General features: G+C 31.3%; 4 protein-coding genes and 1 long non-coding RNA gene across 7 annotated transcripts; 2 read left to right on the forward strand and 3 right to left on the reverse strand.

Annotated features, from left to right (window-relative positions):
• Positions 1-5,838: 5,838 nt before the first annotated feature.
• LOC109805222 (1-aminocyclopropane-1-carboxylate oxidase homolog 1) lies at positions 5,839-8,970 on the reverse strand. Of its 3 annotated transcripts, none has more exons than XM_083059513.1 (4): positions 8,814-8,970; positions 7,886-8,457; positions 6,823-7,009; positions 5,839-6,237 (listed from the first exon to the last, which is right to left on the reverse strand). In XM_083059513.1, exons 2-4 carry the CDS (start codon positions 8,422-8,424, stop codon positions 5,989-5,991), a joined length of 975 nt encoding a protein of 324 aa, XP_082915639.1. In that variant the 5' UTR covers positions 8,425-8,457; positions 8,814-8,970; the 3' UTR covers positions 5,839-5,988. The 3 variants fall into 3 exon arrangements, with proteins under 3 accessions (XP_082915639.1, XP_082915637.1, XP_082915638.1); XM_083059511.1 differs by having other exon boundaries at positions 6,823-7,144; XM_083059512.1 differs by lacking the exon at positions 8,814-8,970 and adding an exon at positions 8,599-8,793 and having other exon boundaries at positions 6,823-7,144.
• A 7,835-nt stretch (positions 8,971-16,805) lies between these two features.
• Positions 16,806-19,101, forward strand: LOC109805009 (uncharacterized). The gene is made up of 5 exons (XM_020366936.3): positions 16,806-16,991; positions 18,164-18,278; positions 18,361-18,450; positions 18,632-18,730; positions 18,830-19,101. The coding sequence occupies exons 1-5, from the start codon at positions 16,924-16,926 to the stop codon at positions 18,929-18,931; spliced, it is 474 nt and encodes a 157-aa protein (XP_020222525.1). The 5' UTR covers positions 16,806-16,923; the 3' UTR covers positions 18,932-19,101.
• A 15,179-nt stretch (positions 19,102-34,280) lies between these two features.
• Positions 34,281-35,164, reverse strand: LOC109805217 (enoyl-CoA delta isomerase 2, peroxisomal). The gene has a single exon (XM_020367233.3). The coding sequence runs from the start codon at positions 35,110-35,112 to the stop codon at positions 34,396-34,398; it is 717 nt and encodes a 238-aa protein (XP_020222822.1). The 5' UTR covers positions 35,113-35,164; the 3' UTR covers positions 34,281-34,395.
• Positions 35,165-46,231: 11,067 nt separating this feature from the next.
• On the forward strand, positions 46,232-53,012 carry LOC109804750 (DNA repair protein RAD5B). The gene is made up of 18 exons (XM_083060443.1): positions 46,232-46,930; positions 47,978-48,111; positions 48,249-48,384; positions 48,470-48,523; positions 48,686-48,832; positions 48,911-49,062; positions 49,153-49,231; positions 49,327-49,536; positions 49,723-49,866; positions 49,952-50,104; positions 50,326-50,393; positions 50,497-50,619; positions 50,714-50,813; positions 51,015-51,127; positions 51,215-51,866; positions 51,949-52,020; positions 52,097-52,195; positions 52,701-53,012. Exons 1-18 carry the CDS (start codon positions 46,232-46,234, stop codon positions 52,821-52,823), a joined length of 3,258 nt encoding a protein of 1,085 aa, XP_082916569.1. The 3' UTR covers positions 52,824-53,012.
• On the reverse strand, positions 49,562-52,058 carry LOC145949683 (uncharacterized). Its single transcript, XR_014428076.1, has 2 exons — positions 51,917-52,058; positions 49,562-51,833 (listed from the first exon to the last, which is right to left on the reverse strand). It is a non-coding gene; the product is annotated as an uncharacterized LOC145949683 (long non-coding RNA).
• Positions 53,013-57,040: the final 4,028 nt, after the last annotated feature.

The following is a 57,040-nucleotide window of genomic DNA, read 5'->3' on the forward strand; positions in this document are numbered from 1 at the left end:
ATTAACTCTTTTTAAAATAATTACTCTAGATTCTAAAAATTTTAAACTCGATCGTGGGTATGTTATTCTTGTGGATTATTATGGTTATCACACTATTAACACATTGGGTATTCTAGGCCACTTAAGCATCAAGCGTTTCACGTTTGCAACCGGTTGTATAACTGTGTTTCACGGTACACCAATATCAATATATAATTTGATAAAGTAAGCGTTTTATTTAATTTTTTTATTTGCAATAATTCTTTTTAATCAAGTGAGTTAGACCCCTTCACAAAGTAAGTGTAACTACTTAAAATCATGCTAATAATAATTTTTAATTAATTGAATTATTTTACACATGTATAACCATAAATCCTAAAATAATTGAGAGAATTTATTTTTTTTAAAAAAATTATCATATCATAGAAAAGTTAAGGGTGATGGGTTGTATTTTACTAATTATATAAATACTAAAATATGTTTTTGGTCTTTTATCTTGTTATGAAAGTTTATTTTAGTACTTTTAAATTTGAGTTAATACTACAATAATATATTTTTATTAACATTAGAAAAATGATACTAAATTATAAGTAAATATTGACTAATCTTCGTCGAGGATTATGAGTGCATACAAGATAAATATTTTTTTTTTCTAACATAGTTTATTTCATACACAAGGTTATTAGGATTTGAATCCTAAACATCTTGATTAAGGAACATAAGCTACTACCATACTTGTATACTAAATGTTGGTATTATGATTAAATGTTATTAATATAACTTTTGCGACATTTTGCCAAATGTTAGATAAAACTTATATTACTAAAGACGTTTAGTAACATTTTACATATTAATGTCTATATTTTCAAAAAAGTTAAGTGGTAGTTTGAAACATTTTAATAATGTTGCTAAGTTTTTTTTTTTTTTTTTGTAAACTTTATAAAATGATAACTAATATTAATTAATATAGATTGTACTACCACTTATATTTTATAATTTTTGTTTACAAGTCCTTTAAGGTTGAATATCTCTTAAGTTTTTATTTATTTATTTTTTATAAAAGAAGATATCATAGGTTAATCATTACTAAATCTATAACAAATATCAAAATTCATTTAACTTTAAGTTTCAACCTATTATTATGTATACGCTTGATGTATTATTATTTTACTCAATATGAGACTTTAATTTTAAAAAACACCTACAAATTGAACAAATATATTCTTTATATGTTAGACTTAATTTTAAGAAATAATTAGCTAGAAATAACAATATTAAGATGAAAAATATTACTTTATCTATAATAACATTTTCTGAAGAAAAAATGTCATAATAACTTATTAACTTAATTTTTAATAACATTTTAATAATATAAGTAAACAAATGTTTTAAAATGTTGAATGCAGTAGTGCAGTAGTGTAATATTGTTCTGAAATCGTGTCATTTTTTTTAAAATTTATTTTGGAGAGCATTTGAACTTTTTTAACTAATTCAATATATAAATTTTGTCCCATTAGATTTGCAACATGAAAACTATATAACTCATCTGATATCCATACAAAAACACGATGAATCTTGTTTGAAAAGTGTCTAAAACACAACTCAAAACCCAAAATCAAAAAATCCAATAACTTTTTTTTTTTCCTGTTATTTGTAGGACTCATTTTTTACTCAATTTTTAATATGTTTATGGTCTTTTTTAGTTCAGACTTTAATTACATTTCATAATTTTTTAGTATTTAAATCTAATAAAACAAATTTTACATCAATAAAAAAGAATCATATCTTAAAACTAAAAATGATAACTATTTTGAATAGATAAGTATCAAATCCAATTTTAAAGTTACACGAGAAAAATATATATTTTAAAAAATAAAGAATCAAAATAATCTTTTACAATAATATAAAAGTATATTATACTCTATTTTATAAATGAAATGAATAAGAATAAAAATTGGAAGACTTTATCACACCAATGCATGATAACAAATCTACACTTGTAAAATTCTGCAAACAGCAAACACAGGACTGTTAACTAGAGGGTTGAACATTTCAGTAGATCACTAGGTTCAACTTTGGTTGCTTATTGGTGGTCTCAATCTTCTTCAATTATACATATATAGCCATGGCGGAGATTGCAAGGTCATTAAGATAGTTTTTTTTTTTAAGAGGGGTCATTAAGATAATTATTGTAGTGGATCCATATTTCATTTTCATTAACTATCATTGCCGGTATCACAATTACTAAATTATCCCTAATATTTATAGACATGACCTTAATGATATATAATTTAATAAGGTAAGCATGCTTCTAGTGGATACTGACGATTACACAATATTGATATTAATATTTAGATAATAAAACCAATTCGAACCAAGCTTGATGATAAACACGATATATAATGTTAAAAATAGGGTCTTGCTATGGTCAATGAATTAATATAAAAAGTATTTTATTGAAAATTACATTAAAATTATACAGAAAGTCACGCTATTATACTTTTCAATCAATTTTTTTTAATTTAAATAATTTTTAACCATGTTATTTGAAAAAAAAAAAAAACTAATCTCTTAAATATTATTAATAAATCGGTTATATAAAACTTACTGTTATTGAATCTCCCATACAAAATTCTTATCTTTATTAGTGAAAATGAATAACTTTGTTCTCGATATATATATATATATATATATATATATATATATATATATATATATATATATATATATATATATACATATATATATATATATATATAAAAGAATAATTCTGTTTTTTATAATTATTTATAATTAATGATTTTAAATAAATAATTAAATATTTTTTTCAAAAATAAATAAATAAATAAATATTTTGAGACTTATTGAACTTTGAAGATAAATGAGTTTTATAATTACATATTTTGCAAATAGGAGTGTTATTAACCCAATCAATTTTAAGAAGCTTTATAATAAGGTTTTGTTATCATGAGTCTAAAACAAATTTTTTTAAGCTTTTAAATCTAGACTTAAATATGTTTTTAGTTCCTTAAATTTAAAGTGAATTTATTTTTAGTTAATAAATTTACAACTGTTATTTTTAGTTCTATAATTTTAAAGAATTTTATTTTTATACTTAAATTTTGTTAAAAAATTTGTCAAGCACTATCCCATAAAATCTGCATACTGGTATTCCAGTTGGTGAAAATATTACATTAAATTTAATTAATATAGTATAATTGTCTTAATTTATTATTATTAGATATGTTATTGATGATTTAAGAGATTAAAACAAAAAATTTTAAGATTATAAGGATTAAAAATAATAATTTTAAATTTAAAAAAATAAAAATAAATTTATCTTAAATTTAAATTATTAGAAACATAATTTTTTTTTCATTGTCGTGATTAGAAGTGAAGAAAAAAGGAGGATATTAATTGTTGTAATTTTGCTCTTACCCGTGTTGTGGAATCATTTCTTTTGAAATAAGAAGAAAGTGGATTGTCTGCCATATGCATATAGATTGACAGACATAGAAATAAATGGTGTTGCAACCAACATTTTGTATTTGGCTTACCAACTATTCTAAACGCCTTTTGTTGAATTGTACTGTATCACTCTTTACCAATCAAGAGAGAGAGAGAACAAAATGAACAATTCTTTACTTCTTGCTTAAATCTAAACATGAACCGAAATGATTTCTATATATACTTTATTAAAATATTTTAACGAATATAATATAAATTTTTCTTTACAAAACTAAATTAGTTTTTTAAAATTAAAATTTTATAACTTGAAAAAACATTATAAACAAAATATAATTCAAAAGTGAAAACTCAAAAAAATTGAATTTTGGCTTTGAAAGCTCAATGGGGAACACCTCACTAAGTGAGAATGTCACGCATCTCTAACATGCAGGCACTCTCAAATAACATCCAACCTCAAAACCTACGTGTAAATCACTATATCAACTCGAAACAACACCAAGAATACAAATTTGCTAACAGACCAAAGATGCAACAACTCAAAAACAAGAATCCATCAATATCATGTTTTGGGTCAAAACTTCAACATCATTCAAAATTCTTAAATTTCAACATACTAGTCTCCAATGGACAAATTAACAACATAAACAACATCTATCAATATCAAAGAATTAAATATATGTATTGTCGTGTATTACAACATACTTGTGTAACTGGTATGCTTGCCAAATCGCCTAACAATAGATTGTCAAAATGTGCTCATTTTCTTCCTATCAACATTAAGTGATCCTTGGAGAAGATGATTTTCAGTCGTATATCAAGGGCATGGTACGATTGCATGGAATGTTTTCTAGTATTATCTCCAATAGAGATCTAAGGTTCACTTCCATGCTTAGGTAGAGTTTATACCAAGTCTTAGAAACAAGATTGAGGTTGAGTTTTGGTTATTACCCACAAATGGATGGACAGATTGAGAGGATTATCAAATCCTTGGAGGACTTGTTAAGAGCCTGTGTGTTTGATCATCTTAGCAATTTTGAGGATGTGTTGTCTTTGTGGAGTTTATTTATAACAATAGTTTTCATGTCAGTATTGATATGACACCTTTTGAAGCTTTATATGAGAGATGTAAAATGTCTCTATATCGTATAAGGAGGGTGAATCATTTGTAGTGAAACTATAGTTAATTCTAAAAAATAAAGAAAAAGTGAAGATGATTAAGGAGAAAACAAAGCCTAGAGTAGGCAGAAGTCTTATGCAGATAAGAGAAGGAAGGGGAACATATGTTTGTCAAGGTGACACCCACTATAAGAATGGGAAGGGCGATAAAGTCCAAGAAGCTAACACCAAAGTTTATTGAGTCTTATCATATCCTTTGTCATTTAGGTATGGTAGTATATCAGTTGGCTTTGCCGCTATCCTTGTTTAACCTGCATGATGTGTTTCATGTATTCCAGTTAAGGAAGTATGTTCATGGATCAAGTCATGCGATTGAATCTGATGAGGTGTAAGTTAAGGAGAATGTGACCTATGAGAAGTGACCAAATGTAGTTGTGGATCATAAGGTGTAGGAGTTGAGGGGCAAGTCCATCAATCTTGTCAAGATTGTTTGGGATGCAGTCACTCGTGAGGCTACATGAGAGTTGGAAGATAGGATCAAAAATCAATATCTATTTCTCTTCCCAAGTATAAGTCAATTTAGAGACACAAATTTTTGTTGTTAATGAGAATTGTAACACTATATGATTTATATCCTTTAATTAATTATTTATGATATTTGTTGTTTAATTATTGATATGTTGTGCTTTTAGTTATTTTAGAACTCTAAGGGTCAAAGGATCCTTAAGAGTTAAGTTATTATGATATTGTTTTCAATTAGGATCAAATTGACCAAATTTAAGAAAAGATATTTAAGATTTTTCTTAAGATATGAATTTCATAAATTTACATCTTAAACAAAATTAGAGAGAAGCTAGAGTGTCAAGTTCTAGAGTCATAGACATCCATTGCTTCTTTTGATTATGCAAGAATCTTCTAGCTAGGATAGTATTAAATTTGAATAACATTATATTAAGTCTATTGAGAAATTAAACCATATTTGATCTAACCTCAAGCGTGTGGTTCAGCGGTAGGGGTTGATCCACGCTTAAGTAAGGTCAGGGGTTCGAATCCTGCCTTGTGTATGCAGCCGCGTTAAATCTTGGGGCCAGCTATCCCACCCTTTGAGGTGCCTCTAACGTAGCGAGGAGATTAGTCACTGCTACCGGCGGTGGATACTCCAGGAACGAACAAAAAATAAAACCATATTTGATCTACTATTTATTCAATTTGGTACGTTTGTCAAAATTTAACGCATTTAAGCAACTCACTTAAAGATTGACAAAGACGGCAAACTATCTCTTCAATATCAATTTTTCATTGAACAATTCTCAAGATATTTATGTAGAGAACGTTCTAGAATTTGAGGAATTCAATACCATAAGTACTCTCTGAATCCAAGGTAGTGATTTATGGTTGTGGTCACTTTTGACAACATTTTTCTAGTCAAATCTTGAAATGCAGTAGTGGAGAAGTACCACCCAAACATTTTCTGTAGTGAGCTAAAAAATCTGGAATGGAAAATTCTCTGTATTTTGCAGGATTGTCTTCAGATAATAGTTCCTTGATGGGACCATAAATCCTTGAAGTTGGATGACGACCAGTGCTGAAAAAGCATGCAATAGAGACTCTTGGACCTATAGAATTGGCCAGTACTCTGTGTTGAGCACTCTTAAATTTGTCATTTGAGATAATCTGGTAATCAAGAATGTTATGAGTTAGTCATGCTGATGAGAGATTACTAAAACAAAACTTTTTGGCAATGTTAAAGGCTTAGCATCATTATTGCATGCTAGTATACATGGTGCTTGTTCATTTGCTTTTCTTCAACTCCCATGCGGCAAAATGGATAAATCTTATAGACTTCTACCCTAGTCATTTCAGAATAAGCCCAAATGTCAAGGACTTTGATGATACAATTACTCATTACTTAATAAGAAATGATCGATTTTCCAAGAGTATGTAGGCAAATATATCTTCTGAATAAGATGAATAAATTATATTTATGGTTTAATTACACTCTATTTTATTTTAAAAATTACAACTCTAATTCTCACAAAAGATGCTATATATTTCATTTTTATCTAAATTAATATAAAGTCTATTTGAATACAAACTTATAAACATTTTTTTAGGACTTTTAAACTAAAAAATACTCATTATTTTCAGTAGAGAAATGTTCAAAAGTGTTTCTAACTTAATTTCAAAAATACTCATAATCAACTTCTTAGCTATAATAAGCCACACTAAATGATCCTTGATCTTAAAATAAAAGCATACCTGCAAAAAATCACCAATGTTAACAACCAGAGCCCCAGGTAGAGGAGGTAAATCAATCCACATGTCCTGATGAAGAACTTGGAGGCCACCAATACGGTCTTGTAGAAGCACTGTGATGAAATCAACATCAGCATGCTTTCTAGTTCCCATTGTTAATTCTGGCTCAGGACATGCAGGATAGTAATGGCTAAAAGAAAAAAGGCCCTCAGTGCAACCAATGTCAGTTAAATAAGTTGGATGAAGGCCAAGAGCTTCTGATAATAACTCAAATAATAAAGTCCCCAATTTCAATACTTGATTTAAGTATTCCAGCAAAATGTATCTACAAACAAATGAAGTAGCAAGCATTGTGAAAGCTGAACCATGACAACCGTAAAGAGGTAGGATAACAAGTAAAACACTGTACATTTTTGCGTCGCCGTATTTACCTTGATTGACTTGAGTCCTTTAGCATATAGCAACATACTCTCTTGATATTCTTTATAAAACATTTTTTATCGTCGGTTAAAGTTTACTAGAAACTAAACTATAAAATCAAGAGTAGGTTCATTAAATCAGTAATTGAACCAGCAAAAAATTTGTGATATCTAATAAATGTTGGTCAATGATGAAAAGTGTGTTTAAAAAACTATGTTAATAGCCTTTCTTCATCTCATTAAATCACCTTCGAGTGTAATGCTATTTTGAATTTCATGCAACTGATATGAGATTTTGCATGCTAAGTTGTTTACTAGAAAAAGGTGGAGAAATGAAGACACAATTCACAATTAACTGTATGGATAAAAAAAATAATAATAATTCACAATTAACTGCATTTTTGTTCTACTGGGAATTACCACATATAGTTATTTTGCATGAATATTTGAAATCAAGGAAAAAGAACAATACAAACAATAGTTACATTCAATTTAATTTTGTCTAGTCAAACAGGGCTACATCATATACTCGATTATATTAAAAATCTGGATCTGTCAACAAAATAGAAAACTAAATAATTATCAAATTAGGAATGAGCCAGAAACCCAACATGTTACTTCTATAAACACAAACAAATAACACGCACCTGCATACAGGTGGCAAGTCTTCTGGTGTAGGGGCCTTAGGAGCCAAGTTGCAGAAGAAAGAATCTTTCCAAGTAATTGCATATGTGGTATATAAATTATAATTGCTATTGTAAATAAAGGGTCTTAGATCACGAGTGTAAAATTCCTTCTTCACCTCACTATCTTGATCATGAAACCTTAGTATCCCATCTATCATCTCCTCTAGAGTACTCACAGGAATGCCATGATTCACAATCTGAAAGAAACCCCATGTCTCTGATGCTTCTTTCACTCTCTCAACAACCCTTCTGCGTTCACTATGATCTTCATGAATCCTTGCAAGATCTACAATAGGAATAGCATAATCTTTATGGCCTAAATCAGAGGCCCTGTTGAAGGTATCGGGTGGATGATAGAATATGCGAGGGATCTTGGTAATCCCTGCATCAACAAGTCCTTTCACCCCAAGTTTTGTCTCATCAAATGCTTTCAGCTCCTTTTCTCTTTCTGATTCAACCATGAAATTCTCTTCCTTCTTACTTACACTATTGACCTCCATTAATGGTCTTAAACTTCTATACAAAATATTGTACTGAAACCACACAAAAATACAAAATCAGTGAGTGAAAGATCTAAAGAAGCGTTGACTTCTTAAGAAAGTGGACTGAAGATAACGTCCAGTTTGAAAGAATTAATCGATATTTAGGGTAGTATAATAACATGTGTAAATAACCTGATAAGTCTAACAATGTTGTTAGAATAGAGTATAATATCATCTTCAATAATGAATTGGGCTTAACTCAACTCAACAAAACCTATGAAAATAAGAATTGTTCTCACTTATATTCCCTAATTTAATCATACTACTACTCTATCTTGATTCCCAACATGTCTTAAACAGAAGGTGAAGTTATACAAGAAACTATAAGAATGGAAGTGTTGACTTACCGATGCAGAACAAAGGTTAAGCTTAAAGTCTTAAACAAATGCATGCTTGTACGAGAAGAGAATTAAATACTGTCAGAGACACACATAAAGAAACAAAGACAGAACCATCAACCAATGACCATGTTGATCACTAGCGGATTCTACGATGCATATGCTTTCTGGACTATATGAAATTGATTATTATTTTTCAATTGAGGACCACTTGCATGTACTATTATTAATTTTTATAGAGACTTTTTATTTTTTTATTACAAAAAATAAATATGTACAATAATATCACAAGTTGTATAATATTTACCAAATTAGTACATTTTACTATGCTTTTAAGAACTCCCTTCTCCCCAATCCCGATTTTCCAAAGGAAACTTTTTTTATAATATGTGCCGATCAAAAAATAGGGTTGATCACCCGAATTTCTTAGAGCAATTTTTTTATTTATTTCAGTTTTAAATTTAAATTTTTAAAGATTAATTTAATTTGTAAAAATAATTAAATAATTAATGAATAAGAAAATAATTTATAATTAAATTTTTTATTTTTTAGAATTGAAGGATTATATTTTGAAAAAATAATCTGATTAATAAATTTAAAAATAATTTTTTGTCAAAATTAATTTAATTTAGCTTATGGTGATAATCAGTAATTAAAAATTAATATGATTTATCTAGTTAAAAATAGTTTTTTAAAATTAATTTAATTACTTTAATAAAGATTGTGATAATAATTAAGTAAATGATAATTAATTGATAAGCTTTTAATAATTATCTCCATAATTAACTTAATTATTTATGATCTAATAATGTTAATTAAATTGAAAAATGATGACAAATCTTATTCGATTAAAATTATATGAAAAAATAAGTCATCAATATGGGTTAGTACATTAATATTGTAACGTAGTAAGTTGTTTCAGAAGGCCCAAAAGTCCAATATGAATGATTTAGTAGCCAGAACGGGCCGTTCCCAATCTAGAACGGGCCGTTCCGAACTACTAAATTGACCTGTAAATCGTAGTTGAGAACGGGATGTTCTGGAGGGAGTACGGGCCGTTCTGGATGGAGAACGGGCCATTCTGGATGAATCCCAGAACGAGCCGTTCTGGTTTCAGAACGAGTCGTTCTGCATGTGATTTTTGTACGTGATGAAGGGGTGCAGAACGGGTCATTTCGGATTCGGAATAGGCCGTTCTGGCCACTCCAGAACTTCTATAATAGGGGTTGTGTGGTTGAGGAGAAAGTGAAGTTTTTAGAGAGAAGTTTTAGAGAGAAGAACTCTGGGTCTGTGAGCTCCTTTCTCTCCCAAATTTCTCTATATGATTCCTTTTCTCCTCTAGATCACTAATGCCTTCTGTCTTTTCTTGAAATTCAGATTAGGAAGCTTGCTTTGGGAGGATTGAAGTTTCGGGTTGAGCTTCGGAAGAGAATTCTACTTCTTCTCAGTTATTGGCTATTTTGAGTCAATCTTCAGGTGAGAGAAGCTAGAATGTTTTTTGTTTAAGTTGTATGTGAGTTTAGAAACTCAATTGATGCATGAAAGCTGAGGATCCATGGCTGGATCGAAGAATTCGCTCATTTTTTGGGGTTTTGGGAAAAATGGGGTTTTTGGTGAATTTGATGCATCAGATGGGTGCACGTTGATTTTGAGTTTGTTTTGTGTTGTATGGAGCCTATGCATTGTGTTTTTGTGTTTGCATGTGGTTGGATTTGTTAGTTTGGATGAGAGTTTTTGAACTCTCTGACTGGGATTAGGCTAGGCGTAGGTTGAGCGCGCCAGGCGTTAGGGCTCTCGGGTTGGATGTTGGGCCAGACGTGATTTGGTTGCGTCAAGCATGGAGACTCTTAGGAGTCTCTATCTCAAGGACACCGATCGTGAGTTGAACGCGTCGGACGTGGATGAGTTTTAGGACTCTCAGGTTGAGATTAGGCTGGGCGAGCTCAGGCTGCGCCAGGGGTGAATATGTTTATGAATGAAATGATGCTAATGCATGTTAAGTTAAAGTTTTGGATCATGTATGTATGATATATGATGTATGGTGAAGTGTGATTCATATGTATGCATAGTGATGATATATATATATATATATATATATATATATATATATATGAATGTTTAAATATGATATGGCATGAGTATATGTTCATATGTGTATGATTATTGATCATAATGGTGGGTAGACCATGTATGATGTATGATGCATAATTGCATGTGATGCCTTATGACATGAGTCTAGCCTAGGACTTGAGGAGAGGAAAAATACTTTCGAACTAGAAGAGCTCACATAGAGTCTCTTGAGAGTGGTGTTTGGATAGGCTACTGATATATGAGAGTAGTGCTCAGGTAGGCCACAGGGTTGGGTGTGTCTCCTCTAAGTCCTTAGTTAGTGTTGGAGCGAGGTATGAGGTCGAGGGTTATTCCCTTAACCAAGTACTCGGGAAGGTGCGTGGATCCTTGCGGATAGTCGGTGGGCGAACTCCACAATTGACTTGGTTATGCATGCCAAGGTCGTGGTAAGCACGTACCCAGCTATGCTATACCTGATGGTGGATCTGGACTTTTAATTGTGTAAACATCATCCGAGTAAACCCGAGTGAGGATTATATCCTATTTAGCTGTGATCGAGCGGGCGCATTGGGCGTGAAAACAGTTGGGATGGTTTCGGTAGGATGGGATGTCACTTATACAGCTTTGTTGTTAGGGAGATCTCCTAGGTGTATGTGTGACGACGCATTAGATGATTGATATACATTGATATCTGTCATGAGATGCATTTATTGCATGATTATTAATATGAGAAGTGTGGTGTTTGACTTAATGATTGGTGGATTGTATTTTATGCATGAATAGTATTGGATAGAGTGTGTGTGGTGTGACTCTATGAATATGATTGATAGTTGGATGATTGTGTAGTATAGATTATTGTTTTATACTTTATGATTGATTTTTGAACTCTAACTTACCCTTCTGTTTCCATGTGAATGGACTGCGATGATCATACCTTGTATGGGAGCAGGTCAGGGCTAGCTTGGAGTTGAGGTGACCGCTGCGAGACGGAGAGTTTGATCCTTGTGTTAGAGTTACCATTTTGGGTAACGATTTTGTCTGTGCTTGACCGGCACTAGGGAATATTATTTTTGGGATGACTGTACATATATGGCGTTCTATTTTATAACCAGAAACTTAGTTATTTTTATTCTTATCTATACCTGTATGTATGAGTTATCCAACTTAATATTTCTCTTAGTTCACTAGTAGTAGTGTGATTCCACTAAGTATAGAGACCATGGCGAGTCGTTACATATATTAAGTACAAGTTTTTGATAGTTGTATTTGTAACCATATTTCACATTTTATTTTTGCCTCTATCTCTTTAGGATATGTAATGTGGAGCCTAACTTCAACTACCACTACTATAGTCTTTGAAATCAATATGATGAGGCACCGATTGGATTGATGACATCTTTAGGAAAAAAAGGACTTGCATGGGATGAAGGAAAATGACGGGGACACATGACCACCAATCTTGTAGAGTCTATCAATTCAGTACTTAAGAAGACAAGAAATTTTCCTATTTCTACATTAGTCACAACAACTAAGTAATAGATTTTTTATCAAACTTTTTAACAATGCAAAGAACATCTTAAACAAGTATAACTTAAATGTGACTTTGTCTTAGCATGTTGTTCATCATAAAATTAAGAGTATTTTTCTATAATTATTAAATAGTGTTTGGAAACAATTCAAATTTCCAAATTCAAATCTTTGAGATATTATTTAGATTTTAAAGATATTGATTTTTTTATGATATTGTTTAGAATTAAAATATATTGTATTTATTTTAGAGACTTGTTTTCTCTTTTAAGATTATGATGCAATGTCAATAAATAGAGACTTATGAGATGAGAAGAATCACTCGACCTGTAAAAGGGGTTACCACCTTAAATGAGAGATGAGATCATATGAAGGAGGATTTCTAAGTTTTTCCAGAAAATTTATAAATGAGTTTTTTTAAGTTTCATCATAAAACTTGTGAGGGAGGGATTTCCAAGTTTTACCTATAAAACTTATGAGGAAAGGATTTTCAAGTTTCACCCATAAAACTTGTGAATAAGTGATTTTCAAGTTTTACCCACAAAACTTGTGTGTGTGTGTGTGTAAAAGAAAAGGAAAAGAAGATTTTTTTGTTCCCAACAAATAGCTTATTTTGTAACTAGATAAAATTTATTTTTGATTTACATGCTAGACAAAAAATTGTAGATCTTTCACAAAGGTTTTGAGTAATGTAAATAATACCTCAAACAAATAAATATAGTTCAAAATATGACATTATATTTTCATGTTATTCAACAAATAAAAAATTCAAAATTTCTCTCATTAATCTTTCATTTTCTTCTATATTTTTCATTTACTTAGATAATAGTGTCCACACATCTCATTTATATATACCATTTTATTATTTTTACCTTTTCAGAATAAAAATGTTTAAGAATACTTATTTAAAAACAATTTTACATCATAACTTTTTAAAATAAAAATATTTAAAATATACTTATTTTTTAGTTTTATTTTATTTTTTATTTTCATTTTAAATTTATATTTTAACAAAACATCTATAAATATTTAAGTATGTATAATTTGTGGATATCTACTTAATAAATAAATGTACAAAATCAATAGACATGAAGAGACTATTACCTATACCACTATGTGCCATTATCATTTACATATGTCAACTGAAAATCATTATTTTAGCATATAATAAATAAATTAAGACTTAAATATGATTTTTTTCCCATAATATAGCATTTTTTAAATTTTTGTCTCTAATTTATTTTTTATATAATATATATTTTAAAATTATTTCTTTTAAAAAATATATGTTACAAAATTAATTTTTTATAGAATAAACATGTTTTAAAATTACTTATTTTTAGTTTTAGTGTTATTTTTATATTTTTATTTAAAATTTTAATTTTAACAAAATATCTATAAATATATGAGTATGTATGTGAATTTTTTGGATATCTATTTATTAGATACATGTATAAATTTGGATAGGTATAAGTGTAACAACATGATTTTCATATACTGCAAGTAGGGATGCTAATGAAGTGGGACACGTGTGGTATAATAGTACTACGCTACTCGACCAATTGAATAAATATTTGTCTCATAGTTGCCTCCATATTCATGCCTTCACCTACATTCACTACCTCCACCAACTATTCACTTTATACACTTAAAAGAGGATAAATCTAGAAGCATTTGGCCCCCTCCTTTATCAACACCTTAGCTTGTCTAAAAGAATTCAAACCATCTATACCCTCACCAGTGAAAATCAATTCATCTCCAAAATTACATCCAACCCCACCAAAGACAAACAAATAAGGTTCACCTTATAACATTGCCTAAATACCTCAATCGAGCAATCCAAACAACATTCAGATGTTACATAAAAGTGGAAGTAAGAGTAGACACAACCAAGTTTACATTCAAAAACTCTACAACTAACTTCAGCTTCTATACATAATCAACAAAAATAAAGAAGTGTGTAGCACCCAAGTCAAATAGAATAGAAACATCTTTACCAAACACCTTGCCCTTCCCCTCCACTAAGTTTGATGAAGTGGAAGCTTCAACACCCATTAAGGCGAAAACTTGGCCTACATCGTCTACTCCACCTTCAATGCACTCCTAGTTTGAAGAGTCCTTTCAAAATAATCATTGGCTAAATGCCCAAGCTTGTTGCATTGCAAACACTTAGAAGTAGCAGTGGTGCAATCTCACACAATGTGAGGGCCTCCACATCTATAACACCTCACACTCTCAGTTCCTCCTCTAAGGTCATCAAAAGGTTTCCTTGTGATAGAACCCCCTTGGTGAAACTAAGGCCTATCATAAGGCTTCCTCTGACCACCTTTCTTAGACCCAATTGTCCCCTCAACAGTCTTTACAACTCTACTACCTCCCTCAAGTTTCTTCATTGCCTTTACCTTTGCCTTCTCCATTAAAGTTGGAAATTCGATGATGGTCATCGATACCACCACTCTTTTTGAGTCATACTTCAATTCCTTAGTGAATTTCCTACACTCCCAAGCCGTAGAAATAGCTTGAGTGTAGGAACGAGCCAAATGCTCAAACCTCATGGCATACTTAGAGACTAACAAGCTCCCCTATTGCAACCTCATAAATTTAACTTCCTTGGTATGCCTCATACTCTCCAAAAAATACTTTTCGAGGAATAACCTCTTAAAGCATTCCCAATCAAAAGAACAATAGGTCCTCCCCCACAAAGTGTCCCTAAAAGACTTAATCAGATTTGATACCACAAAAGTGTAATAACTTAACATGTCCCTACACTCACTTTAGTATAGCTATTACGCAATGAGGGAAAATAAAACAATGAGTTGCCTAAGATTATCATGCACATTGATATATGCATAAAGTAGGATATGTAAAAGCATAGCCTATACACATATACAATCTACATACAAAATATACAAAAATTATATAAATAACCCTACTCTCCGGTCAAGTGACTATACAATGTCTTAACCATGCTTAACTTGAAGGCACCCAATGCAATCTTAGTTTTACACTTATGCAAAACCCAATTTTGGACTATTCCACATGAAATTCAGCAACTTCCTAACATACATTACACAAAATAAAATTATACAACATGCACAACATGATTTTACCATAAAAAACAATAGGCATCCATCATAATTAAGAATCACCACTTCTTTCAAACACAACCAAAAACCCAAACCCCACACATGCATCATCTCAGTTCAGATTCTCAAATCGAATCAACCACAAAATAAAATCATGCAACCATGAATTTTAACATCAAACCACAAGCATTCAACAACAACAATTTAAACCACAAGTTTTCCTTACCTCTTGGTGACCTCGAATCTAAAAAGAGGAGAAGAGAAAAGTAGCTCCATATGACTTTCAACTTGAGATTCTAACCTCGAAAACTTGAATCCTTCAACTAGCTAAGTGAATCAGCTACAAGATGGCAAGGGAGATTTTTCAGAAGGAGAAGTTCTGAGTTCTAGAAAGTTTCTTTTTAATTTCTCTCTAGAGTTTTCTAAAACATGAAATTATGAGCTCACTTCTTAATAATAAAAAAAACTTTATATACCTTTCTTGAAATGACCCAATTTATCTTTGATCTAACTACCCTAGAAACCAACTTAACCTCCAAAGCCTCATAACTCCAAAGTTCTTAAATAACACTACTAACACTGACTAAAAGCTAGACAAAAATAATCTTGCAAATAAATTTAAATATCATATAATCAACAATGTTACAAAAATAAAATTCACTTGATAGTATTATTAATTTTTAAAATCACATTTAAATGGTCAATATTATTTATAAGTTTTTATTGATTGTATAATAATTAATTATTTTTTTATCTTAATTATTTATCTATAAGATTGTATAATATAGATCAATAATTATTATTTTTAAAAAATAAAATTTAGTTGATAATAATACATATAAAAAAGCAAGTATATTAAGTAGAAATTATTAATTTGAAGTTTCATGAAATTACACACATTGTACAATATTTTTTTTAATATTAATCATTTTAATTGTTTAAAACTATTATATTAATATTTGTAGAAATTATATTAATTCTTAATTGTTTGAAAATATTTAATGTGACCTCTATAAGAAATGTCAAATGTTAAATAGCATCTATAAGTTTGGTGTGATTTAAGTACTATATATATAATGGATTAAACTTGACTACTACTCTTGATGGAATTGAAGGCACGATGGTGGTGGTAGGTGGCACATTGAATTGTAAATCGAAATGAAAGTGAATGATGAAGCATAAGTGTTTACTTACTCACATCTTTAACAATTAACATCGCTTGCGTGAGACCCTCAACTTCCTTTAATTATTCCAAATCCAAATCTTACACACATAACATAACCCCATTTTAATATTTAACTTAACAAAATTGACCACCTTGGTTCTGGTCACTGCCATCGACATATATTTATATTTTCATTTCGTGTTCCTTGCTTTTCTCTCTCTGAATCTTCCCCGTTATTCTCTCTCTCGGAGCTTCTGTGAAAGGGAGAAAAATGGGGTTCTCCTCCTTTCTGGGTCGCGTCCTCTTTGCGTCCCTCTTCATCCTCTCAGCATGGCAGATGTAAGTGCCCCTTTTCACAGATCTATCAGATTCCTTTAAAGGACTTCACTTTTCGCTTTGATTTCCATTTTCTCATGTGGGTTTTTGTTTTCTTGATTTGGTTTTAAGGATTGAATGTAAAAGGTGTTTTTTTTTTTTTCGGGGGTCCGTTTTATGGAAGTCATACATGGATATGATTGGTTGGATTTTGCTTTAAAGTTTAATAAGCATCTGCTAATAAATGGATTTGTTATTGTTCTAGAGTGTAGGTGTAGGTGATATTGTTGTAGATTGTTTAGTGTTAATTATCTTCTGAGCAAAGTTTTAGAAAAATGGTTTGCGACCATGATTTCGGCCTCAATGTTAAATAGTGCCCACAACGGCTTTATTTGTCTGTAATTACCCATGATATCAAAGATCATGGGCCAGGTCATGACAGTCACTGCAATTTAAAACCTTGCTTTTGAGTATGCTGACATGTTGATTTTAAGTGGTTTTTAATACTAGTGAGAATCAATGATCTGTGAAATCTTGAGTTGCATCGTTTTTAATTTGCTTTTTCCTTTTAAGTTGCTTCCTTCAATTCATTGAGGATTTTGATGTTTGCAATTTGCACTATGTACTGACTTTGATACCAAATAAAGTATAGACCCTAAGCTTAGAGATCTAATTGTGGATCGCTTTTATTTTTGTGTTAACAAACTTCTGATTTAGGTTATAAATAAATCTAGAAATGAAAACGAGATTAAGTTCAATAACTTTGAAGCTGAATTCCAATATTCAATTACCAAACCCCAATAAGGGTCAAGCCATAGATATGATATTCACCTATGGCAAATCTTGAGGTTGATAAATTCTCTGTCTATCTCTGAATCTCAGATCCTATTCCTCTATGTCCCCAACACCAAACACTTTTTTAACTTGTTTCTTAGAATCTAATTTTATTTGATTTTGCAACTTCCCTAGAGGTATGTCACCGGGTTATGATATATTAAAATGTTTGACCTATGTGATATACCTTGTTTGAAATTTTTTTAGCAAACCAAATGTTAGGTACCCTAAGAAATTTTGGTTTGCTAATTTATGTACTGCTTTGTGTGACAGAATTGCTTATATGCGAAAAGTTAAACAATTATTGTAGAGAGTTTTAGGCTTTTAGTATTTTTCTATTGATAAAACATTTATACTGCAAGGTTTAATGAATTTGATGCCAATGGTGGACCCATCTCGAAGGAGTTGATTCCCAAGCTCACTGTCGTGAAGAAAAATTTGTCTTCCAAATTGGGGGTAGCTCTACCAGATATTGATGTACGACAATTTTTCTTTTATTTGCTAAATAGATTTCATTATTTACTTGTAGTTCCCTTTCTGATTGAGATCCTAAATGCAGGCCCGGCAATTCATTTCTGTTATCATATTTCTTAAGGGGGTCGGAGGGATTTTGTTTGTGTTTGGCAACACATTTGGATCTTTTCTACTGGTAAGGGCTTGGTCTCTTAGTTTTGTATTGTGAAGAAGTTGCTAATCTTAATCTTAAGTGTACATTGAAAGCTCTTGTCATTGCTGTGGTTCCAAAGAATTATAAATCCAGACTGAATTTTTCTCTTCTGTAGCTTCTGAATCTAAGGCTTTTGTTGTTGTTGTTGTTGTTATTGTTGTAGCTTTTGCATCTGGCGCTTACTACTCCACTTCTGTACGATTTCTATAACTATAGACCCGGCAAGCCTAAATATAATCAGCTGCTGAATGAGTTCATGCTGGTTTGTCTAAACTTCATTTACTTGATGTCTTGCTAATTGATGGTTTCGTTTGTGTGAGAACTTGATATATGGGTATATTGTGGTTCCTTTTGATGGCAGAACGCAGCACTTTTTGGGGCATTGCTATTCTTTATTGGAATGAAGAACTCAATTCCCAGGAGTCAGCTCAGGAAGAAGAACCCTAAAGCAAAGACAGTTTAGAAAAATAGAGCAAAACATGTATTAGTGTGCCAAAATGCTTAGTTCGGCATCCAACATTTGATCTTCAGCTGAGTTTGGAATAGTTTACTTTTAGACTTATTAAGATTATTTTGTTTATTTGTGAGATGGATTATAATTTGATTTTGATATGCTTCCCTTTTCACTTGCAATTCTATTCTACTTGGTGCAAAGAAGTTAAGCTAAGTTGTGGTTAGATTTTATGACCAATACTTGAGAGAAATAGACTTCCCTGTTGGATGCAGATTGAATTGCGCACTAATACCACTTCAAATTGTTTGATTTTAGTCTAATTCAGGACAATATTCAAGCATGATGTCAAAAAGATAAAATTGAACAAATAATGCCTTGCAGAAAATTGATTTTGGGTATCAGGGCATCACAGTTTAGGCCTAAGTTTCTGTGAGCAAAATTTTCTTCAAATTTGACTTTGAAATAAGAGTGTTTGGTACGGGAAGTTTAGTTTTTTAAGAATATAAAGTTTTTTTTTTTAAGAATATAAAGTTGGGAATGATAGTTTATTGTCTTAGGTTTATTATCTTAAAAATAATATTTTTAAAAAATAGTCTTATGGAAATGGTTTTTTTTTATATAGTTTCCTTGAATATCATTCCAATGAGAGGTGAGAAACAACTTTTCGAGTTAAAAAGAAGGGTTTTATTGTAGTAAAAGTATTACATTATTTTATCCCACTAATTTAATATGATAAAAAATTTAATTTTTAAATAACGTATATTAATATTTTCAAAGGTATTTATAACGAATTAAATGCATTTTAGCTATTTTTAGGATTATGATTCTCGATATTCAAGATTTTTGAAAATGGAAAGAACATTCTTGGGTATCAAACGCACATTGTGTTTAATCAATGACAACTAAAATGCCAAATGTTATCTTAACTAAATTTAGTGTGGGATTAAAATTCATGTTTCTTCGTAAGAAACAAATTGAATCCCTAGTGAAGTCAGAAGTGGTTTTGGATCATAATGTTAGGTGTCATGTTGATGCAGACAAGTGGTGGTATCAACATGGATGAGTCACCCAATAGTCCTTCATATGGAGCCACCACATTAATTATTTCGACTCATGATGTCACCTACCAAGTATTCGGTCATGAATGAATCAAGATTGTTCGTTTACTCACTATGCTCTAAGAGAAGAAAAGAAAACAATGATACACAGTAATTGCTCTAACTGTAAAAAATATCTTGACAAAAGTTACCAATTGTTGCCAACAATCTAATTAGGTACAATGGTTTATTGTTCCATGGATTCCCCTCTCCTAAAATGACCAAGTAAAGACGCAATGCAGTACACCGTAATCAAAATTATGAACATATATTTACACAAGTTAGCAATTGTTGCCCCCAATATAACTAGGTGCAACTTGTTGGTCACACGATTCCCCTACCCTTGCGTGACCAAGTAAAGATGCAACAAGCCTTAATCAATATGCAAAGATTTTTTTTTATCAACAAATATAATATTAATTGTTAGTCGTAAATAAGAGTGATTCAAACTCATTAATAAACATAAACATTAAAACATAGCACGATAAGAGAAAAATGAGAATAGCAATCAATCTCATTCTGCTACATTTTATTGATAATGATATGTATATATACAAAGAGAATGAGAAGAGAAAGAGGTTACAAAAAGGGGATGACGGATGGAAAATGAAAATCAGAAAAGATATGTAAAGATTCTAACAGAAGATATGGTAATAACAAAAGGAATAAAAAAAGGTGCAACAAACACGTGGAAAGTGTATCCGTAGCTGCAGAGGGAAGAACGAATCAAGGAGCTTTGGGCTGGGACTCTTGGGCTGAAACATTTTTGGGCTGATGATCAAGTTGAGAGCCCCCCTCAAGCTGGGAATGGATATTGCACATTCCTAGCTTGCCATAAGATTCTCTAAAAACATGGGGGTGAAGGGCTTTTGTCAGTATATCTGCAAGCTGCATTGAGGAATGTATGGGAAGAAGCTTAAGAACACCACGGTTAACTTTCTCCCGAACAACATGGCAGTCTATCTCAATATGCTTCGTTCTTTCATGAAAAACTTGATTAGAAGCGATTTGAATAGCCAAATCATTATCACAGAAAAGAATAGCAGGTTTTTCATATGGAACCCGAAAATCATCAAGAAGGAATGTAAGCCATTGTATCTCACATGTGGTTGAAGCAAGTGCCCGATACTCAGCTTCTGAAGAGCTTCGAGAAACAGTGGCACGTTTCTTAGATTTCCAAGAAATTAATGAATCACCAAGATAAACTGAAAAACCAGTAACTGAACGACGTGTTTCAACACAACCTGCCCAATCTGAATCGCTGAAACCTTTCAACTGTAAAGAACTTGAAGAAGAGAGAAATATACCAGCTCCTAAAGATTGCTTCAAGTATCTAAGCACACGAAAAACATCTCTAAAATGAATGTCAGTAGGGGAAGAAACAAACTGACTCAAGTTCTGAACCGCAAAGGCAATATCTGGACGTGTTGACGTGAGATAAATGAGTTTTCCAATCAGTCTTCTATATGGTGAAGGGTCAGCAAGAGCAGTTCCAGTTTTAGAAGTTAATTTAGTTGTGTAATCTGTGGGGGTTGAGACAGGAGCACAAGCCAGCATGCCAACATCCGATAACACATCAAGAGTATACTTCCTTTGAGAAAGGTGAATACCATCAGCAGAACGGGCTACCTCAAGGTCGAGAAAGTATTTAAGATCTCCAAGGATTTTAACTTTAAACACTTGATCAAGTTGGAATGTGACATGAGTAATTTATGACAAGTCATTCCCATAGAGCACAATGTCATCAACATAAATTAATAATGTTGTAATGTTGGGACCAGAGAACTTCAAAAACAAAGAGTGGTCAGCTTGAGAGTGATGATAACCATGAAGAAGGAGGAAACTAGATAATTTTGCATACCATTGTCTACTGGCTTGCTTAAGCCCATACAAAGATCTCTTTAAAAGACAAACCTGCCCAGGTTGAGCTGTAAGCCCTGGAGGAACATGCATGTAGACTTCCTCATGAAGCTCTCCATGCAAGAACGCATTGTTGACGTCAAGTTGCTTCAAATACCAATTGTTTATAGAAGCCAAAGCTAACAGCATACGAAATGTAGTTATCTTGGCTACAGGAGAAAAGGTATCTAGAAAATCAAGATCCTCAAGCTGATTATATCCTTTTGAAACGAGACGGGCTTTGTATCTCTCAATGGTGCCATCAGCATTGTGCTTAACTTTATATACCCATCTACATCCAATGGGTACCTTGTCGGGTGGCAAATTAGTCAAGGTCCAGGTATTATTCATCTTAAGGGCAGCAAGCTCATCCTTCATTGCCTTAACCCAACACTCTAGCTTAGAAGCCTCAGAATAGGAATGTGGTTCAATGGTCACAGATATGGAACAAACAAAATGGTGAAAAGAGTTAGATAAATGATTATAAGAAAGAAAAGAATGAAGAGGATACCTGACAGTTGAAGAGGTTGGTATAGTTGAAGCAATGTTACAATGAAAGTCCTTGAGATAGGAAGGAGGTAAGTGAGTTCTGGAAGATCGTCTGATCTGTGTGGGTGGAGGATAAATTATAGGAGAAGACTGATCAGAAGAGCTAAGTTGATTATTTGACTCTGAAAAGCTTGGTTGAGAAAGAGTCAATTCATTACTATTTAGATATTCAGGCTCAATTTGGTCAGAGGAATGTAATTCAGGCTGAGGTTGATTAGAAGTATGATGTGGTGCATTTATGGATGAAAACAAAAGTTGTTCTGCTGCAGGGGTGAAAGTAACAGGTCGGTCATGTGCAACAGTGGCTTTGGAAGTAGGCTGAAAGTTGTAGTTAGTGGATAAAAAGGTGTTGTCGGTTTGGGCATTAGATAAAGGTGTGTCGGTTTGAGTATTGAAACATTTGATGTATGGAAAATGATTTTCATAAAATATAACATTCCTACTTACATCAAGAGAATGAGTTTTTAAATTATATAAGAGGTACCCTTTTGTGTAATTTTTAAAACCAAGAAATATACAAGGGTCAGCTCGGGCATCCAATTTCTTACGATTAGCAACAAGAGTACTTTCATAACACAAGCATCCAAAAACTATAAAAAGAGAAATATCATATTGTTTATTATATAACTTGATAAAAGGGGAAGTTTCATGCAGAATAGGGGTAGGAATACAATTAATAATAGTGGCTGCATGTTGAATAGCAAAACACCAAAATAAAGGAGGAAGACCATTGTGAAAAAGAAGGGCACGAGTGACATTGAGAAGATGTTGATGCTTTCTCTCCACAATACCATTCTGCTCTGGTGTTTCAATGCAGCTAGTTTGATGAATAATTCCTTTTTCTTGGTAGAAATTATTCATTAAAAACTCAGCTCCATTATCACTCCTTATAATTTTGACCTTGGTATCAAATTGCCTTTCAACAAGAGAAATGAAATTGATTATGTGTTTCCTTGTTTCAGACTTGCTATTCATTAAATAAACCCAAGTGTAACGTGTGAAATCATCCACAATAGTTAAGAAATATCGATGCCCGTGCATGGAAATCACAGAACAGGGACCCCAAATATCAACATGAATAATTTCAAAAGCTCTTGATGTTTTAGAAATGCTTAAAGAAAAAAGGAGTTTTCTTTGCTTAGAATAATGACAAGTGCTGCAACTGAAATTTTTATTGATGGTGATGTAAGGGTATTGTTTCATCATGGATTCTAAGCGTTTACATGAGGGATGTCCTAGTCGAAAATGCCATAAATCTATAGGGACGACAATAGAAACAGGATGTATAACAGAAGAACAAGTAGGTGACATAGTGACAGGTCTGGCTTCCAAGGTATACAATCCATTGCAGACGTCAACTATACCAATCCTTTTCAAAGTGTTTAGATACTGTATGACACATGAGTCAGGGAGAAAAGTTAGTTTACAACGAAGAGTAGATACAAGCTTCGAAATAGAAATCAAATTGAAACTAAAATCTGGTATATACAAGACATTGGAAAGAATAAATTGATCACTAAACTTCACTACACCCGAATGAGTAGCATGAACATGTTGGCCATTAGGTAGTTTAACAGTGATGGGTTTAATAACATAATCTGTAAAATAATATGAGAGTGATGAATTCATACCCTTCTTATCACTCAAACTTTATATCTCTCCCCTCAAACCACTTGAACTACATTATTACTCCTAATCAAAATGCAAAGATGGTTGTTTGTGCAGAAAAATTCATTTATTTCTGCACATGGTAGCAAAAAGATTTTCATACAATTCAATTATTTAGGTGCAATTTGAGTAGTGATATCACATCTAAAGATGACAAGTAAATACATCCGTAAAGAATGTCTGAATCCACTCCAACTTTAACAAAAAATATTCGGTTTGACCAAACATAGGTATAGATATGGATAATATTTGATTTATTGAGTCAGGTACAAAGACGAGATAAGTATATACATACCCAACATATACTCGTAAATTTATAGAAACTTAATTTATTTTTAAAAAAATTTACTTGACAATTATATAATTCTTACTTTATTTTAAATTTATTTCAAATAAAACTTAATTCACACAATTTTGTAATTGCTATTTTGTTAAAAATTTTGTTTATTCTTATATATGTTTTTAAAAAAAAAATTAATTAATTATTGAACAAGTACAAATATATTCAATATCCAATAAGAACGAGGATGAGAATGTAAATTTCAAACAAGAAAGAGAACAGAGATGAGGATAGTGAAACCTATGTCCGTCGCACTCGATTCCCATCCCTAATCATTTGTAGTATTAATGTATTGTGTTTATGCATAATTTTGCATTCAATAGAGTAGAGGTAGAATTTCCATACAGTGAAATAACTACTTGTGAAACCAATCACACAAAAAGAAAGTCTGAGTAATAAAATTGATTTTTTTAAAGAATGATTGAGGATCGAATGTATAACTTCATGCACTTTAGTTAACTCCTACTACTATAGTAATTTTTTATGATCCTTTAAAAGTAACTTGATCATAATATTATTATTTTTAACTAAATTAATATTTCAACTTAAGAAAAAAACAAAATCTCGCAATATATATGAACTTTTCAAGTAGTATTTTATTGAATTCCATCAAGAGGTCATGAAACTGGGACGGAGCTAGCCTAGGATGGATTGGGGCCAAATGGCCTATCATAAAATAAATAATTAAAATCTATATAGTAAATATGTATATATTAAGTAAATATTTCTTCGAGACTCTAATTTTTTAATGTTTTAAAATTTTTTTCTAAATTTTTTTGATATTTTACACATTTCAAGTGATATTAAAAAAAATTTCACGTGTACTCGTATTTAATAATTAATATTTTTACTTCATAACTATAATTGTCTTACTCTACATATTTCAAGGTATTAAATGAGGGTACTCTAGACTTAACATACTAATATTAAATATTTCTTAAGAGGTGTGCAAAAACCTTAAACATATAAAATTATGGTTCAAAAGAAATAATATCTGATTTATTGAATTGGGTACAAGGAAGGGATAGGTATATACATACCCACCCTGTACCCATACTCACTTTAAATTTCTAAAAACTTAATTTATTTTTTAGAATTTACTTGACATTTATATAATTCTTAATCTATTTTAAATTTATTTCAAATGAAATTTAATTAACATAATTTTATAATTGCTATTATGTTAAAAAATTTGTTTATTTTTATATTTTTTTAAAAAAAAAATTAGTCTACCCTATTTCATCACCTGTCACTTTTAAACATACATTGTCTGTAAAATTATATGAGAAGAACTTTCTTCTCTAGACTCAACAAGTCGATGTAGTCATTGTTGCACATAAGCTTTAAAGGTTCACAATCAATTCTTTAATTCCTAAAACATTTGCCACTAAAACTAACACACTTTGGATCAACCCACTAAAGAATATGAATGATGAATTGTCCAAGACCAAATGATATTACCTGGTTACTTTCTTGTCTATCAAACTTAATCCTTTCGTTGTTCTTGGATGCAAACACTCATGGGAAGTTTGGGACAAAGGTCACAAACATTTGTACTCCCAAGTGAAGGCCAAGGTGAGGCAACTTAGATATGAACTAAAGAGTAGTAAGAAAATTAAATGCCTTAATAATGAGTATGTGTTAAGAATTAAAGTTATTGTTGACTCCTTAATAGTTGTTGGTGATATTGTAACTCAACAAGATCAAGTTGATGTTATTTTAGAAAGATTTTGAAGAATATAACCCAATTTTTATGATGATGTATTGACGAATGCACCCAATTTCAGTGACTAACCTTGAGTCGTTGTTGATGGTGCAAGAAGAACAACTTGAGAATTTAAAATTGTTTAATTGTTGGGTTAGTTTCTGTTAATGCAGTGCAGGGTACAATGAAACACGGTTTATAAAATTTTAATCAAGGAGGAAAACGAGGCAATAGAGGTCATGGAGGTTGTGGAAATCGCAAAACTCGTGGCAAAGGAAAAGGGCCTAGGCCAACCTGTCAATTGTATTATAAATATGAGCATGATGCCTACAATTGCTACAACAAATTTGACCCTAATTTCATCCATTAATCACCCCCTCCAAGTGGTTTTCCAAATACTCAAGGTTCACAAAATGCACCAAATTCATCCCAAAATCTTACACAAATTACTCCATAACCTCATGCTTATGTTGCTTCTTAGCAGGGTGTTAATGCTCCATCAACACAAGAGGTGAAAATCTAGGTTGAAACACACCTTGGTACCCTGATTCAAGTGCCACCCATCATGTCACCTTTGATCCTTATCACTTGACTCAAGGCACAACATATACTAATTATGAGCAACTCCATATGGCAAATGGGTAACGTCTAAATATTACTTCTATTAGCTCATATAAAATTCTCTATTCCATTTCTCCCAAAATTACTCTTAAATTAAATTATTTTTTTTCTTGTGTCTTTCATAACTAAGAACTCGGTTTCTCTTTCCAAATTTTTCAAAGATAATAATGAGTATTTTTGAGTTCCATCTTTTCACTGTTTTGTAAAATGCAAGGTATCTAACAAGATTCTCCTTCAAGGTTAGCTCAATCTTAATGGCCTTTACAACTTTCAGCAACTCCACTTTCTTCCAAAGTCCACTCTTTGAGCATCCTCCCAATTTCAGTCTTTTTTTAGTGTTGTAAACACAATCTTGTAAAATAATGAATCTAATTGCACTTCTTTCTCTACTTTCACAATGTGGCATAGGCACCTTGGTCATACTCATGTTAGTGCCATTAGAAGTATTCTTTATTTGTGTAAAGTAGCATATCAAAGTAAAATTATATTAGATTTTTGTAGTGCCCGTTGCTTAGGAAAGACTTATAGGATTCATGCTCCTCCATCCAACACTGTATATACTAAACCATTTAAGTTAATATTTAGTGACCTTTGGGACCTTTCTCCTTATGAGTTAACTTGTGGATATATTTATTACATCACATTCAAAGATGCTTTTACTAGACATACTTGGATATATTTCATCAACAAAAAATATGATGTTATTCTTGCCTTTAATTAGTTTTGTGAACTCATTAAAACTCTCCACTACCTTAAAAGTTGTGCAAATTGATTAGGGAAGAGAGTTTAGAGCTTTTACTAATATTTTAAATGAAAAAGGCATTGTACATAAGTTAACTTGTCCTCATACCTCACACCGAAATGGTATTATTGAGAGAAAACATCGTCAAATTGTTGAATTGGGTCTTACTTTGTTAGCCCAAGAAAAATTACCTTATAAGTTTTGGTATCATAGCTTTACAAATTCTGTGTGGTTAATAAATAGTTTTCCTACCTTGGCCTTAACTCAATTTAGTTTCCTTTTTCATATGCTCTTTTTGATAAACATCCTGATAATAGTAATTTGATTGGTGTTGCTTGCTTTCCTTTTCTTAGACCTTATAACCAACACAAAATGCAATTTAGATCCCAAGAATGAATCTAATTAGGTTTATCACCTCAACATAAAGGGCACAAATGACTTGACAACAATGGGAGAATATAAATACCTAAGGATATTTTATTTAATGAATTTAGGTTTCCATATGAAAGTATATATTCTAGCACATCTTCCTCACAAACATAATCCATTTTTTCCTCTCATCTTCTAATTACTCCGTTGTCTCATGCTCAATAGCCTTTTAATAATATTCCACTCTCAAGTTTAGTTTTTGTTAAGTTATCATCATTTGATCCTATATTTGGTAACTCTTCTTTGAGTCATAATAATTTTGTCATTTCTTTCTATCCAGTATCGAAACTTGAGTCATCTAATCCATCACCACATCCTTTAACAATCAGTTTTCCACTTTCATCTTCTACTATTGTCACTCTCAATACTCATCATATGGCTACTCAATCTAAGACTAAGAATTTGAAACCAAAAGTTTTGTTATCTCTCACTAAGCCACATACTGTGAAAGGTTTTAGCTAATCTAGATTGGTTAACTGCTATGAAAACTAAATATTCTATGGGTAATAATACTTGAACTCTTGTGTCTCTACCCCCACAATAGGCAATCCATGGGTTATAAATAGGTAAATAAGGTCAAAGAAAATTGTGATGGATCAATAAAGAAATATAAGGCTCGTTAGATTAATGAAACATTTTCCCTAGTTATGAAGCCTAGTATAATAAAAATCATACTTACCCTTACCTACAAGTGGTAGATTAAGCAAATTGACATAAATAATGCCTTTCTCCATGGATTCTTGAAAGAGGAAATCTACATGGTTCAACCTCTAGGCTCTGATGCATAAGATAAATCTCTAGTTTGAAAAAATAGAGCCTTATATGATCTTAATCATGCTCTGAGACAGTGGTATGAAAGACTAACATCTGTTCTGTTATAGTTTGGCTTAAAATCTAGCAAATGTGATCATTCATTATTTACATATACTCATGTTGGAAATCATCTATATGTGTTGGTGTATGTTCTCACTAGATCCTTTCATTCTCTAATTACTTTTTTCATTCAGAAACTTAATACCTCTTTTGCATATAAGAGCTTGGTGATTTAGATTATTTTCTTGGTACATAAGTCAATAAAACAATTGTTGGTTCCTTGTTTCTCTCACAAAATAAATACATCTGAGAACTTCTTGCTAAGGTTGGCATGCTTAAGGCCAATCCTATTACAACACCTATGGTTAACAATCTAAAATTGTCTCAGTTTGGTACAGATTCTATTTTTGATGCTTCTCTTTGTCAATCACCTATTGGAGGTCTACAACATGCAACTCACACACGTCCTGAAATTGCTTATGATGTGAAAAATGTGTGCCAATTCATGGCTCACCCCCTTGAAAGTCACTAGAAGGTCATAAAGTGTATACCAAGGTATCTAAAAGGCACATTATCCTATGGTTTTGAACTAAAACTTACACCTTCTAGTTCTCTAATTTTCATTATTACTACTTATAGTGATGCTAATTGGGATAATGATTTAGATAATCATTGATCTACCTTTGGATACTATGTTGTCTATTTTGGATCAAACGTAGTTTCTTGGTGTTCTAAGAAACAAATCCTTGTTGCTCAATCTATAATTGAGGTCAAGCATAGGAGTATGGCATATGCTACTTTTGAATTGTTGTTGACCTAATACTTATTGCAGGAAATGCATATCTCCTTCTTTGAACCATGCTTGTATTGCGATTACTCAACCGCCATCGCTCTCTCTCATAACTTGATACTACATGTTATAACTAAACACTTAGAGTTGGATATTCATGTTGTTCGTGAAAAAGCAGTATCAAATGCTCTTTAAGTTGTTCATGTTCGTGTTGCTGCTCAAATTACAGATGCTCTTACCAAGCCTTTATCCTCTTCATTATTCTTTGCTTTCAACACCAAACTCAATGTGTGTTCAAGTTTTGACCCACATTGGGTTTACGAGAGGTTATTAGAGTAGTAGTGAATTAAATAAATAAAGCATATTTATGTGCCACCTATCCAACTCCATTGAATGCAAGACTATGTAGAAATACAATACATTGGTACTAGATATGATTAAGGATAACAACAGAGCGGGACAGATGTAAATTTTAGTATCTTTGTCTCCGTTTTATTCTTGTACCCTATATTCTCGTCCACATATCCATTGGTTATGAAATTTGCATTCCCATCCCCGTCTCCATTGGATATCGAGTATACACATACCCACCTCGTATCTGCTCATAAATTTATTTATGAAACATATTATTTACACATGAACAATAAATTTCAATCTTTTTGTTATATCAACTACTAAGCCTTATAATCAACCATCTTTAAACAACAAACTCTAATTTAATAATTATTACTAGTTGATTTTAAATTAATCTCACTATAAAATGTATTGACACAACATTAGTGAATTTTGTCTCATGAATCTAAGCCTCAATTAATCATCATTATATTTTCTGATACAATGAAAAATTCACAATCTTAAATATCAATTAATTTATGACATCTATATAACATCTCATATTATTTAAAATATTGTAATATGGATAACATCATATTACTCATAATTTTCCTCTAACTCATGTCATGAATGACTATAATTTTTAAGAGTTAAATTCAAAAACTAATCAATATATATAATATCATCATACCACACAGATATCAACACATAATAATATTGATTTTATTAAAGTAAGTCTTATTTCTCATTCATGATAACAAATATTAGTAATTATTCTTCCCACTATAAAAAGGATCTCAAGAATTAATTGTCAAATGATGTCTCACACTTATTTATTCATGAAGAATAGTATTCTTAAATTAATATTATTATTATCTACACCTTTAACTAAAATTGAAACCAATCAAATTGAAAGATCCATTCACCTGAATGTATACTCATTGACATAATATATTCCATAGCAAATCACAACTGTATATTTAATTAGTGGCAATTCTATATAATTGTAATTAAATTGCATATCAGTAACTAGGGGTGGGTAGTTGGACCCGGGTTTGCGGACCGGTCCGTAAGCCCGCGGATTTCGCGGATAACGGACCCGTTTTTTTTCAAATCCATATGACTATGTGTAATTTTTGAGTCCGGCCCGTGAAGTCCGCGGACTTGACAGATTTAATTCGCGGACTTCACTAATTAATATTTTTAAATATTACGATTTTAATATTAAGTTGTGTATTTAATTTTTTAAATTATTATGACATTAAAATTATATTTAGTTGGCATGTATTTGTCATTTAAATTATTTTGATGACATTTTGATACTTTTATTATTGAAAGTTTGGTACTATTATTTAAGTATTTGTAATTATTTTTATTTTAATATTTTAATATTTAGAATTTTAAACTATTTTAACTATTGATAAATTTTAGTATGATAAAATTTAGCTTATAAATAAAAAATATTTTTTTTCTTCTAATTTTATGTATTTTTATTTTTTAAAAATTTATTTTTTTGAACCATTATTTAGGCCCGCGAACCGGTCTGTTATTCGCAGATTTTGGCAAGCCGGATACGGACTTAAAAAATAAATCCATTTATTTTACAGACCAAATTTATCCGACCCGTATAAAATATAAGTTTTACGGACCGGACCTTAAACGGGCCGGACCGTATACCTACCCCTATGAGTAACCTATGTATGTGCCGTGTAACAACAATCGCTGAATAAGACAACCAACCTTTCGATAATATACTTGAAAAAAGATACTAGAAAGAAAGCTACTTGCATTAAGCACGAAACTCTCACTAACCCATGACATATGCATTAATTTGATATTAATATAGGTGAAGGCCTCCATTAGACGACGTTCACGAGAGTGGTCTCAATCTTGAAGAAGAATTTACCAAACTCATATCTTAAAGCACAAATCTTGGCTGAGCTGCTCACGAAGTCACAATCAAACTTAGTCCAGTCCAACTCCATCATAATAATTGCGGATATAAACTCCTTATGAAACTCATCCCTCTTAAAGAGAATCATCAATGGCAGAATAACATTAGACTGACCAATTCATACATTATTTTTCTCCACATGTGACTACCACCATGATACATTAACTGTTCTTTAGATTGTTGTCTATAAATACCGAAAACACAAATGTATTTGAACTCCTAGAAATATACCTTACACTCATATGCAAGTCTCTAAACTCCTACTGAATCATAATATTTATAGAAAAAAATAATGATAAATGTAATTATAATAATTAAAACCAATTTATTTCAAAACATTTGATCTCTAATATTAATTAAAAGAACAACAGTTAAATTATTATATATCATTAAAACTAATATTAATTAAACTTTAATATCACTAATTAATAAAATAATTATTTTAAATTTAAATTCAAAATAATTTTACAAATTAATTAACCTTAGGCTAAAAACCTAATTTGGTCCCTTATAATCTTTTTTTGTTTTAATTTAGTCCCTCATTAATTTTTGGTCTCAATTTGGTCCCAAACTAATTAATTGGTTTCAATTTAGTCCCAAAATAATTAATTAGTTTCAATGTGGGACTTCCGTCCAAATTATTTAAACGGAGTTAACTTTTGACCACGTGGCATCCACGTGGATGAGAATTTTTTTTGAAAACACCTGGACCGGAACGGCCCGTTCTGAAACTGGAACGGGCCGTTCTGGTTGCAAAATTAAAACACCATCAGTGACGCAGAACGGGTCGTTCTGAAAACAGAACGGTCCGTTCTGCTTTCAGAACGGGCCGTTATGGATTCAGAACGACCCGTTCCAAAACTGTGAATAAAAAATTCTTTGCTTAATTGTGTTTTTGATATTATAATTATGCAATTTTGATCTCTAAAGTTTTAATTGAGTAATTTCAGTCCTTAAAAGATTATAGTTGTGTAATTTTAATCTCATAATTTTTAATTGAACAATTTTAATCTCTTAAATATCATAATTGTTCAATTTTAGTCTTTCTCATTAAAAATTTAATAATTTTATAATTTTAATATATATATATATATATATAATGTTTTAAAACTATATAATTGTTTGTTTATTTAAATTAACGTATATTATTATTTTTTTAATGTATCAAATAATATATATTTATTATTACTAAATAAATAAAATTTATATATTATTAGTATTTTAATATTACTGATAAATTAATATCAATAATATTTTTACAATATTTATAAATAAATTAATAATTTGATAAATATAACTTAATATATATTAATATACTTTTACAAAAATATAAATATATAAGATCAGATATATATTTCTAATTAATATACTTATATTTTTATAAAAGTATATTAATATATAACAAGTTATATTTATCAAATTATTAGTTTATCTATAAATATATTAATAATATTATTGATATAATATCGAAAATTATAATATACGTTAATTTGAATAGATAAATAATTATTTAATTTTAAAACATTATATATATATATATATTAAAATTATTAATTTTTAATGGGAGAAACAAAAATCATACTATTATGATATTCGAGGGACTAAAATTGTTCAATTAAAAATTGAAGGACCAAAATCGCGCAATTGTAATTCTTTAAGGACTAAAATTATGCAATTAAAATCTTGGAGATCACAAAACTGCACAATTGTAATACTTGAGAGATAAAAAATGCAATTAAACCAATATTCTTGATTAATTTTATTAAAAAATATAATAATTTTGAAAAATATTTTTTATGGTAAAAATTTTAAAATTACCTATTTTTATAAAATATAATTATCTTATAAATAGAGTAATAATTTTTTCTTTCTCTTTCTGTTTGAAGAAATATTTAAATATCACTTTATAATTTTTTGCAACTTATTTAAGATTAAAAGAATAAAATGATAAAAATTAATAAAATAAACATAATAAAATAAAATATAAAAAATATTAATATATTTATTTTATTAGATATAATAACATAATTAAAATATAATTAATAATATATATTTTATAAAATTATTAATATTTTATATATATAAAAAATAAAATAAAACTGAAATGGCCCATTCTGAAACCGGAACGGGTCGTTCTGGGTGCACTTTTGGTGTGTTAATTTTGCACCTAGAACGGGCCGTTCCGGATGCAAAATTAACACACCAAAAATGCACCCAGAACGGCCCGTTCCGATTTCAGAACGGGCCGTTCTGGGTCCAGGTGTTTTAAAAAAAAATTTCATCCACGTATGCATCTACGTGACGTTCACGTGGCCAAAAATAAACACCATTAAAGTAATTTGGACGGAAAGTCTCACATTGAAACCAATTAATTAGTTTGGGACTAAATTGAAACCAATTAATTAGTTTGGGACCAAATTGAGACAAAAAATTAATGAGAAACTAAATTAAAAAAAAAAAAATTATAAGAAACCAAATTAGATTTTAAGCCTTAACCTTATAAGGTATCTCAAAACAAAACAATAGTAACTAATCAGATCTTGGAAACAATGGCTTTAGGTGTTAAACCCAAAGTAGCACAAAATTGAGGGTACAAAGTCTTTCTAATTTCGGCATAAGCGTCCCCAACCCACTCTCTCTGTGCCAACTCCTCCCCCAGGCGCATCGCAGCCTCCACGGTGCCCTCCGCGCTATCGTGCGCCGACTGAACGATCCCCATCGCCACCGCCTCCACCGCCCTCACCTTCCTCCCGCCCAGCACCACGTCGCGCCTCGCCGCCGCCATCTTGGCCGTGGCCACGGCGGCGAAGTAGTCGGGGAGCGTGATGCCGAGGTCCACCTCCGGCATGTAGATGACGCCGCGGTCGCTCCTCATGAGGACGTAATCGTGCGCGAGCGCCAAGACGGTTCCGGCGGCGGCGGCGTGGCCGGAGAGGGCGGCGACGGTGGGCATGGGGAGGGAGAGGAGCGCGGCGAGGACGGCGCGGAGGGAGTCGGACATGCGGCGGAGGCGGCGGCGGGCGGAGGGCTGGTCGGCGGCGGCCTGCGCCCAGCGGAAGTCGAATCCGTTGCAGAAGAATCTGCCGTGCGCGGCGGTGATGAGGGCGGAGGAGGCGGTGGCTTGGGAGTTGAGTTGGGAGAGGGCGGCGAGGAGGGAGGAGAGGAGGGCGGGGTTGAGGCGGTGCTGTTCGTCGTTCTCGCTTGTTAGGGTTAGAACGAAGACTGACCCTCGCTTCTCTAACGTGCACATGGTGGTGTTTGGTAATGGTAAGAGACTCTTGTCTTGGCTTTTATTTCTAGATATGCTAATCTATAAATATTTTATAACAAAAAGGATGGAAGTGCATGGTTTAATTTTTATATCCATTGGGGATTTCCAATTTATCTTTTACATATGAAAGTTTATTAAATACGAAATTATGAGCTGGTCTGATAAAATTAGCTTATTTGATGATTGAAAGTTGGTAAATGATAAGTTATCATTAAGTTAGGAGTTCAAAAATTAGAAAATTATAAATTGATTAATTGGATTAAAAATATCTAATAAAATTAAATGATAGACTTTTTAGCCAGGTTTTTGGCCACTATAATTAATAAGAAAAATAAAGTAAGAAAAATAAAAATTTTAAAAGCAAGGAAGGAATCATGATGGGGTTTCTTTTTTCGTGGGAATTGTTTACACGTGTTTCAATAAATGGTTTCATATGGCAAAAAACAATATTTTAAATTATATTAATTATTTTTTATATATGATGTGTGGTGTAAAATAATGTAATTTGCAAATAAAAATATTTTGTTTTAGCTAGAATTGGAAATGTTGTGACGTGTGAATCTAACAAGCTTTATTTTTGTTACAGATCTCAATTTAAATCATGTGAAGGCTTGGAAGGAAGCAAGGGACAAAAATTGTGTCAAAAATTACATTGTGCATGGTAATATAGAATGCAATGGCGAAGCTAGAAGTGATAACAAAAGTTACTTTGACTCTGCTGCAGTTCAAATGCTTCTTGAGCTACAAAACTAGGAAAAGGTTTCAATTGATGCTCCCCTTTCTTTATAGGGGAAGAGAATGGATGGAGTAAAAAAAAAAAAAGAATTGTTATATTGAATTAATATAGATAAATGGTTTTTATTTTATACGTGTATAGTTAATTAGTTTTTTTTTTTTTTTATCTCTTTTATGCTTTAGTTATTTGGGGTCTAGACAATATACAATAGGCCACTTCCCTCTTTTTTGTATGGAAAACATTTATTTCATTTCTATTTAGATGCATATTCAGTTTATCTTTTTGTGTTGGAACCCTAGTAATATGGTAGTAGATGAATACTTATTTTTGTAAAAACGCTTTTGTGGTCTTTTTCTTGTGACACCATTGTCGAGCCTTCTTTTTCACTATGAATAATGAATCATAGTCTACAAACACCTTCGAAATGGACAACATCATAAACATTGACCCATCCTTTATCTTTACCAATCTTTATTACCTTAATTCTAGTGAAAACCCTAGCCTTATCCTCATTTCTCCATCTCTTAATGGCGATAACTACCATTCTTTGGAGCCACACAATGTATTGTATCCTTCTCATAAAAAATAAGCACAAATTCATTGATGGCTCCATCACGGCTTCAGCCAAAACCAATGCACTCTTCAAAGCATGGGAACAATGCAACATTATCGTTGTTTCATGGATCAATCATAGTTTTTCTTCACACATTGCAGGAAGCATTGATTACATTGATAACGCAAGATTTAGGGAAGATTTAGGGATGATAATAGGACGGGGCAGATACAAGTTTTAGTATCATCATTCCTATTCACGTACCTTATATCTATCGTCGTTCTCGTACCCTATATTCATCCTCATCCTCATACTTGCTAGGTATGGAATTAATTAGCATTTCCATTCTCGTCTTCATCGAATATCAAATATACTTATACTTGCTCAAAATTTAATTAATATTTTTTGCAAAAAATTATTAAAAAAATATTGTCAACATAGAGTAACAACTACAAAATTATATTAATTAAATTTTATTTAAAATATAATAAAAATTACATAAATATCAAGTAAATTCTAAAAAAAAAATTATAAAAATTTAAAGTGAGTACAAGTACAGGTACAGGGTGAGTATGTATATATATACTCAAACTTGTCCCCGTACCCCATTCAATAAATTGAATATTACTCGTACTCATATCTATATTCGGTTAAATCAGATATTCTCTATCAAAATTATGACAAATTTGAACATTGCCCATAGTTACGGGTTTACTTGTCATCTCTAACAAGATTGTTATGGTCGGATCTACAAGATTGGTACTCTTAGGGTAACTAATTTTGCATCTCAAGTTTGTTTCAAGATTTACATTCTATGCGCCAAGGTGACAAAATTGTATCCACGTATTTTACTAATCTAAAAACTATTTGGGAAGAACTGGAAATTATTTGACCCCTGATTGTATCTGTTCTTCTACATGTTCTTGTAATTTTACAAAGAGTATGGATTCATACAAGAATAGTGAATTTGTAATTTGCTTCCTCAAAGGATTAAATGACAATTTTGACATTGTAAAAAGCCAAATGCTTCTTCATGAAACCCTTCCTGCCATCAATAGGGCTTTATTCACTCTTGTTATCCAACAAGAACATAAAACCCGAGATCCTGTTAATCCCACTTCTTCTTTATTATCTATTGCCACTACCAACTATTCTTGGAATCCTAACAATAAACCTAACTAACAATTATCAAGATCGCGTGTCAACAATAATTTCTCAACTAGTAGAGGTCGTGAAAGGGAAAGCAATAAGCAGTGTAACTATTGTGGCTAATTGTATCACACATACCTGTTACCTCAAACATGGGTTTCTCCTTGGGTCAAAACCCATAAACATCAACAATGTTGTTAATGCCACCATTGTTGAATCGATCACACATGACAACTCCAATTCCTATAAAGCTAAGAAAATCGTCTCTATGCAACTATTAATCGATGAATATATTCACTTGATCCATCTACTACAATAATTCAAGTTAGATACATTTGCCACTTCTCAAAATACTAATTCAACTATTATTGATACTCCTAGCAATAACCACATCATTTCAAATGTGACACCTTTCAGGTATCTTTTCCACAAACCTAACAAAACAGATATTAGATATAGGTTCTTACTCTCCATATTTTGATAATGTTAATTTATACTTATAATTATTAGTTTTCTACATTAACAATATCAACTTTCTTTTAACTTTTAACCAGCTTCTAATGATTTTTTTGTAATTAATTTGAATATATTTAACATTACTTAATTATGCCACTAATCCCCATTTTTTGGCTAACATTTGATCAAGAAGTGGCTTTAGAGCAAGCCAAACAAGAGATGACAAATGGAAGTGAAGAAGAAAGACTTTATGAAGATCATCTTGAAGATTCTATAGCGTCGAACGCCACTTTAGTCACAATTGACACAGTCTAGATAGAGAATCCTTGTCTTACTCGCATCAGGCACACCTCTACTCTCATGTCCGACATGATCTTGACAGAGACAGTCCTTCCCTTCTTGGCATGCTTATGCCCAACATGGATTGCCCTATGTCAGGTGCCATTTTTATTATATGGAACATTTGATTCATTTTATCCCTCTCTTTAAGGGTTTGGACATCACTTCATCTTAAAAAAATTTAGGAGTCTTCCAAGTGTTGTTAGGGCTTCCTTCACCACCTTGGAGCTTATCCTTGACTCTCCATCTTCCATAAATCACTGTTTTCTTTTATGTGCTCTTTGTGACAATGAGGAGTTAATTTTATCTTTGTTGGGATTAGATGTAACCAACCAAACTCTTTGTAACTTGTATATGTCTTTCCATTTTAATGTTAGTATTTTGTTTCTAATCTTAATGTTTGTTGTAGAGTGGTCAACCATAACTTGATATTTGATTTAGTAAGTATTGAAAAATATCTTTTATAATCTTTGGACCGAAACAAAATACCTAATGGAGGAACTTGTATATAGGAACAGAACTTGACACATTAGTTATCTTAAACCTTTTTTATTAATGCAAGTTTGTTTATTAAGTAATAAAGGAATTGATTCTTAATAGGGGAATTTGGGTTTTTCTTATAAGAAATTAAGGTTTGAATAAACTAATAGGTTGATATTAACATCAAATACAAAAGAAGATTTGAGTGTTTTAAATACATGAGAGTGAAGTTTGGTGAGATCTAATCCCAATATTAACATATCATTTCATTTCTTATCTAAACTATCTTCTAAGTGTTTGCAAAGTTACCAAAAAAAAACTTTACTTTTCTTTTATGTGATTTTTATTTTCTTTATCAATCAATATCATTTGATGGAATATTTTTTAGGCTAAATAAATTTTTGAAATATATTTATTGTCGTTGTGTATCACAATTCCTTTAGGAGACAATATTTATTCATTACTAATTACTTATGCAACTAGTGCAATTGCTAAAATCGTCTAACATATATGCCCACATTATTTTCTTTTTAATGAATATTATCCTATTAATCCTAACAAAATAAATTTGCCTAATGGTAATCATATTATTGACACGCTCTGGCATTGTGAAAATTTTCAATTTTTTCACTTTAAAAACGTTATTTATGTTCCTAAATTCAAATATGCCTTATTTTGATTCATACTTTATCTGCTTCCATGAAATACAATCTCCTTTTTTCCTATGGTAAATATTATATAGCTTCACTTCTCCAAGAAATATGATAGGAGCTACTAATGTGTACCATGGTTTGTATTTTAAATCAATTTCATATTACTCATTCTCATATTGTAGCCCTTTCCCATGACATTTTCAATTGTGTAAATACTTTAAAAACAACCAATTTTGATGTTTGGAATGTTAGGCTCGGGCATCCATCCACCATAGTCCATAATAAACTTTGTGTCATTTCCTTATATCAAGTTTAATAAGAACATTATTTGTGATTACTATCATTTGGTTAAACAAGTCAAATTCCGTTTTTTTACTAGTGAAACTAAATCTAAAAGTATCTTTGATTTAGTGCACATGAATATATGAGACCTTTGCATGTTGAATCTTTTGAGAGCTAAAAATATTTTTGTTACCATTGTAGATGACATTGTAGACACGCATGGCTGTATCTTCTTAAAAATAAATATGAAACTAGAACTAACATCTCTCATTTTATAAAATATGTCTTTATAAAGTTTAATTTTAAAATAACGTGTAGATGGCCAAGAATTTAACATGCCTAACTTTTATGATACTCATGGTACATTACATCAAACATCTTGTAATGAAACTCTCCTACAAAATGTTAAGGTTGAAAGAAAACATAAACACTTATTAAATGTTAAGTCTTCTAGTCATATGTTGTTTGTCAAGCTGTTTTTATTATAAATGGAATACCATATATTGTTTTAGGTAACAAAATCCCCTTTGAATTTTGCATAATCAACCCTTTACTTTCTTAGATTTTAAGTTCTTTGGTTGGCTTGCGTTTACTGAACTCTTTCTCAATCAAGGACTAAACTTGATAGTAAGGCAAGAAAGAGTATTTTTCTTTATTATAGACAAGATAAAAAAGGATATCTATTTCTTGACTTATCTTTTAAATCATCTATTCACAAGTAGGCATGCCATATTTTATAAAGATGTTTTTCCCCATAAAAATCCTACTAATTCTCAGCAATGCATATTTAATTCTAAATATATCTCATGTTAATTATATCTTTCTTTTTGATACATCACAACTTGCCACTATTTCTAATTGGCAACCTATTATCATTATACATCATCACCAAATAGATAATCCTGTTACCACAAAATGTTCCTTTGATAATAATATATTTAGAAATTCAAATACTCTTGATAATATTAATTTGCAATAATGGTATTGGGCATTCCTCTATAATTCGCAACCACTAACTTATTTAGATGATTTTCACTGAAAAAATGGTAAGAATTAGAAGCATACTTCGAATGTTGTGTTTCCACTTTCTGCCTATTTAAATTATTATTCTTGTTTATCCACTAATCACCTAAATTGCACTTTAGCTATATCTAATTTTTTTTTATAACAAAAGTCATATAAACAAGTTGTTAAAGATAAATGTTGGGTTGAGACTATGGAAAATGAAATCCTTGCTTTAAACTATAAAACCATACTTAGGATATCACTATTCTTCCTTGGGAAGAAATCTATAGGTTGTAAATGGGTCCATAAGGTTTAACTCAAGGCTTATGGAAGTCTTGAATGTTATAAAGTGAGATTAGTTGCTCGTAAATTTACACAAACTAAAGGAATAGATTATTTTGACACTCTCTCACTTCTACTAACAATTGGTTTTTACAACTAAACGTTCATAATGCCTTTCTTCATGGTTCCCTAAAAGAGGAAGTGTACATGAACCTCCCACTAAAACTTACCAATAACAAGCCCAACCAAGTTTGCAGGCTTAGAAAAGGCCTTTATGGTTTGAAACAATCTAACATACAATGGTTTTCTCCATCCTTACTCTACTACGATAATCAATCTACTCAATAAATTGCACAAAATCCTACATTTTATGAGCGCACCAAGCACATCAATATCGATTGCCATGTTGTGCGTGAAAAACTTCTGGTAAAACTGATTCATTTTATGCCTATCTCCTCTAAAGACCAATTGACTGACATTTTCAGTAATACATTGGATCCTCATCCTTTTAATATTATGTTATCCAAGTTGAGAGTAATAAACACACACTCTTCAACTTGTGGAAGGTATTAAATATAGATAAATAGTGATTTTTCTTATATATATAATTAGTTACTCTCTTTTTTTATCTCTTTTCTATTTTAGTTATTTAGGATTAGATTGTATATAATAGGCCTTTTCCTCTTATCTATATGACAAACCTATGTTTCATTTTTAAATAGATCTTATTCAATTTATCTTTTTGTGTTAGAACCCTAGCTAGTATTATATTGTGACATTGAACTATGGTAAATTGTCTTAGATTAATGATAAAGAATCATTGGTTTACAATATTTCACTATGGTAAATTGTCAATGGTAGAGAATCATTAGTTTACAATATTTCGGGAGTTCAAAATTTTGGAACTTGTATTGAAAGATAAATTACCTGATTGAAAAAATGAAGGAAGGTCGAGAAGATTTAGGAGTAAACAAACAAAAATCGTTTTCATTCCTTTCCCAAGGTGAAAGTGAATAAAACTCAAGCTGTTGTTTCAAAAAAAATTTTCTTTAGAAATTTTTTTAATGATTTGGACAACAACTAAAATACATACCAAAAAGAAAAGACAACAACTAAAATTTTTTATTTTCTTTTTAAAAACACACGTTGTTTTTGTACATTTGAAAATTTAAAATTTATGATTATTTTTTAATAATTCTTTTCTCTTAATGTTAGTTTATTATGTAAAAGTGATTTTTTATGCAAACAAAATTAAATATTTTAAAAACACCTTTTAATGAACTTACTTAAATAAATAATTGTTTTCATTATAATCACTTATACATATAATAAACAATTATTTATAAATAAATATAATTTTAGCACTTTATTATTTATCAATTTGTTATGCTCAAAGTTAAGTTAATAATCTATTTTAGAGAGGGATCAGGGAATGTAACGACCTGCCATGACCGTCACACTACGAACAACACTACACCCTACTTAAATATATATATATATATATATAATAGTAGAATAAGTATTTACAACACAAGTTGTTAATCAAGCAACCAACGTCAACTAGTTATATACAACAAAATATGTTACTACAAGGTAGCCTACAAAAAAAATATCCCTCTCCAGGCACCTCCTGTGGCTTCTAGCAGCTATCTCCAGTCTATCCTTGCCCTGCTCCCATACAACGTATGATCATCGCAGTCCAAACCACATGGAAACATGCAAGGGTAAACTAAAGACAATAAACAACTCATAATATTTTTTTTATGCAACATAACAACTATACATCTAAACATCATTTCAACTTTAAACACAATCAACTCAACAGCTTATTAGCTCAACTCATAATTTACAACTCAATCATCATAAAGTAATATCTTTTCAACACATGGCATATAGCAATCTTATCAACTTAATTTAAACTAGCTTCAACAATATCATGGATTAACACACAACTTGTAAATAAATAAGCAACTTACAACATAATAACACTATCATCATCCTCAACAAGGTCAACATACAACACAATTACAGGTTAACAACACAACAACGTATGTACTACTCATCAACAACAAATCAACTCATTAACAATTTATGCGTCGTCACACATTTCGACTCGGAGATCTCCTATAACATAGTAAGTAGTCTAAGTGGCTAGGTCCTACCAAACCGACAATAGAACACATTTGGATATCAATCTACAACACGATAATGGTTTCTCAGACTTTGCCACTTAAACAAGGAAGCATAGTATTCGGTTAGGAACTAAGTTCCCGACTTCGTACTTTACTCAAATTGGCCACTTGTAATCGATATAGGTCGACCTGACCCTTATACCGTGGTCGCTTTATAATCGGTATAGCTCGACCTTGCCCTTATACCGTGGTCGCTTTATAATCGGTATAACTCGACCTTGCCCCTATACCGTGGTCGCTTTAAATATTTTAAAAACACCTTTTAATAAACTTACTTAAATAAATAATTGTTTTAATTACAATCACTTATACATATAATAAAAATTATTTATAAATAATTATATTTTTAACACTTTATTATTTATCGATTTGTTATGCTCAAAGTTAAGTTAATAATCTATTTTAGAGAGGGATCAGGGAACATATTTTGGCCTTTCCTTTAGCTGCTTCCATCGTCGAGTAGTCGACAACAACACTTTGATTGAAGATAATATATCGTATTAGAGCATCAACAATGATAGTTGCTTATAAGTAACTTCCAACCACTTTAAATGGGTCTCATTGTACCACGTTATTCATAAGCAATTCATGCTATAATTTTACAATTTTTACTCCAATAGAAATTGCTTATAAGTACCTCTACTTTTTACAACTCATACTACACTCTCAACGGCTACTTTTGTAACGTCTTTTTTTTTTTTTTTTCTCCGGATGTCTCTCAATGTCTTACTTTTCTTTCGCTCACTCTCTCGTTCCCTCATTCTCTCTCAGCGGACGGTCACACATAACCAAACATAACTTCAAACATAACCCTTCCCATGCCATCAAGCTTTACATGTGGCTCTGATGGCAAGTTGGGGGAGACGATGAGACGGTTTGGGGGCGGTGGATCTGACCCGGCGCGAGGTTGGCGACGAGCGTCCCTTCGTCAGAGGTGAGCTGTGCTGGTGTGAGTGGAGCTCCATGGTGGCTGGTGCTGGTGCGAATGGATCAGACGGAGCCGAGGAGCTCGACGGAGACGAGGTGGCTGGTGCTGGTGTGAGTGGATCTCCGCGGTGTTGCTGGTGCTGGTGCGAGTGGATCTCCGTGGTGTTGCTGGTGCTGGTGCGAGTGGATCTCCGTGGTGTTGCTGGTGCTGGTGCGAGTGGAGCTTCTGTGATTTTTGTACCAATCACACCTCTCCATTTCACATTTCATAGTGCTAAGCATCGTTCTTTCTCCAAACAATAAAGCTAAAAAAATTGGAATTTCTCTTGCCAAGTAAGATCACTCCATTAGAAATTTCTTGTAAGCACCACTACTTATTTTTAAAATACACTATAAGCACCCTCACTAGAAATGCTCTTATTATCTCAGTTTCAATTATTTCAGTGACCGAAACAACTCTAACATCAATACTATATGAGTTTATCGTGTGCATAAATGATCCATAATGGGCTTATCCTTACACACATTTCCTATTTAGAACAACTTCAGCACTTTCAGTTGACAAGCAGGTCAAGATGGATCGATACCATTATGATATAAAAATTACAAATTACTCAACTAATAAAGAGAATAAACTAAATTAAAAGATTAATTCATCATTAATAATCGTATTATCAAATTAGTAATTATAAAATAAAATCCACCAAATTTAAGTCTATTATAATTGATGTAAATAATTATACAAATTAAAATAAATTTATTATTCATTTATTGTTGATCTTTAATATTTGAGCACATCATAGCCTAAGTGTTGAAATGTTTATTTTTTGCATATACCTGACTCTACAAAGTTATCGCCTAACAAGAAGTTCACGGAGATTTTTCAATGTACTCTCAAACACTTACCCAATCGATTATAAAATCGTCTCCGTAAATTACAGTAAGTAATATCTCTGGTTTCTTTATTCTGGAGATTCAATATGAAGGTAAAACATGAAATTAATAACTTATGTCTATCCCGATTCCCGAATTACCACCACTGCATTTCTTTGATTTCCTATTTCACCCTTGGCGCCAAATTACTTACGGTAACAATGCTAAATATTTATACATAATAATAATTAATCATTAATACATATAAATAAAATCCGGGATTGAAATTGATCTCTTACCCTTTTTCCCGTGCAAAACTAAAAGCAAGACATTCCGTGAATTATTCTTTCAATTTGGTGCCAAATTGTTAATATTAATTTATATTTATTTTTTTATTTATGAAAATTGAAGCCAGTTTTTAAGACTATATTCTTAATTTTTAAATTTAAATACATTTTTAATTCTTGTAAACATAAATAAAAATCAAATTCAAATATATTGATAGCTAAAATGCTTTGCATTATTTTTCAAACGGAAGATTGTCAAGTAAGCTTATTAATTTTTATATAATTATCTTAACGTTTAATAATTTTTTCTATAATATCATAAACTTTGTATTATAATTCTGTAATTCATTATCTTATTTATTATTTATTTTATTCTAGTCTTTGTTATTTATTATTATAAAGATTAAAAATAAATCTATAAAATCATGAGAACTAAAATAATATAAAAATAATATGCATAAAAATTAAAATAAATATTTTTATGTATAAAAACTAAAACATAAAGTTCCGAAATTATAAAAGCTAAAATAGTAATTAAAAAAATATCTATAAAATGATACATAATTAATTGAATTTATTTTACAATAATAACATTTTAATTCATATAAACAAAAATTTATTATGTTTACAAAGTAATCAATACATTAAACGTAATACTTAAAATTAAAAGTTTTAAAAAAAATTAATTAGCAGAGCCAAAAAAAAAAAAAAAAAAAAAAATAACAGCGGCAAGGTTAAAAGGATTTCGCGCCATTCTCACTCTCTGAAAAAAACCGCGCTTCCTAAAACCCTTATAAACCCAAACCCTCCCACTTTCTCCACTCTTCATTTTCTACATTCATCTAATTTCTTTTTATTTTTTTAATATTATTATTTTCCAATCTATGGCTGAAGAAGAAGTTTCCATAACGTCACCACCGCCGGGAACGTTACACAAGTATCTCTACCGGCACGGAAGAGCCGTCATCGCCGCGCAGCCTCTCACGGTGGTCCGCTCCGCCACCAGCACCGGCGGCGCGCGCGTCCTCGCTGAACCACCGCCGCCGCCGCCGCACGAAGAAGAAGGACAAGGCGAAACCGGCTTCGACGTCGCTCAGCCGCAGCAACGGCAGGGGTTTTCGTTCGACGAGTTTCTGAAGGCGACGAAGGCGAAGGTGGCGACCGAAGAGGAGGCTCTGAAGTCCATGGCGCCGGTGGTGGAGGTGGAAGAAGAGGAGGAGGGAGAGGAAGTGGAGTCGTCACCGGTTCAGCCGGTGGCGAAAGAAGCGCGACCGGTTCGACCGGTGGAGGGAGAAGCGCGACCGGTTCGACCGGTGGAGAGAGAAGTGGTTACCGATGACGTGGAGGTGGTGGAGGTGCGTGGGGTTCCGGAAAAGAGGAAGGTTCCGAATGTGGAGGATGGGGAGTTTCCGGAAGAGGCTGGGTGGTCGTTGGTGGAGAGAAAGGTTGAGGTTGCGGTTTCGACGGCCAGGGGAGTTATGAGATTGGTGGACAATGAAATCGTTCATTTCAACTTTCCTCTTCCCATGCACTCTACCAAGTTTCGGTGGATCGTTCGCATCTCAACCAAGCGTTCCGGAGAGGTAACTATTGGCATTGATTATTTGTGATTTAAGTTGTGTTTATATACAAGTTATAAACTCTTTTGAGAATTTTTCTACCGAAAATAAGTAGTATTTTCTTATAGAGACTCAAAAGTTCTTTTAAGTTGTATCCAAACTCGGGATAGGGTTTTGGAAAATTAATCATTCATGTTATCTGCACGTGCATACATATATGTATGTACGTTGTTGCGTATGTGGGATGTAAATGTATATACATATATAAACATATACATTTAGGTAGGGAAGTGTATGCATATTTGTTGGTATTTTTATACAAGTTAAATTATTAGTTGATTTAGTATAGTGATAAATAAAGTGTGTGTGTGTGTTTTATTTTTATTTTTATTTTTTATTTATAAATAGAGTTTTGACATTGGTGGAGAAAATAATTCTTTTTTATTTTTAATAAGACTTCTGATTTTTCTGTTACCTTTATTAATTTTATAAAGACTTTTCATCAACATTTGCTTTAGGTCTAATAATACATTGGGTGGACTTGAATGTATGCAAGCGTACATGGTGCATGTGTATATTATGTGTGCGTGTGAGATTCATGCATGTTAGTTCTAATGGCAATGGCTGGTTTTGATATTGCGATGAACTAAGGTTCAAATATTTTCTTGGAGGGTTGTCCACATTTGGTCTCTTAAAAGACTTTGGTTGTGAGTGAGGATATATTTGAGAAACAACAAAGAATGTATGAATGTGTTCAGTATGTGTGTAGTGTATGTATCTATGTATGCATATATGTATATTGGCGTGAATGAATGGATGCATTTATGTTACTGATGAAGGTTGAGCCAATGGAAAGAGCTAATTCTTGTAATGTGATGAACTAATGTCCGAACCTTTGCTTGGGAAGGTATTAGTATTAATAGTGTCTTGAACAAGATTGTTTTTGGTTGAGGATACATTTGGGAAACAGCAAAGAATATATGCATGTGTAAGTATGTATGTTGAATTTGAGTTTATGAGTCTTTAAGAGATAGGTTTGATGGTGCTTTGTCTTGTTGAATTTGGCATTAGGTTGGGAGGATGCCAATGGAATGGGCAAAGATTGTGATTCCGCTAATGCAATCTGGAAAGGTTAAGGTTCGGGCCCGGTGCATTGCTGCACCAGAAAAACTGCAAATGATGCAAGAGATTATGTTGTTAGTGAGGTATAATTTTATAGCTCTGTCCGTTGATTCAGAAGATGTTAATGGGAACTTTTTGTTTTGTGTTCATTTGGTTTTGTAAGTTTAAATTTTGTTGTGTCAGCTCATTAGTGAATCTAACAAATTATAATTTTTGGCAGCTTTTATATTCACCACTCTGTATTTGCTGAGCGTGTTGATACCGCTTGGAGGCTAGAGGCTTGTGGTAAAATTGATGATACTGTTTATCCACTTCTTTCCCTATTGAAAATGCTAGAGATCAAGCCAAGTCAGAAGGTAATCGATACCTCCTTTCTTTTCGTAATTTTTTTTTTGTTTCTCAATGTTGTATTTGTAATGGGTGGTTGTTACATTCAACTAGGCAGAATTCACTCCTGAGGATATAGATTCTCGGAAGCGATTTCTCTATCCAAAGGTATGTGCTACTATTTTCCTTCCCGACCCTTCTAATAGATTATAGGTTTCATAATGTTGATGTCTAAGATTTTGTATTTCATGTCTTTATCGTAAATGTTTCCTGATTCTGTAAGCAACCTCTTTATTCAGAGAGGCCTAACGATGCTGTTGATGCTTACAGGCTGATCCAGATGAAGCTGCAGCATTGCCTCTGATCAAGCGAAGAAAGGGTGGTGAGCCCTTTCCAGAGCAAAATAATGATGAACAAGCTCTTTCAGAATCAGCATTAAATAAACTTGTTGGAGCTGGAGAAATCTATGACCTAAAGGTAATGAACTTACTAGTGTTTCAAACTTATCTCTAGCGTCACTTGTCATCAACCTTTTTGCATCTTGTATGTCTTTAGGAGAAGGAAGCCCCAAAGGCACTTGTGTGTAAGCTAAAGCCTTACCAGAAGCAAGCCTTGTTTTGGATGTCGGAAATTGAGAAAGGAATGGATGTTGGGAGTGCAGAGAGAAATTTGCATCCCTGCTGGTCAGCCTACACTATATGCAAGGGGTATGTACTTATAGTAGATGATTCAACAAACAGAAAGAAGTTTTGCCCCCAATATCAGTATGCAATTTAACCTTACACGCTTTTTAACAGAAGGACAATTTATGTGAACATCTTTACTGGAGAGGCTTCGAAAAAATTCCCGAAGTCAACGCTGATGGCAAGAGGAGGAGTGAGTTTGTTTGAGACCATCAATTTTCAAAAGACTACATCAGTTTACATGTTTACGTAATTTGTTTTTATTTATTTATTCATCTTTGGTTTTAGATTCTAGCTGATGCAATGGGACTTGGTAAGACTGTTATGACAATTGCTCTGATACTCAGTAACCCAGGCAGGGGCAACTCAGAAAACAAGGATGTAGAGAATGGAGATGATAATATTATCGCAAAAAAAGGGATGAATGGTAACACCTTGCATAAAGTGGAGGGTGGAACTCTTATTGTTTGTCCCATGGCTTTGTTAAGTCAATGGAAGGTGAGTTCCTTTATATTATACCAAATTGAAAAACAATTTTGCCTCTTCTTTTGATAATCCAAATTACATACTAATATTCTATAATTGATAGTCCAAATGACATAGTAATATTCTATAATTGATAGTCCAAATGACATTAATATTCTATAATTGGCAAGGTAGCTCACAAGTATTTAAACTTACCAGGATGAACTTGAAACACATTCAAAGCCAGATAGTATATCCATATTTGTTCATTATGGTGGTGGAAGAACCAATGATCCCTTGTTGATCTCAGGGCATGATGTTGTCTTAACAACGTATGGTGTCCTATCAGCTGCTTACAAAAATGTAAGGAAATATTCCTTTATATTTTCTCTTTTCCATTTGCGTAGTGAAGCTTCTTCATTATGGGGTCCCGGACTTTTGAATCCAGGATGGAGAGAATAGCATCTATCACAGGGTCCATTGGTACAGGGTGGTGCTAGACGAAGCTCATAATATAAAAGCCCATAGAACTCTGAGTGCCCAGGCTGCTTTTACTCTGTCCTCATACAGCCGCTGGTGTCTTACTGGAACTCCACTTCAGGCTAGTATTTTTTAGTTTTTAGGTGAACATTTATGTGTAATCACATTATAGTTGCAAGGATAAACAATACCACATGCACAATGAAATTTCCAATATTTTCACACAAAAATGTTTCTTTCATCTGTATTGTAGTACTTAATTATTAGAATAAAGGTATCGTATATTCAGCAAAGGAACTCACCTTTCGGCACCTCTGTGAAATGTGATGTTCTATATTGCAGAATAGCTTGGAAGACCTATACAGTCTCTTGTGTTTCTTGCGTGTTGAACCTTGGTGCAACTGGGCATGGTATGGAAGAATGTGATGCTAACTTGTAAATTTGTTCAATTTTTTAGAAGAAAACTTTTATTGCGAGCTAGTACTTATTTTTTGTCGTAAACATCTGTAATAGGTGGCACAAGTTAGTTCAAAGGCCTTATGAGAATGGTGATCCAAGATCCCTGAAATTGGTCAAGGCCATTTTGAGGATGATAATGCTAAGAAGAACGAAGGAATCGAAGGATAAGGAAGGAAGGTAGTCATTCTCACTTCACTTGAATTGTGTCTTCTTTTACAGCACAAATCTATATATTTTAATCACAATATCTATGTCGTTTATGTTTTTTCAGGCCTATACTTTTCCTTCCACCAATTGATATTAAATTGATCGAGTGTCAACAGACAGAATCTGAACGGGACTTCTATGAAGCCCTTTTTGTGAGATCTAAAGTAAGTTTTATGCCACAGCTTCTGATATTTAGTTCTAAATAACAATTTGTTTCACTTTTATCATTTTATATAAAGTAAATCCGTTAATTGTAACTGTTCTGAAACATTGCTTTTTCTAGAAATCCATTATCCTCTTTAGGATTTCTGTTGGTTTTGATTTTTGTTTGGCATGTTAACTTGAACTTATCCATATGCAAACAGGGTCAATTTGATCAGTATGTTGCACAAGGCAAGGTTCTTCACCATTATGCGAATATCCTTGATCTACTAATGCAGTTGAGACGGTGTTGTAACCATCCATTTTTGGTTATGTGGTAGGTGTGGCAAACACATTTAACTATTCTTACATGTTTCCCTCCCATTTCTTCCGCCTCTAACATGAATTTGCCTCGTATATGAAGCGGAAGCGATTCCCAGAAATATGCAGACTTGACCAGACTCGCAAGAAGATTCCTTCAGTCTAATACTGAATCCCCCGGGGAAAGCAATCAAAACGATCTTCAACATGCAGAGTTGAACAAACTTGCAAGTAGATTGCTTCTACATTCTGTCTCTTCTTCGCACTCTATCCAACCTCGTGCATACATTGACGAGGTTTTGGAGCATATTCAAAAGGGTGACACCGTAGAATGCTCTTTATGTATGGAATCTCCGGAAGATCCTGTGTTTACACCATGTGCCCATAAATTTTGTAGAGAATGTATATTCAGTTGCTGGGGCACCTCAGCGGGTGGCAAATGTCCAATCTGTCGTCAATTGCTCCAGAAAGACGATCTGATTACTTGTCCATCTGAAAGCCCATTCAAGGTCGATATTAAGAACAATGTGACAGAGTCTTCAAAGGTTTCAAAGCTACTGGAATTCCTGCAACGTATTCTGAACTCATCCTCAAGTGAAAAGAGTATTGTCTTCAGTCAGTGGACTTCATTTTTTGATCTGTTGGAGAATCCATTAAGGAGGAGAGGAATTGGCTTTTTGAGATATGATGGGAAATTGACTCAGAAACAGAGGGAGAGAGTTCTGGATGAATTCAATGAGACAACAGAGAAAAGGGTAAGCGATGTCAATTTGGATTATTTATCATTTAACGTGAAAAATATTACCACTCAATCACTACTTCGTTTCTTTATTTCAGGTTTTGTTGATGTCACTAAAGGCTGGTGGCGTTGGACTGAACTTAACTGCAGCATCAAATGTTTTCATTATGGTAACGCTATGTTTTCCTTCTCACCCTATCCTGTGGGACTTCAATCTTGTGTTAAATCTTTGTATTGTAAATGTAGGATCCATGGTGGAATCCTGCAGTTGAAGAGCAAGCAATAATGAGAATTCATCGCATAGGACAAAAACGAAGTGTAATTGTCAGAAGATTCATTGTGAAGGTTAGCCAATTCATTTTCTCAACTTTGCTTAGAACTAATAACATAACCAAAGATAATACCCGTATTGCCGACTTCCAATGGTCAAATGTTTCGGATCAGATTTGGAATATTCAAAGTTCCCTTTTTTCTTTTTGCCAGACGGCGCCACTTAATGATAAGAAGCATGCATTTTCTTTCTTTTCACCCGTTTTTCCTACCAAATGTTATGCCTCTTAATTATTTTAATTTGCTATGCATCCTTTGATATTGCTCAACCACTGAAGTGCTTGGAGCTGTTAAACATCAAGCATCTATCACTATTTTATTGTTTTGATATTTTTTTATAGATGGGCGGAAAAGCCATTTTCTCACGTTTTTCACAAGTAGTCTAACCTTATCCTTTTGTTGAGGCAATCTTGAAAAAAACTCTTGGTTTGGTTCAAATTTGCACGTTTTTTGTTGTCTTGCTTTTCTTCCTTCCGTATTTTGATTAACTTACGGTAAGGGTTGTGTGCATTGTGAACAGGACACAGTGGAAGATCGTTTGCAAAAAGTACAAGCAAGGAAACAAATGATGATATCGGGTGCCCTCACCGACGATGAAGTTCGGAATGCTAGGATTCAAGACCTCAAAATGCTTTTCACATGAGATTACTTATTTTGAAGCTTGTTTAGTCTTTTAGGGCTACCAACCCAATTTTGTATAGGTTGTTGGATCCTTTCAACAGCTAGAGGCTTCTTCTTCTTGTGTACATATAATTATATGATGATTGTAGACTAGTAACGAAGCCCACTGTTTTGTAAATCTTCAAGCTTTTACCAGTGATGGTTACCTTCATTTTGGTCATTCTATTATCCGTTGAAAAAAGATGAATCAATAAAGTATAACCGTGACACCAACTAAGATATAAATGTATCTTGTTTTCTCTAATACCATACGTTAGCTTTATTAAGCCACCAGAAAATATGTTGACTTTATTAACCAATCGAACATGCAGTCAAGTCTTTTAGTTGCGTCGAGTAACGATAACATTATGTCACATTACAGCATTTATTATATTCGTTTTAATTTCTCACTCGTAGGAAGTACATTGTGGTCAGATGCTTATAAAATTTACTTGATGGAACACAATACCCCTTGAATGGGTTCATTTTGCTAAATTGTACTCGTACCCACTACTAAATTTGATGACTAATGAAATTAAATGCGATTTAAAGTATTATTAGGTATGTTTTAAATTCTCTAATCGTTTTTCTCTTCAAAGTAATGATGACATTTTAAAGTAAATTTAGAGATTAGAGATTCATCTCTCTAGATTCTTTCATGTTTGTTTACATGTTTCTGTATTTTTTTTTAAAAAAAGAGCAACTCATTTATCTTTTATAAAGAGATGTAAGATGAGTTTATTTATTTTATTATGAATATTTTTACGATAATCTTCAAATGTTTTATAGCTTTTATTTATATTAATTAAAAACTATACCAGCATATTTATTTATTTATAGTTTAAAAAAAATCTCGAATTTTATATCCATATTTGTATTTGCTAACTGTTTGTACCCATATTCATGCAAAATAAAATATACATCTTAGATTTTTTTTTAATGAATTTTCATACATTTAAGAGAGTAAAGACTAAGGGTGTATCCGGTCTTTTTTTTCATAATAAAAATTATGATTATTTTGAAAGTCAAATTATGGTAGCTTTCATATAAGAAATATAAAAAGAAAAGCATGGTGGTGGAACAGAAGGGCGTGGGCGTGGAATCGATGTAGGATGAGAAATTGGAAGAAAGTGATACGGATGGGGTTAAATTTCAGGCTGTATTATTTAAAAATTTTCTTTTTTCGTAATGTTTCAACCACATTTTTTCTAACCATCAACTTGAAAATGAGACATCAGAACCCAAATTCAATTCTATTTAAATCAATGCTATAGTGGTGTATCGTTTTAAAGTTTGATAAAAAGAAAAATCGTATGTTATTTTTCAAATTATTAAATCAAACTAGGATGGATGTTTAAATTATAAATTTATATTAAAATGTGCACTTTTATTAAATAAAAGTATTTTTCAATGATAAAATAAATAAGGATTTCAGTATAATATTTTTGGCACAACTTTCATTTTTTTATTTATTTTCTTTTATTTTAGTATTTTGTTCAATACATGTATGCGAATAATTAAAAAGTAAGAAATAGAAATATTATATCTGATATTGAATATTAGACATATTTATAAAATGTTTAATTCAATATGAATTGTAAAAGTTAAATAAAAAAAAAGAATTTTTATTAAAGGATGTGGTTGAATTTCAGATTCGATTTAAAAAAACTAATCCAATAAAATTAAATTTAAGTGTATATAAAAAATTATTAATGAAATTAACTTCGTACTCATACTTATATAATTATATATTTATAAAATTATAAAACTCGACTTTCTTTTATAATTTATTGCCAAAATTACATCTTATTTATTTTAGATAGATCTTATTATTTTAATATATTTGTAAATTTATTAATTTTTAAATTAATTTAAAGTCGTAACAAAAAAATAAAATTTAAAGTTATTCTTGTACCTCTTTATTAATTATTATATAAAAAGTGATTATGAAAATTGAATAATCTATACAAATTAGATTTAAATCACTTTTAATTCGATTGAATTTTCTTGAACTTAATATTATATTTAAATTAAGAGTTTAGTTTTTATATATTATTTTATCAACCAATTGATAATAACCTTATACAAATTTTAAAAAAAATTCTATAAAAAATCAATAATTTCATTGTATATGAAATTTTATAATTAGATAATATTAAAAAATAAAAACTATCAATACATTGTAATTAAATTTCTAAATCAACTCAATTCAAAATGCAAATATATTTTTTTTTAGAAAAATGCAAATATTTCTATAAAATACAGTATAAATACTCCTATTAAATATAGTATCAAATATTTAACATTTAATTCTTAAAAAATAACGTTTGAATAAAAACTGTAACTTTTACGTTTTAGGGTAGCAATTAAAGGTGAATGTGACGCCTTACCTACTTGACCGGTCAAAAACTCTCCGGATTTGGGTTTTATTACTATTTATTAGAAAGCCAGTGGGACCCTCAGATATCATACTAACACTAATGTTACGTTTCCTTACAATATATTTTAAAAATAAAAATAAAAAGAGACAAAATTAACAATAGCATGAGTCAAATTTAATAAACTCATTTTTTTAAATTTTATATATATATATTAAAAAAAATTTATGCGTAACAGTTATAATGACAATAATAAAAATATAAAATTCGAATATAACACCTCTATATAATGCTCTAATATAGCTATTAAATTATTTATTATTTTAATGATCATATGTTAAAATAAATAAACATTTATAAATATATAGTTCAGTAATATAATTTTTTATATACTTATTTGATAATTATAAATATTTAAAATCACTTTACAAAATCAAATCGAGTTAGTTTCCTTCTAAACTTGTAAAATAAATATAGAAAATTAATTTAAAAAGTTAAGCTTTTATTAAGTTTGAATATATTTTTATTTCCTATAAAGTAAAAAAAATATTTTGGTCATTTTTTATTATGTTTATCTCTCTAAAAATTAGAACTATTATTTTTAGTCTTTATTATTATGTATCATTTTTAATTATTTATTTATTAATTAAAAGATTAAGTGATTATTTCAAATGTTAACTATAACTAATTATTCATGGTAGTGTGTGACACTTCTAGAAAAAATTATGACTGCTTCAAATAAATATTAGTTATATATCTTAAAATCTATTTTACAGAAATCAAAATCAAAATCAACTTATTTTACAAAGATAAAAAATCTTTTATAAGAATTAAAAATAATATTTATAATTTTTTAAAAGATAAAAAAAACATATTACCGAAACGAAAATTAAAATTCTCACATTTTATAAAGACTAGAATCATATATAAGTCTTTATTTTATTATCTTAGAATATTTTAAATAATATAATTATTGTATAAATAAGGAAAGTATCATTATACGGTGATAAAAACTACTTACAAAATTCAACACAATTGAGTATGAGATTCTTCTGTGTGATGCTAAAATTCCACAAAAATCACTTTAGTGATACTTACGTTATGACAAGAATCAATATTTAATAATTAGTTAGAAAAAAAATGAACTAAATAAAAATATATAATTAGGAGAGAAGGTTTGAGCAAGTAGCCTTTGTTTATGGTGTCTCTCTAGGAAGGTAGGGGTGTATCTTATTTTAGATTAGCCTTTTAATTATATGATGTATGCTTCCTCGTGTCATGTGCCTATCTTTGACCACAATCCCCTACCTACTACTACTACCTCACATTTTAATCCCCCCTTTTTTTTATAATTTTTTTAATTAAATAAATGAGAATAAACTAAAAATATTTTGACATATATTTTAATAAAAAGATATATCTTAAAATTTTATAATGATCCAACAAGTCATTATACTTAATAAATTTCAATTATTTTTTAATAAAAAAATAAAAATGAAAAAATAACTACTCTAAGTTTATTATAAAAAAATCACCATGTCATTCATACATTATATATATATATATATATATATATATATATATATATATATATATATATATATATATGAGGAGGTTCAAACGACAGCGGTGTAACTTTAACTAAGTGTTACACTGCTTAATAACTTTATATTAATTATGAATTTTGTAAATTCAACCGTTAGATTGAAAGTTCATATCTCTTAGATCATATATACAAAATTTTATATTAATCCAAGATGATTTGATACTTCATTCTTATAAAACAAAATTGACGTAATATATTTATTTTAAAATATACTAA

This window comes from Cajanus cajan, chromosome 7, assembly GCF_000230855.2.
Source record: "Cajanus cajan strain Asha chromosome 7, NIPB_CcT2T_4, whole genome shotgun sequence".
Classification (NCBI taxonomy): domain Eukaryota; kingdom Viridiplantae; phylum Streptophyta; class Magnoliopsida; order Fabales; family Fabaceae; genus Cajanus; species Cajanus cajan.

Bases quoted from the DNA above. Each gene is read 5' to 3' on its own strand.
- LOC109805217 (XM_020367233.3), bottom strand. From the start codon at position 35,112: ATGTGCACGTTAGAGAAGCGAGGGTCAGTCTTCGTTCTAACCCTAACA.
- LOC109805009 (XM_020366936.3), top strand. From the start codon at position 16,924: ATGGGGTTCTCCTCCTTTCTGGGTCGCGTCCTCTTTGCGTCCCTCTTC. The intron at 18,451-18,631 runs GTAAGGGCTTGG...TTATTGTTGTAG, and splicing joins CATTTGGATCTTTTCTACTG to CTTTTGCATCTGGCGCTTAC. The intron at 18,731-18,829 runs GTTTGTCTAAAC...TTTTGATGGCAG, and splicing joins TGCTGAATGAGTTCATGCTG to AACGCAGCACTTTTTGGGGC.
- LOC109805222 (XM_083059511.1), bottom strand. From the start codon at position 8,424: ATGGAGGTCAATAGTGTAAGTAAGAAGGAAGAGAATTTCATGGTTGAA. The intron at 7,145-7,885 runs GTGCGTGTTATT...ATTTGTTTGTAG, and splicing joins GACTTGCCACCTGTATGCAG to ATACATTTTGCTGGAATACT. The intron at 6,238-6,822 runs GTATGCTTTTAT...CTTGATTACCAG, and splicing joins ACATTGGTGATTTTTTGCAG to ATTATCTCAAATGACAAATT.
- LOC109804750 (XM_083060443.1), top strand. From the start codon at position 46,232: ATGGCTGAAGAAGAAGTTTCCATAACGTCACCACCGCCGGGAACGTTA. The intron at 50,620-50,713 runs GTAGTCATTCTC...ATGTTTTTTCAG, and splicing joins TCGAAGGATAAGGAAGGAAG to GCCTATACTTTTCCTTCCAC. The intron at 50,814-51,014 runs GTAAGTTTTATG...ATATGCAAACAG, and splicing joins CCCTTTTTGTGAGATCTAAA to GGTCAATTTGATCAGTATGT.